General features: G+C 47.3%; 1 long non-coding RNA gene across 1 annotated transcript; it reads left to right on the forward strand.

Moving 5' to 3' along the window:
• Positions 1-20,788: 20,788 nt before the first annotated feature.
• On the forward strand, positions 20,789-60,454 carry LOC115089845. The gene is made up of 3 exons (XR_003856252.1): positions 20,789-21,523; positions 44,787-44,939; positions 60,357-60,454. It is a non-coding gene; the product is annotated as an uncharacterized LOC115089845 (long non-coding RNA).
• The last annotated feature ends 6,355 nt before the right edge of the window (positions 60,455-66,809 follow it).

Here is a 66,809-nt window from a genome sequence, read left to right on the forward strand (position 1 = left end):
AGAAACATAACCAAGACTTGGAGGGGTTTTTATCCCTTTTATCTTTCAAGGAAGACAAGGTCCGAGACCTCCATACCCTCCTATGACAGGAGAAGGAGAAGCATTGCCTATCTCCAGATACAATCAGATCTCCAAGTAATTTTAGAAAACCTTCTCTTCCCTATGCTGAGGGACCCCAGGGGGTGGTCCCACACGACCTCAAGGAGATTTGGCACCCCACTCCACGAGACCCGTTAGCGGGGGGCCTTGAGGAGGGGGTACTGTTGTGAAGGCCGGCCACGAATCCCGTGGCCGGCTCTCCTTACCCCTCCGCCACGGTCCGGGCGATCCGCTGCCACTATGCGGCAAGGTGGGGACGTTGTCACCACCCACCTCTGGGCCTTCGCATGCGGCTCCTTTGCCGCCAAACCCCATTCTGGCCAGGGACTTCCCTAGCGCGCTTGTCTCTCCCCGAGACTTAAAGGGGCCGCAACACGCTAGGGCTGCCGGGCCTCCTATGATGACGCCAGTTTCACAGACAGGCAAGCTCTAACAACCAGAGCTCTGACCTCTGCTTGCCTGACCACGCCTAGATTCTGGCTTTGTTCCTAGCCTTGTCATCGCCTACACACTTCTGGTTCTCCTTGCTCCATCTGAACTCCAGTCTCGAACCTGACCGCGCTCCCCTTCTGCCTGTGGGCACGCCGAACTTCCACTCTCCCAGGAGATCCTGCGAGGCCCACCTAAGTCCAAGCGGCCCGGGTCCCTACAGGCTCCTCCTAGGGGAACCTCGGGTTTCCAGTGGTGAAGCTCTTCCTAGCCTCTGTCTCCTCCAGTGTTCCGCCCCCTAGGGCAGTTGCTTCCTGGTCCCTACCAGGCAGAGAAGCTGGGTACGGAGAGCAAATCCCATCCGTAAGATCACCCTTGCTAACTCAACGGCTAGCAATAAACAGTAGGCTTAAATATCTGGGCAGCGTGATCACAGGGGGACACCCCTGAGGAACGTGCCAATGAGGAAATAAGAATGAGGGCCGCGCGGCGCGTGCGCCCTAAGGTACCTGGAGAGCATGGCAGGAGGCAGCGCTCAAGTCGGTCCGGGGAAGCCGGAGAGGACGGCAGACGGATGCCGCGGCAGCCAAGCGTCCATGAGGAGCAGGAGGAGTCGCAAGAAAGGAAAGGTAGGCGGAGTGAAGCCATCAGGCAGTGACGGTCACAACAGTACCCCCCTTCAAAGGGCGGTCTCCTCTGCGGGTACCAGTCTTTGGTTTCCAAGGATACGAGAGATGAAACTGATGGAGCATCTTTGTCAAGGATATTAGCCAGGGGCTCCCAAGAATTTTCTTCGGGGCCAAAACCTTCCCATGAAAGAAGGTATTCCCAAGTCTTGCCTCTTCTTCAGACATCAAGGATAGCTTCGACCTTATATTCTAGGTCATCTTCTGCATTAATGGGAGATGGTTCCTGAGACTTGGAAGAGAATTCACTGAGAATGAGTGGTTTCAAAAGTGAAACACGAAAAGTGTTGTGGATGTTTAATCCAGGTGGTAGCTTCAGACTGTAAGTGATGTTGCCAAGACGTCGGAGGATTGGAAATGGTCCAACGTAGCGAGGAGTAAATCGAGTGGAGGGTAACTTCAGTCTAAGGTGCTTAGTGGATAGCCAGACTTTATCACCAGGTTGAAAGACAGGCACTTTGGAATGGTGAGAGTCATAAAACCTTTTGGCTCGATCACTCACTTTGAGTAGCATTTCTTTCGTCTGAGTCCATAATTGATGGATATCATCAGCAGTAGGGATGTGAATCGTTTTTGAACGATTAAAATTATCGTCAGATAATTTTAAAATCGTCCAAAATCGTTAGAGTGCACGATACAATACAAATGCCCACGATTTATCGTCAGGGGCATTTGTATTGTATCGTTAAATAGGGGCGGGAAAACCGGCACACCAAAAAAACCCTAAAACCCACCCCAAACCTTTAAAAAAAATCCCCCACCCTCCCGAACCCCCCCAAAATGTTTTAAATTACCTGGGGTCCAGTGGGGGGGGGGGGGGTCCTGGCGCGATGTCCCGCTCTCTGGCCACGGCTGCTGTTAAGAGAAATAGCGCCGGTGGCCCTTTGCCCTTATCATGTGACAGGGCAAAGGTAGCGCCGGCGCCATTTTGTTCCTGGCTCCTGACGTCACACGTGCAGGAGATCGCTCCCGGACCCCCGCTGGAACCCCCAGGGACTTTTGGGCCAGCTTGGGGGGGCCTCCTGACCCCCACAAGACTTGCCAAAAGTCCAGCGGGGGTCCAGCGGGGGTCCGGGAGCGATCTCCTGCACGCGTGACGTCAGGAGCCAGGAACAAAATGGCGCCGGCGCTACCTTTGCCCTGTCACATGATAAGGGCAAAGGGCCACCGGCGCTATTTCTCTTAACAGCAGCCGTGGCCAGAGAGCGGGACATCGCGCCGGGATCGCGCCGGGACCCCCCCCACTGGACCCCAGTTTATTTAAAACATTTTGGGGGGGTTCGGGAGGGTGGGGGTTTGTTTTATTTATTTAACACTTTTCTATACCGACCTTCATGGTTGAAAGACCATATCAGATCGGTTTACATCGAATTGGGGAACTGTAACAAAAAACAATAGTTGGAACAGGAAGAACAAAAAGAACAAAAAGTTACATTCAACAAGGATAGTAAACATTCAACAAGGATAGTAAACTTTTAAAGGTTCGAGGTGGGTTTTAGAGTTTTTTTGGTGTGCCGGTTTTCCCGCCCTCCCCCAATTTACGATTTTTAACGATTTCAAAACAAAACAAATCACGATGATCCGATTTCCCTCCCCCCCCAGCCAAAATCGATCGTTAAGACGATCGATCACACGATTCACACCTCTAATCAGCAGTGGATTGAGCTGCTGGGGACTTCACTGAGAGCTTCAGTGTAAGTGGTGGTGGTGGTGGTGGTGAACGTCCATATACCACTTCAAAAGGTATTGATCCAGTGGATGATGCTGGATGAGAATTAATGGCGAATTCAGCCCATGGTAACAGTTCGGCCCAGTTATTCTGACGGCAACTCACATAGGCCCGAATGAACTGTTTCAGGGTCCTATTCATCCATTCTGTTTGGCCATTTGATTGAGGATGATAGGCAGATGTATAATCTAGAGAGATGTCGAAAAGCTTGCACAAAGCCTTCCAGAATTTTGCTGTGAACTATGATCCTCGATCCGAGACTATGTGCTTCGATAGGCCGTGAAGGTGAAAGATGTGCGTTATGAAGAGCTTTGCAAGCTCCAAGGCTGAAGGTAAGCCAGGCAGCGCCACAAAATGGGCCATCTTGCTGAAGCGGTCGACTGTGACCTAAATGGAATTCATTCCTCCAGAGAGGGGAAGATCAACTACAAAGTCAGTAGCGATATGCATCCAGGGCTGTTCCGGAGCTGGAAGCGGTTGCAGCAATCCCCACGGTTGGCCAGAAGTAGGTTTGTGCTTGGCACAGTTGGTACAAGATGCTACGTAGGAGAGTGTATCTTCCTTGATAGTTGGCCACCAATAATACTTCTGGAGCATCAGCAGGATGGCCAGCCAGCTTGGAATCGTGCGCCCAAAAGAGCACTTTCTTCCTGAGGTGTTTAGGCACGATGGTCTTACCAGCGGGCACAGTATGAGTAGCCTCCAAGACGACTTTCTTCAGGTCGATAATATGCTGAGGTTCTTCTGGAACATCCTCCGAGAGAAAGGAGCGTGACAGGGCATCAGCTCTGGTATTCTTGTCTCCGGGGCAATATTTGAGCACGAAGTCAAAACGGTTAAAAAATAAGGACCATCTGGCTTGTCTATGGTTAAGATATTGCGCATGGCGAGATACTCTAGATTTTTATGGTCCGAAAACACAGTAATTTGATGTTGAGCGCCTTCGAGCCAAGGCTGCCATTCCTCGAATGCCAACTTAATAGCCAGGAGCTCTTTATCTCCGATCCCATAGTTTTTCTCTGCTGGAGAGAAACGTCGTGAGAAGAAGGAGCAGGGACGTAAGGATTTGGAGTCTCCGGTTTGGCTCAATACAGCTCCCACACCAACATCAGACGCATTGACCTCCACGATGAATGGCTTGTTGGGGTCTGGATGACGCAGGCATGGTTTGGTGGAAAAAGCAATCTTTAAATCCTCGAACACGGATATGGCCTCTGCAGACCATTTAGAAGCGTTGGCCCATTTCCGGGTCATTGCAGTTAAGGGCACCATTAAAGAAGAGTAGTTCTTTATGAAGCTTCTATAGTAATTAGTGAACCCCAAAAATCGTCTCAGGGCCTTCAGGCTGGTAGATTGGGACCAATTTTTAATACTCTCTAGTTTATGGGGTTCCATCTGGAAGCCATCTTTAGACACAATGTAGCCAAGAAAAGGCACAGAGTCCTTATGGAATTCGCACTTGGATAGCTTGGCATAGAACCGATGTTCTTGTAGTCTTCGTAATACTTGTTTGACGTCCTTTAGATGAGTAGACAAGTCCTGAGAAAATATCAGGATATCATCCAGGTACACTACGACATTCTTGTACAACAGGTCCTCAAGATGTCGTTCATCATGTTCTGGAACACAGTGGGTGCGTTGCACAGGCCGAAGGGCATTACTAAGTACTCGAAATGACCATCTCGAATGTTGAAGGCTGTTTTCCATTCATCACCACTGCAAATGCGAACTAAGTTATAGGCCCCCTTCAGGTCAAGTTTCAAGTATATCTTGGTACCTTGAAGCCAGTCGAACAACTCTGAGTTTAAAGGCAGGGGATATCGATCTTTGATCGTGATCTCGTTCAGACCTCGATAGTCGATACAAGGAAGTAAAGTAACGTCCTTCTTCCCCACAAAGAAGAAGCCTGCGCCGGCTGGAGACTTTGATGGTCTAATGAATCCTTTCTGTAAATTCTCCTCGATGTACTCGGACTTAGCCTTATTCTCTATTGCAGAGAGTGGATAGACACGTCCTTTAGGAGGTTCATTCGGTTTCAGCATTATGGCACAGTCGTAAGATCTGTGTGGAAGGAGGATGTCAGTAGCTTCTTTGGAGAACACATCAGCGAATGATGCGTATTGAGGCGGCAGTCCTGGCATCACTGGAGTTGTAGGTATGCAGAGGACAGGAGAAACCTCCTTAAGGCACTTGCCATGACAACCTGTGCCCAGCGGGAGCCGCATCAGCCTCAATTTGACTGGTGGCCCAGTCAAATTGAGGCTGATGCGATTGCAACCAGGGTAACCCCAGAACAATAGGGTGCATGGCCTTCTCTAACACAAAGAAGGAAATTGACTCTGCATGGAGGGCTCCAGTGTGGAGGGTTACCGGTTGGGTGCGATGGGTCACGTCTCCTGGCAAGGGCTCTCCATGGATAGATGATAAGAGCAGTGGAATCTTCAAAGTGATGAGGGGAATCCTCAAATGTTCCACTAGGCGTCAAAATATAAAGTTGCCTCCTGCCCCTGAATCCACCAGACAATTACTACCAATCCACCAACAGTGGGAGCAATCCTAATATCAATCACATCAACTAACCCACACTAAGATCGTTTTTCTATTTTTATAATTTTTATAATTTGTTTTAGTTTTCAATTTTTTTATATATAATTAACTGGATTCATCACACTTGTATATCTTACTAAAGTGTTTAAAAATCTTTGAAAAAATATTCAGAAAAATATTTAAAAGGTGTAGAGTGATGCTTCATAGAACTTCAGGGGCACTATCCAGTGTACCTTACTTAGTTTTTTCGAGAGGAGCATTGACTGGGCAGCGCTTTGCGAGCTTTTTAATGGACTGAAATAACGGAAGAGGTCGAGCTGGGATGTGTAGCGATCAAGTGGCTTCCCCTGATGAAGAAGCAATTCGAAACCTGGCCTTGTTGGGGCACACGCCGCTAAGGATTACATCTAAGCCAGAGGATTTGAATTTGAGATAAGTGATATTTAAGACTGGGTTCCGTTTTTTGAATGTCGGGTTGGCGACCTGAGTTCCTCTGTGTGAAACGGTTTGGTCACACTTGTATTTATATAAAAAAGTTTTTGAACATAGAATAATAGTAAAACAAATATAAAAAAGAAGTTTTTTGAAAAAACTAACGGACCAATCCAGTAACGAGAGGTAGGAAGAGCTGCGTTAGTGCCCGGCACACCCGCGGTTGCCACACGCACAGTGCAGCTCACCTACCGCTCGATCCTGTATGTAAATAGCTTGCTAATGCAAGCTGCGTCTAAGAAGCGTCCGTGAAGCGTTAGGCCCGCGCAACCCGTTTTACTGTATAGAGCGCTATACAGCTCCTATACAGAACATTCACAGAGTCCCAAATATGGAGAAGCCCCGAGATAGGGAGAGCTGGCCCTCAAGGAGCGAGAACCAGATCCCTGGAGGTAGAGAGACTTGTAGGCAAAGTACTCACACAGCGGTTCCACGTAAGAGATGGCACTGGTGCTGGAACGGAGGCAGGCCCTCAAGGAGCGAGTAACGTAAGAGATGGCACTGGTGCTGGAACGGAGGCAGGCCCTCAAGGAGCGAGTACCTGGTTCCAGAGAGACAGCTCTGAGGAGTAGATGATAATAGTACTCACTGATGGTGTCTGTAGCGAATTCTTCCAAGTAGAAGCGGAGATAGATGAAGGCAGTGAGTCAGGGAACAAGGGCCCTCGAGGAGCGAGTACTGGTTATCTGATAGCGACCTGAAAGAAACAATGAGGCCCCCGAGGAGCGGGTACCCCATTAGCAGAAAGAGTCCAATAGGAATTGGAAGGCAGAGTAGTTGGGTATGGAGAGCGAATCCCATCCGTAAGATCACCCTTGCTAACTCAACTGCTAGCAATAAACAGTAGGCTTAAATATCCGGGCAGCATGACGTCATCATAGGGGGACGCCCCTGAGGAACGCGCCAACAAGGAAATAAGAATGAGGGCCGCGCGGTGCACGCGCCCTAAGGTACCTGGAGAGCATGGCGGGAGGCAGTGCCCAAGCTGGTCCGGGGACGCCGGAGAGGACGGCAGACTGATGCCGCAGCAGCCAAGCGTTCATGAGGAGTAGGAGGAGTCACAAGAAAGGAAAGGTAGGCAGAGTGAAGGCGTTGGGCAGCGACGGTGGCAACAGTCTCCTTCAAGGAGAACTAAAACAAGTCTATTTTCCAGAGTTATAATTAGTATATGTAGGGTAAAGTTCAGTCAGCTAAACACTGGTGACCCAGCCAACACCCGCAGAAGAAGTACACATACTTAAAAATAACTCTCTGAAGCAGCGATGACTCACAACACAAAAAAAAAAAAAAAGGAATCCGGAGAGGTGGGATCAACCCAGAAACAGAGCACTCTTTTTGTGCCCCTTGTACTAAGAACAGGCATGACCACTGTCCATATAGGCAGCCAGAAACTGAAGAGTCTTTAACTGAACCAGGTAGGGCATAAACCTGACCGGCCCTACAGGAGAGTGCTTTCTGTAAAATAGAAGGTCATTCAAAGGAAGAATGTCCTTGACTTGAGGACCTGGAGTTCGAATGTGAGAAAGAGCCAAGAATGGGGACAGAGCCCCAAAATGTTAATGACATGTGGGAAAATGTTTGGGATCACAAGTCAAATCTCCAAAGCTGCAATTTTGTGGGTGTCCCATGTACACGACGTGAGGACTTTATAATCCAGGTGGAACTAAAGGGAGCATCTACCCAGGCCTCGGTAGATTCCAGTTGTAACAAAACACTCGTTCGCCAGGACTTATTATTTCAAGTACATATTATCGATACGAAAATAAAGACAATAACGTATACATGGGGATGAACAAAAGTCTTCAACTTCCTATGTCCTCTTGTTGTCTGCCCCAGGGCAAGCCATGTTAGAAGCGACTGTCCTCTCCGAGCTTCTGGGTTGAGATTTACCCCATTTTGCAACCTTATGGATAAGTCTGAACTTGCATGGCTTATGGTTTTTCATACATGAGCATTTGTACACATATCTTCTCATATTTTATAAACTTTCAGCACTGATTTAAAATACAATAGCAACTTTGCATGCACCCATATATACTTGTAAATGGGAGCATGCAAGCAGTTTCGAAAGTTATCATCTTAGGTGTACAAAAAGTCTATTTTACTATATCATTTGATCTTTTATTTAATCATGTTATTTTTGATGAAGATGATTAATGTAAATCACACAGGGTGAACGCACATTAAGGGCCGGATTTTCAAAGCCCTATGCGCGTTACGCACGCTGGGCGTATTTTATAAAGGCCCGGCGACGTGTGTAAAGCCTCGGGACGCATCTAAGTCCCAGGGCTTTACAAAAGGGGTGGTCCGGGGTGGGGGCGGGGCCAAAGGCCTCCGGTACAGAGGCCATTTGCTGCTGTGTTGGAGGATCGCGTGCCGGCATGCTGCCGGCACGTGCAACTTGCACCTGCCTCCAAGCAGGCGCAAAAGGTAAAATAAAAAATTGGAGTTTACCATAGGGCTTGGGGGGGATAGATTAGGGGAAGGGGTGGGAAGATCAGATTAGGAGTAAGATTTTCAAATGTATGCGCGCTATCTGGCGCGCATACTTGTGTGCGCACCGGGTAGCGCGCATACATTTGAAAATCTACCCCTAAATGATTTTAAAAAACAAATGTGAAAGAATTATACATATCTCTGTGTATTTCACAATACTATCAGTGTTGCTAATGTGAATTATGATAGAATATGATCACACTAACAGAAAAATCTGGAGCCCGATATTCAAAATGACACTTAGCTGGCTGGTTAATATATCCAGTCATCTCAATTCCTCCTCAATTCGCCCATTCCTTGCCCCTGACTTGCCCAGCTAAAAACGTAGCTGGCTAAGCCACGGCACTTGCTAACCATAGCCAGATATTCAGTGGTGCCACTTAGCCAGCTAAGTGGCTTAGCCAGCTACGTTTTTAGCTGGACAAGTCAGGGGCAGGGAATGGGCGGATTGAGGAGGAATTGAGTTGACTGGATAAATTAACCAGCTAACACGATAGTCAGTTATTCGGCTGATTTATCTGGCCAACTCTGGTCAGGCCAAAGGGCTGTCCTAAAGTTAGCCGGTTATACAGTTTCTGGTACCTTAATAGGAGGATCTATTGAGACACTGGAAACATTTAAAATCATAGTTAATGACAACTGCCCCCAGCTGCAAATTTTGTGATATGGACTGCAAGTACAAGCTATTTTTATTTTATTTCCTTTGTATTGTGTATGTGACCTTTTGCGCTTGGGGGTAAACCCTTGTCCTTTGGCAGTGGAGATATGCCTCCTGGTAGGGACCAGGAGGTAACTGCCCCCAGGGGGCGGAGCACGGAAGGAGACAGAGGCTAGGAAGAGCTTCACCACTGGAAGCCCGCGGTCCCCCCGGGAGGAGCCCGTAGGGACCTGGGCTGCTTGGACTTAGGTGGGACTCACAGGGTCTCCTGGGAGAGTGGAAGTCCGGCGTGCTCACAGACAGAAGAGGAGGGCGGTCAGGTTTGAGACTGGAGGTCAGGTGGAACAAGGAGGACCAGAAGAGTGTAGGTGACGACAAGGCTAGGAACAGAGCCAGAATCTGGAGACGAGGTCAAGCAGGCAGAGGTCAGAGTCCAGGAGTCAGTCCGAAGAATGGTCAGCAAAGCAGGGGTCGAGTACTGGAGGTCAGATGAGGTCACAGGCAGGCTGAGGTCAGAAGGCAAGCAGCAGTCAGGCGAGTCAAGTAGCAGGCTGGAGTCAGGAGGCAGGCGGCGAACAGACGAGTCAAGTATCAAGCTGGAGTCAGGAGGCAGGCGGCAGACAGGCAGGTCGAGGAACAGGCCGGGTTCAGAAGGCAGGCAGACAGGCAGGTCAAGTAGCAAACCGAGGTCAGTACCAGAGAGACAGTCTGGAGGTACTACCTGGGGAGACGAACAGACAAACAGGAACAGGAGGACGCTGGAACTAGGAAGCAGGAACAAGGCAGGAACAGAATTGGAACAGAAGGATCCTGGAACGAGACTTGGAACAAGACAGGAACAAATACAAGCTTGGAGACAATCTAGCATAAGCTGACCCGATTGCCAAGGCAAGGAGGTACAGGGAAGAACTTCCTTATAACAGAGACTCAATCAGGGTGCGCCGCAGAGCTAAGACCCGCCCTTGGCCTTACAAGAGGACAGGCGGTCCGCGCTCGCGCACGTAGGGACGTGACCAACAGCGCTGAAGACGCCAAGCTCCGGCGTGAGGCCTGGTGCGCAGTAGAAGGCCTAGCGACTGCTGCCACGGGACGCCGGGGCCTGGAAGTGCTAGCAGCTGCCGCTAGGGAGGCCGACCTGGGATCTGCCGTGGAACCATGAAGGTGAGCAGGCCCGTGCCCGGGATGGGTGCGAATGGGGCGCGTAACATGACCTAATCATTGTATATGTCATTGAAAATAGTTTTATTCTTTGTTGTACATTATTTAGAGAGATTTCTATCAGTGAAGCAAAGGAAAATTAGTTTCTTACCTGATAATTTTCGTTCCTGTAGTACCACGGATCAGTCCAGACTCCTGGGGTTTGGCCCCCTTCTAGCAGATGGAGACAGAGCAGTTACCATAACAACGCTCCACCTATAAATAGAATGGTGCCACCTACAGTCCGGCAGTATTACTCAATGTCAAAGCAGAATATCTCATCAAAACCTCTTGAACTATGTACAATAATCCTTTAACAAGAAAAAGAAATAATTGGTCCACTTAACCCTCCTGGGAACTGAACCTGTAAACCACTTGAGGACAGTCAATTGCAATTTCTTCAGATCTAAAAATGAATTACATAATAACAGAGCGGACTCTCCCTTACTTCCATGCCTCTGACTGGCGGGTCTCTGGACTGATCCGTGGTACTACAGGAACGAAAATTATCAGGTAAGAAACTAATTTTCCTTTCCCTGTACGTAACCGGAGCAGTCCAGACTCCTGGGATGTACCAGAGCTACCTTACCTGGGATGGGATCCGGAGAGGCCCGTTCGAAGCACACCTTCTCCAAAACCACTGGAACCTGGTGCTTGTACATCCAGTCTGTAATGCCTCGCAAACGTATGCAAGGATTTCCATGTATCCGCCCTGCAAATCTTCTGTGGAGAAACCATCTGGCACTCCGCCCAAGACGCCGCATGTGAATGAGTAGAGTAAGCCCTTAGACCAACAGGAAGAGATCTACCATGAAGCAGATAGGCCGAACTAATAGCCTCCCTCTGCCAGCGAGCTATGGTAGTCTTAGAGGCCATATGACCACACTTGGAGCCACTCCACAGCACAAAGAGATGGTCTATCACCCGAAACTCATTTGTAACCTCCAAATAACGGAGCAGTGCTGTGCGAACGTCCAGCTTCCGCAAGTCTCTAGACAAGGGATCTGAACGATCTAACTCCGTGAAAGCCGGCAGCTCCATCGTTTGGTTGACATGAAAAGAAGAAACCACTTTTGGCAGAAAAGAAGTCACTGTCTGTAGTGAAACCCCCGATTCCGAAATTCGCAAAAAGGTTCTCTACAGGAAAGAGCCTGGAGTTCCGACACTCTACGAGCTGATGTGATGGCCACCAGAAAGATTACCTTCAAGGTAAGATCTTTCAGAGTCGACCATTTCAAAGGCTCAGAGAGTGCCGAGCATAGAGCTGTAAGGACTAAATTCAGACTCCAAGATGGACAAGGATGCCTCAGCGGAGGACACAAGTGCTTTGCTCTCCGTAGGAAAACGTGCCACATCCGGATGTGCCGCTAACGCTATGCCTTGTACAGAGCCACGCAAAGAAAAAAGAGCCGCCACCTGAACTCTGAGGAAACTGCACGACAAGCCCTTGAACAGACTCGCTTGAAGAAAACACAGAATATCCGACACCGAGGCCTGGCTAGGAGCTACCTCTCAGTCCAGACACCAAGACTAAAAAAAATCCTCCATACTCTAACATACGCTAGATTGGTGGATGTCTTATGCAATCACAGGAGCGTAGCCATTTCGGCTGGAGAATAGCCTTTGCAACTTAACCGTTGCCTTTCAAAAGCCATGCCGCTAGACAGAAGCGATCGACTCCTTCCGAACAAACGAGCCCTTGATGCAGTAGGTCTGGAAGATCTGGGAACCGCAGCGGTCCCGTCACTGCTAGATTGAGAAGGTCCGCAAACCATGGATGCCTCGGCCACTCTGGGGCTACCAGGATGACCTCCGAGGGATGGATCTCTATTCGCCTGAGCACTTTGCCGATCAATGGCCAAGGCGGGAAGACATACAGCAGAGTGCGGAGACCCCAAAACAAACTTTTTTTTTTTTTTTTGAGTTGGAGGTCCAAATTTTCTATCCAGTAGGTACTGGAGGGCTGTCGCTCCCATAACTGGGATAGTGGCCTTTTTTTTTTTTTTTTTTTACTGCGGACACCACTGCGGACATCTCGGGGACTCGAAGAAGGTTCAAAGTGTCCTCCTGTAAAAGATATAGCTCATTCATAGCATTAATAACCTTTCATCCCAAATCAAGGATGATCTCCTCTCTGAACAGCAAGTTCATGATGGCCACAAAAATGAATAGGAAAAAAGGAGTACTAGGACCCCTCAGGCCCAACAATACCTGATTTTTGGCCCCCAGGTCGGGCACCTCTGGCGGCTTGTCGATGCCAAACTCATCTAGAATAGCAGGGACAGCAGACCCAATACCTCTTTTCGAAACAGGCGGACCAGCTTTGGGACATACCCAACTTCAAAGCCTTAATGATCAACTTCAAAGCCTTAATGATGGATCACCTTCAAAGCCTTAATGATGATTCACAAGGACATTCACGGCATAGCCCATCTCAAACTAAGCTCTCAACTCCGCCCGCACACATCTGATAGACCAGGGGTCAGGAACCTTTTTGGCTGAGAGAGCCATAAACGCCACATATTTTAAAATGTAATTCCATGAGAGCCATACAATATGTTTAAAACTAAATATAAGTAAATGTGTGCATTTTATGTAAGATCACACTTTTAAAGTACAATAAGTCTCTGAAAATATTACACCAGGCCTTAAGACACCAATACATCTCCTATTAGGAAAACGGACCAAGTCAGGCTGCTATAGAGTCCTACACAGAAACTACACGCCAGCAGAAAACCTCACCTGAATCACGTGCTGTCCCTCACCTAACATAGAATAAAGAGACCAAAACGCATAACAAGAAGCATGCAGACAAAAACTGAATTGGAAACTGCAACAAGCCAGAGTCTCTGTATGCAGTGTAACAAAGGAAAAAAGAAACATCACACATCCTTATAAAACAAATCAAGAAATATAAAATCATCAGCAGTAAAACTGTACTAACAAAAAGAACATATTTCGAAACAGCTGATGAGTGGAATATCCAATAATTAAAAACTCATATAAAACATTTCCAGATACCAACAAAATATTTCAAAATAGCAGACACAAAGATCCAGTAATGAAAAATAATAAGGATACAAAAATTTTTTTGCTCTGCATACCTGGGAACGTTTGATATCCAGGTGTCCTGAGATTGTTCTGAATTAGCAGGAGGTGGGGTGGTTTGCTTGGAACTTTCTCCTCTCTCAGTCACATACCAGCGCTCTCTCTCACACTGGCTCTCAATGACACACCTATACACACATGCTCTCAGTCACTCACATATACAAATGTTTTTTCTCTCTCACTTATATAGGCTCTTAATTACACATTTACACACATGCTGTCTATCTTTTCACGCTTACACACACACAGGCTTTCAATCACATAAATACATGCTGTCTTTTTCTCTCACACACAGACTCTCATTCACATGCTTACAAACATGTCCTCTCTTTCTCTCATTTACACACAGGCTCTCAATCACATACTCACATGCTCCCTCACCTAAATCAGCTCTCAATCACACACAGACACACATGCTCTCTCTCTCTCATTTAAACACAGGCTCTCAATCACATACTCACATGCTCCCTCACCTAAATCAGCTCTCAATCACACAGACACACATGGTCTCTCTCTCTCATTTAAACACAGGCTCTCAATCACATACTCACATGCTCCATCACCTAAACCAGCTGTCAATCAGACACAGACACACATGATCTCTCTCTTACTTATACACACAGGCTCTTAATCATACATACACATGATCTCTCTCACACACAAAGGATCTCAATCATACACACATACTCTTTCAAACAAACAGGTTTTCAATTACAAACTTACACATACAGGGTCCCAATGGTAAACTTACATTCATGCTCTCTCTCTCACAGGCAGGATCTCAATCACAGACATACTCTCTTTCACATATACAGGCTCTCAATCATTCACATACATGCAATCTCTCACTCACACACACAGGATCTCAAACACACATCCTTGCTCGCTCATTCACTCTCTCTCTCCCCCTTCCCCCCCCGGGAACTCGCGGCAGCAGCAGCCTCCTCCTAACGCTAACCTCCTTCATTTTCAGCCCTCGCGGAGGCGAAGGCGGAGTCCCATCGGCCGCGGTTGAAGATTTTCATTTTCCTCCGAGCCGCGCTGCAGTCTTCTTCCCGTCGGACACTAGCGTGCCTGCGCGGGTCTTCCCGCGCAGGCACCCGATGCTCTCCACTTCCTCTTCCGGGCCGCGGGAAGAAGAGAGCACCGGCGTGCTCTCTTCTTCCCGCGGCCCGGAAGAGGAAGTGGAGAGCATCGGGTGCCTGCGCGGGAAGACCCGCGCAGGCACCCGATGACTCCAGCGCTGGCACCCGGCTGACACCCGATGACTCCCGCGCAGGCACCCGGATGACTCCAGTCGGCGTGCTCTCTTCTCCTCCCCCCCGCGGCCCGGAAGAGGAAGTGGTGAGCATCGGGTGCCTGCGCGGAAGAAGAGACCACGCTAGTGTGGTCTCTTCTTCCCGCGCAGGCACCCGATGCTCTCCACTTCCTCTTCCGGGCCGCGGTGGGGGGAGGAGAAGAGAGCACGCCGGTGCCGCTGACTCCAGCTGTCCTGCTGCGTTCCGCCCGGGCTGACAGCATTTTAAGCCCGGGCGGCGGAGGACCGGGGAGCAGCTGGGTCAGCGGGGAACCGCGAAGTATGGCGACACGTGTCTGCGAGCCAGATGCAGCCCTCAAAAGAGCCATATCTGGCTCGCGAGCCATGGGTTCCCGACCCCTGTGATAGACCAATCATAAACGCTTATAAAGGATCCCTATATGCACCACCGGTCAAAACCACATTAAGAAAACGCGCAATCTCTACAGCCGGGCCCACCTTTTGGAACTCTCTGCCACCGGAGCTTCGCCAAGAACCATATCATCAATCATTTAAGAAACACCTCAAAACATGGCTCTTCAGACAAGCCTTCCCGGAGTCCCAGGAACACGCTGACACTGGTCAAAGGACATAACAGGACAAAGGACACTGGTCAAAGGACATAACAGGACTTTTTGGGGATCCATGATCATCCCCAACCACCTCAGCATGTTCCACTCCCTCCCCTCCTCCTCCTCTTCTTTCCCTCCGTCCATCAGCCTTCTCGTCCTATCCCACTCTCTACTCATGGCTACCCGTTCCCTTGTCCCTCCTCTCACACCCGGTGTCATCCTCTATCTAGATAACCCCTACTATCTTATATTACGAGCTAATACTCAATCATTATACCCAATAGCTAATGCAAATGTTTTTATATCCTGGTTTTGCCCTTACATCCTTTAGGGCCCCCGCTTACGCCCTATTTGGATGGTTCTCAGGTTCTTAGTGATACCCTATTAGACGCCCTGTTTTAATGTAATGCCTGTTATTACTGTTTTGCTGTTCTATTTATTTTATTTTATTTTATCAGACGCCTTGTTTCAATGTAACGCCTTAGCCGCGATTGTTCTGTTATAATGGAAACCGATTTGATTTGATATTTTTTTCAAGAATGTCGGTATACAAGGATTCTAAATAAATAAATAAATAAATAGATACCCGTCCACAACCTGGGAACCCCGACCTGGATCCTGCTGCGGATCAGTGCCCACATCTACTCCCAGTGGGGGCTCGGACTGTATGTCCTGGTCCTGTGAGTCAGAGATTTGTTCTGAAGAATCCGAATCCGGAAGGGACGCCTCTGATCTGAACGGGTGCTTAACTTTCACGGAGCCAGCGCTATCCTGAGCCTTAGCCCACTTCGCAGAGCCAGCCTTGGACACAATAAAGGAGCATTCCCTCCAGCCTGCTGTTTTCCAGACTTTTTGGCCTTAAAGGCCCTGGACATTAACAAATTAAACTCTGAGGCAAAGGATGAAGAAGAGGAAGAAGCAGAAGCCCCCTCAGGGCTGTCCTCCTTTGCAAGCAAGAGTTGCGCTAATGTCTTGCTGCCCCCGGGGGTCCTCTACTGTGTAGAAAAAGGGCGGCAGGAAAATATCTTCCCTCAGCGTGTCTCTTGCGGCAACTCTAAAAGAGCTCAAAATGGCGCCCATTCCTACGTTCAGCGGGAACGGAGCGAGAGAGGAAAGCCGCGATGCCCCAGCCCCCATCGGAGCCTTGCAAGCGCTCTGCCAAATGGAGGATCCCTCCCCCCCGGGAAGGCACGACAAGCAGAGGCCGATCCCTTACCGACGTGATCGCGCCGAGCCACATGTGCGGCCCGCCAAGCTTTTCGGCATCGGGCAGGCAGGCCAAGTCAGTCAGGGCACGACCCAAAAACAGTGGTAAAAACGGCGGCAAAAGACACAGCCTTGACAACAGGAAAAAACAAATAGCGTTTGCCGAAAAGCCCCAACTTTTCTTTTTTTTTTTCTGAAAACAAAACTTTCCCGTCAGCCGTCCAGAGATCCTGCTCCAACTGGGAGAGTGAGCCGGGCTCCCCGGTATCACCCCAGAACTGCTAGGAGGTTGTAATAGGGTCCTCGACCCTGGGCTGCAGCTGCCTCACACCCCAGAGGGGATGGTCCCCTCAGGACCTCACACCCACCCTGGGAGGCTGAAGAACTCTGCATCGGATCTCTGGTGCTCAAACCTTTATATATATTTTTTTTTGTAAAAACAAAGAATAAATTGCAAAGGACAAAGTCCCTAAGACTAACTAACTTCTAATTCCTCTCTTTTTTTTTTTTTTTTTTTTTAAACCCCGGTAACTGATAAACCTTGTTCTCCCCTAGAGATTGGATCATATCCTCCAGGTCCTTGCCAAAAAGCAACTTTCCTTTAAAGGGAAGAGATCCCAGCTGCGCCTCGGAGGATACATTCGCCGACCAGTTTCTTAACCATAGGAGTCTACGGGCTGAGACCGCCAATACCATATTTCTCTCCAATGTCCGCAGCAGATCATGAAAGGCATCAGCGCAGTATGCCATCAATGCCTCCAAACGGCCAGCCTGGGCAGCTTCCTCATCCGAGAAGCCAGCGTTTGCTTGTAACTGTTGAACCCAGCGGAGGCCCGCCTGTAATGCAAAGTTGCTGCAGATAGCAGCCCTAACTCCCAGTGCTGAAACCTAAAATATCCTCTTAAGCTGCAACTCCAACTTCCTGTCCTGCAGGACTTTGAGTGCTGCCGCCCCAGTAAACAGGATCATGGTCTTCTTGGTGATTGCGGACACCGCCATGTCCACCTTGGGCACTCCTAGCAGGTCCAAAGCATCCTCCGGCAGAGGATAGAGCTTATCCATGGCTTTACTCACTTTCAAGCCAAGATCCGGGGTATCCCATTCCCGGAACAGTAAGTCTGTAGCCGAGAGATGAAAAGGATATGCGGCTGCAGGGCCCCTCAGACCCAACAAGACAGGATCCATAGCCCCCAGTTTGGATTCTTCTGGTGGACCCGCAATGCCCAGCTCAGCTAGAATAGAAGGAATAAGAGGCCCCATCTCCTCTTTCCTAAAGAGGCAGATCACGTTAGGGTCATCTCCATCCGCAAAATGCAAACCCCTCGCTGAGCCTTGCTGCTGTAAATCCGGGTCTACATCCACCCCCTGCGGGGGTTTGGATTAAATGTCCGGGTCCACTGGGTCTGTATCCTGCCCAGAAGTATCAGTATCCGTCTGAGGCAGCCCAGTACAGAGAGGGTGCTTAGGTTTGGATGGTGCCGAACCACCCTCAGACCCAGACCGCTTCTTTGCACGAGGTTTGGACCTCAGCAAGGCTAATTTTCCTCCAGCTTGTAACTTTCCAGAATTCATTGCCTTAAAAGGCTTATGGAATAACAATACAAACTCTGAAGAAAAGGAGGAAGGGGAGGAGGAGTCAGTAGCCTCCTCAGGGCCATCCTACATCGCAGGAGAATTAGGCTGGAAAGGTTCCCTTTCTCCTGGAAACCTTGGCTGAGGAGAAAGAGGAGGCGGTTAAAACCCCTCCCCCATAGCAGCCTGAGGAGCAGATCTAAATGTCTGCAAAAATTGCCACCGTTCCTGCGCTGGACGGGAATGGATCAGCCCCAGCCTGACCAGAAACATCTGATCGTGAAGGAACTCAGGCAGACTGGCAGGCCGATACAGTAAGGGGCGGTAGAAAGAGGTGCGTTAGTGCCCGGCGCACCCGCGTTTGCCGCACGCACAGTTCGGATCACCTACCGCTCGATACTGTATTTAAATGGCATGCAAATGCAAGCCACGTCCAACGCGCGTCCATGAAGCGCAATCCATTTTACTGTATAGGCGCTATACAGCGCCTATACAGTATCCTGGGTGCGCTGGTACCTGTCATTTCAAACGTCATTTCAAATGACGTTTGAAATGACAGGTACAAGGAAGTGGATGGCTCTCCTACAGTCCCAAACCAACCCAATCCAAGCCCCAGCAGAGAGAGACGAAATTTAGCCGCCCAGTCCCAAACCAACCCAATCCACAGAAAAAAAAATGCTTCTCGCACTTAGCCGCCCAGTCCCAAACCAAACCAACCCAATCCAAGCCCCAGCAGAGAGAGACAAAATTTAGCCGTCCAGTCCCAAACCAACCCAATCCACAGAAAAAAAAATGCTTCTCGCACTTAGCCACCCAGTCCCAAACCAAACCAACCCAATCCAAGCCCCAGCAGAGAAAGACGAAATTTCACAGTCCCAAACTTTCCCCCAGCCCCCGCTCACCTGCCCTGGCCTCGGCCACGCAAGCCCCCAGCAGCAGCAGTAGAAGGGCGGCGAGAGAGAGCGGCGAGAGAGAGTGGCTTCAGCAGTCCCTCCGGCAAAGATGAATATGTGCACCCCTGTAGGTCCAATATGGACGCTCAAGGCAGCGAAGGCGCATGCACACACCCGTGACTGGCTGGACATCACGGCGTGTGCGCATGAGCCTTCGCTGCCTTGAGCGTCCATATTGGACCTACAGGGGTGCACATATTCATCTTTGCCGGAGGGACTGCTGAAGCCACTCTCTCTCGCTGCCCTTCTACTTCTACTGCTGCTGCTGCTGGGGGCTTGCGTGGCCGTGGCCAGGGCAGGTGAGCGGGGGCTGGGGAAAGTTTGGGACTGTGAAATTTCGTCTCTCTCTGCTTGGGTTTGGATTGGATTGGATTTGGTTGGTTTGGTTTGGGACTGGGCGGCTAAGTGCGAGAAGCATTTTTTTTTCTGTGGATTGGGTTGGTTTGGGACTGGGCGGCTAAGTGCGAGAAGCATTTTTTTTTCTGTGGATTGGGTTGGTTTGGGACTGGGCGGCTAAGTGCGAGAAGCATTTCTTTTTCTGTGGATTGGGTTGGTTTGGGACTGGGCGGCTTTTGGTGGTAGAATCAGATAATTACATTCTTGTGAATACAGACAGTGCAATGGAATGTATGGGATCATGCTGAGCCTTAAATACCAAGGTTAAAGCTTTAAATTGAATATGCTGAGCAACCAGTGAACCACACTAATGCAAGGGTCAGGGTAGGCGGTAAATTAGTAGGTTAAAGACGTGGCAAGATAGGTTAAAAAGGCGATAGTCTGGGCGCATTTTACTGTATGGGAGGGAATAGCTAATCGGATCATCTACATACATATACATGCCGCGGGCGGAAAGGGATACGCGTCGAGTTAAAGAAGCGGTAAGGATCGGTAAAAACAGATAGTGAATCGCGGGTTAGACTTACGTGGCGAAATTGTGAGTACACAGCGGGTTAGAAACAGGGTAACTGCGGCCGCGCTTTACTGTATCGGCCTGTTAGTGATTTTCTGCACTTTCACAACACCAGAGTCTCCCTCTCCCCCCCCCCCCCCCCCCCCTGGTAGACACGCTGAGCAGAGGCCGTCCCGGAATAGACACACACGAGCCGAGCCACACACTCGACACGAAGGAGACTGCGGCATTGGGAGAGAAGAGAAACTACACAGAAAAAAACAAGAATAGCAAATTCGGACACCCCCGCACCAAAAACGCGCCGAAACAGGAAGGAGAGTGAGAGCCGTCGTCGAAAGCTGACAGGAAAGTTAAAGATTTTTTTTTTTAAACTTGCCCAGTAGTGGTCCAAGGTGCTGATCCTGCAGGATGGAGTGAACCAGGCTCTCCGGTGTCGCACCTAGAGCTGCCAAAAGGTTATAATAGGGCCCTCGACCCTGTCTTGCAGCTGCCTCAAAACCAGCGGGGGATGGTCTTCTCAGAACCTGACAACCCCCTGGGAGGCGAGACCACACTGTTCCTTCAAAACCTTTTTTTTTTTTTTATAACACTGAACAAGCCACAAGAATAACTTTAAACTAACTCTGACTAAAAACTGACTTAAACTTCACCACACAGACCAGACTGTAGGTTTTGCACCTGAACCATCTGCTGGAGACAGAGTAATACTGCAGGACTGTAGGTGACACCATTTTATTTATAGGCAGAGCATTGTTATGGTAACTGCTCCATCTCCATCTGCTAGAGGGGGGGGGCCAAACCCCAGGAGTCTGGACTGATCCGGGTACCTACAGAGAATTAACAAATATCTTAAATAAATATTTAGCAGCATGGCTGTGCTGCTGAATATACAGTGCTAGTTAGCTGGTTATGTATAGTTAGCCAGTGGCTGAATATGGACCTCATAGTTACTTGATTGGGAAGGGAATAACTGTTTCTTGTGTGGATAGATATTTCTAAGTGATTAGCTTTGTTTGACAAGTTTGTGCTTGATCAGGAGATTAGGAACATAGGCCCTCGTGGAGCGAGTACTGATTCCTATCTGTAATAGAAGTCCCAGGGCTTTACAAAAGGGATTAAATTTACTAAGGCTTTTTCCCTATACTGGAGACCTGCTCAGCACTTTGCTGGGAAGATTGTATTGATATAACAGTATTATGGGGCAGATGTACTAAAATGTTTTCGCAAAGATGCAAAAATGAGCAAACTCCCTTTTTACCTTGGACCTTTTCTGCCTTAGCATCTTAAGTATCTGCTTCAATTTATCTTGATTGAGCAACTTCTAGGCATAACACAATCTAATGAGTTCATTTGGGGTTTCTTGACCCTTATAGTATCATGCAGTGTGGAAATGGTTCTGAGGAGTAAGGACTCCACAGCTGCACTAAAACACTCTAAACAAAAGGGAATGTCCTATGCTTACAATTTGAATGACATGGATCATTTATTCTAGGTTTGACACAGAAAAAGAAGTCACTGGAACACACCACTAATTTGAAAAAGAAGATGATATTAAAGCTTTCAAAGACAAAGGTAAACTTGTAGGAATAAGTAGCAGAGAGGTTGATATTCATTGCACTTAGCTGGATAAGTTCAAATTTAGCCGATAACTGTTTATCCGGCTATATAGTTATGTGGCTAAGAGATGGGTGGGACAGGGCTGTTACATGGGTCGGCTACTTATCCAGTTAACTTTGCATAAGTGCTGATAGTCAGCCTTATCTGGCTAAGGGGGTCATTTATCAAAATGCGCTAAGGTGTTTTCGCATGCGTTAAGGGCTTATCGCATGCGAAAAGCCCTAATGCATGTGATAGGCCCTTACCGCATGTGAAAATGTCTTTAACGCATGTGATAGCACCATATCGTATGGTGTGATGCAAATTTGAAAAAGAGGAGGAGTTAGGGACAGGGTTTGCCAGTCTGCAAAGTGCTATTGCACAGACTTAATGCTGATTTTAACTACACCTTTTTCAGTAGCATTAAGCCATGTGATAGCTTGTGTTATGGTTATAGTGCATTTCATGATGTCACCTGAAAGGCCTGTTTTAGTAGATTTGAAGCTCCCAGAGCACCAGCCTAGCCATCTGGGGGGGGGGAGGAAGAGAGAGTGAGAGAGACAGAGAGAGCCTAGCTGTAATGTCCTCTCCCTAGATAGGTATTTGTATCCCTATGGGTGGCTCACCTAGTAACTCGAGGTGAGGTTTAGGTATTAGTGTAGGGGGTTAGGGGCCACTTTGACATTCAACGTGAGACGTACGAACAGAACAGTGGTCTCTTGTGAAGATTTGATGACCTACGGAGAGAGGAAACTCACCCAAAGATGAAATTTGGGCAATGTTCTCTCCACCTAACTTGATGTTACCCAGGTAGAGAGTCCATCAAACTAGGTTGAGAGAACCTTGCACAAATATCATCTTGGAGTGAGTTTCCTCACTCCGAAGGTCATCAAATCTTCACAAGAGACCACTGTTCTGTTCGTACGTCTCACGTTGAATGTCAAAGTGGCCCCTAACCCCCTACACTAATACCTACACCTCACCTCGAGTTACTAGGTGGGCCACCCATAGGGATACAAATACCTATCTAGGGAGAGGAAATTATGGCTAGTCTCTCTCTGTCTCTCCCCCATTAACAATGGTCCCCCAGTGGTTGAATGCAGGAAATACAACAGGTATGGCACTTATCACAAAGTCTAAAAATGTTATCACAATTTGTGCTAACTTAGCCCTTCACATAGGTAATTAGCACAAATTGCAATAAACTGTATATTAGCATAAAACACACCACTTTTACTATTGCTTGCAATACTTATCACATTTTGATAAATCCCAGCCTAAGTTAGCCAAATAAGTTAGACCTGCTGTTGAGCAGGTCTAAAGTTAGCTGGATAAATTTATCTGTCTAACTTTTAGATAGCAGGGTATATTAGCCAGATATGTTTATCTGGCTAACTTTCTCAGCCAGATAGTGAATATCTACCTCAGAGTTTTTAGTATCAACCCAAACTGACAATAATTCAGTTATTGTGACAAAAAATTGTTCTGGGAAAAAAGGCCAATCATATTGCTTTAAGAAATGAGTTGCTGATAGAGTTATGAAATTAAGGCACAAATAGTAGGGTAGATTCTCAAAGACTTAGGTGCCTTTCACATAGGTAGAAAGCTATCTAGGTAAGGTCATCCAGGTACCTTACCAAACAGTGGCTCAATATTGGCCTCCACATGCTACATAGAAAATATCCGTTCTCTGTAGTGAGGTGGGAATGTTTGAAAACTATGAGGTCAATATTCAGAAAAACAGTGAGTAGACAAGTTATCTAGGTAAAGTTAGCCAGATAACTTGTCACAGATATTCAGCAGGATAAGTTTCCTGCTGAATATACTTGCTTAAAGTTATCTGTGTAACCTTACCCAGATAATTTTCAAAACTAACCAGGCTATGTCTGAATATATCAGGTTAGTTTTAAAATTATCTGAGTTCGCATACCCAGATAACTTTAAACTTAACCGGCTGTATTCAAATTATATAGTCTGTTAAGTGGCAGAGAAATAAAAATTTAAAAAATGTGTTTGGGCCTGCAGAGTCCCCCCCCCCCCCCCCAATCCCACCCCACAAAATCATTTCAATTGATTTTAGGCATAGCATCCAAACCCCTCTCCCCCTGTAAGCCCACCAAAAGATTACAGAAACATTGCAGCCTATCTGCCCAAGGAGCTTCCTCACCCAAATTCAGGAATTATATCTGGTCTCCAGACCCCCTCTTCATACCCACCCTCTGCCTTCTCTCCCACAACCCCAAACCTAACCCTTCTGCCCTGCCTGGCATTTCCCAAGACCCCATAGCCACTGGGAGCACAGTACAAGCATTCCACTCCTGGTAGTGTCCGGTGACAGCAATACTGCTAGTATAATACTCTAACAGCAATGCTGGATACTATGGTAGTTGTACACTTGTACCATGCTCTAGGCAGCGACTGTTTTTTCGGGGGAGGGGTGCCTGGTAAGGCAAGAGGGTTTGGTTTGGAGTTGCATGGGGGGAGGAGCAGGATATAGAGGTCAGAAATATTTCCTGAATTTGGGTAGAGGGAGAAGGGTGGAGAGACTCCTTGGGCTAATCGGCCCTCAACATTCTTGTAATCTTTTGGGAAGCTTAAGAGGGAGGGAGGTTTCAGATGCTATATCTGACATTAATTGGAATGATTTTGTAGGGTAGGGGATAGCATCTGAATTTCTGCATGGATTATATTTTTTTTCTTTTTCTGCCACGTAACTGGCTGTATAAATTAAATATACCCAGTTAAGGTTGAAGTTATCCGTGTGCACATACCTGGATAATTTTAATCCTGTTCTGAGGCACATTCAGAATTGAGTGGCTAACTTATCTTGCTAACTTGACTGTGCTCTGGAACACCTCCAGTTTATCCAGACAAATTTTATCTGGGTAATGATTTATCCAGATAAAATTTTTCTAGTTAGAGGTGCCAGAACTTTAAATCTCTGGGTTTTAAGTTACCTGAACAAACCCTTTTGAATATAGACCTTGATGATCATACATTTCATTTTCAAAAAATCACATGCATAGTATATATGGTGCTAACTCAATATGTTTATGTGTATAATAAGCTAATTTTCATCCACAAAAAATCTGAGCACCTAGTGCTAGAAAATCAGCTGAGTTTATGCATACTTAAAAGTATGTGCATATATTGCCAGTTAGGCACCCTATCTGAATATGTTTTTTATTTATTAGAAGAATGAACAATAGAATAGTCCTACTGTTTAGAATATTTATCTCTTACCAGTGACATTAGCACTTATGCTCTAAAACTCATGCTAATAATTCTTTAGCATGTACTTTTAAAAATGATAATATGCACACAAAACGTCTCTTAGTGTGCACATGCTAAAGTGAAACCTCAGTAGCACGCACATGCTATTAACATGCACACTAACCCAAAAAATATAGTCTCCATTCTATATCCACCTGATCACGAAATATCATGTAGATGCTACACACAAAGTAGTGCATACATGCCAGATTGAGCATGCATATTTATTTATTTATTTATTTGTTCAGTTTTATATACCGTCATTCGGTGCAGCCATCATAACGGTTTACAGAAATCAATCAAAGAATATACAATTAAAACATAGGGCCTAATTTTCCACGCCGCTCACACGCGATAAGGGACCTTTCACACACGAAAAGTCCCTTATCACGTGCGATACCAGGATGGGGGCGGAGTCGGCCCCAGAAGAGGAGGAGTCGGGGCTTCACCGGGGCCGACTCTGCACCAGCGCCGCGGACAGCAAAAAGGTAAGTGCCTTTTCGCGTCAGCTTTCGCTCCCAATAGCTACACCTCCTATGGTGGCGCTATTGGGTGCGAAACCGGCAGGATCGCACCTCGACGGTGCGATCGCTGCTGGCTAGCGCAGGCCCTCCCCCCATTTCGGCCCCCTGCCCCTCATCTTCTAAAGTATCGCAGGCCTGCGATACTTTAGAAAATGAGGCCCAGAGTTGCATAAATTAACAGTGGGAGAGATGAAGGGAAGGGGGAGAGGTTGGTGGTGAAAAAGGGAGGACAAGGAAGTAAAGGGAAAAGGAGGAAGGTAATAGTCTTGGTATTTATTCATCTTTGGAATGGACTTCTAGTGATGTTAATTATAAGTTCATATTGCTGCTACAATGGCTGATGCCAGATGTTAATTCAGTATCTCTCTTGCATGGGTCTGGTTGGTAGTACTGATTGCATAGCATAGTCCTCTTTTCCTCATGGCTCAGCCCTCTTGAGGCAAACCTGCTGCAAAAATAAGCTTAGCACATGAATCTGGTTGTGAGTGCTGTAGGCAGAAATGTGAAAGTATCTAGACCCCTATCCTATAGTCCAGCGGTTCTCAACCAGTGTGTCACGACACACTAGTGTGTCGCCAAGCACCGGCTGCTGTGTCGCGTGCTCCTGGTCTCTCCCGCTGCTCTTTCTTCCCTGCTGCCGTTGCCGCCGGGCTATCAACACGTTCAAGCCCAGTTGGAACGGCAGCAGTGCTAAAAAAAGCTGTGGCACTTGTGGCTGGGCCTTTTCTTCTTCCCGCGCCTGCCCCCCCCCCCCCCCCCCCCCCCCCCCCGTGACCCGGAACAGGAAGTGATACGTGGTGCACGGGAAGGAGAAAGAGCAGTGCCGCGTGATAAAGTAGCAGCGGCGGCTGCAGCATCGGCCCCCGAGCAATTGAAGCAGACGGTAATCGGGAAAGGAGAGAGCAGCTTGAGCCTCCCGCGGCTGATGGGATTCTACTTTCTTGGCTTGCGGGGGCTGGAGGAGGAGGCTGCTGCAGCTACCATTTGTGCTCGGGGAGGGGCGGGGAAGAGGAAGTGAGTGAGAGAAAGAAGCAGCCAGCCTGCGTGTGAGTGAGAGCATGTGTGTGAGTGAGAGAAACTGGTCAGAGAGCTGATGTGTGTGTATATGTGAGAGACAATGAAAGTGACTGCTCAAGGAGATGACTGATGTGTATGTGAGAGTGTGAGACAGGGAGGTGACTGATGTGTGTGTGTGTGTGTGAGAGAGAGAAAAAGCATTGAAGTGAGAAATCTGGGTATGTGAGAAAGCATGGGCGTAAGAAGCCTGCTGTTGAGGGGGGGGGGGGGGGTGGATGTGTGTGAAAGAAAGCATGGGAGTGAGAAGCCTGATTATGTGAGAGAGAGAGCATGGGAGTGGGACACCTGTGTGTGTGTGTGTGTGCATGCATGAGAGCGAGAGACTGGTTGGTAAGGTGACGGTGTGTGTGTGAGAGAAAGAGACTGGTGTGTATGAATGTAAGAGAAAGAATGTGATTCAGGGAATGAGAAGCCTGTGCAGTGGAGAGCGAGCATGGAAATGAGAGAGAGACTGGTGTGTGTGTATGTATGTATGTGTGTGTAACAGAGAGAAAGTGATTATGGGAATGAGAAGAGAGTGAGCATGGGAGTGAGAAACCTGGGTGTGTGTGAGACACAGCATGTGAGGGAGAAGCCTGTATATGTAAGACAGAACATGGAAGTGGGAAGCCTGTGTGTGTATGCATGAGAGAGATCAGGTGACTAGTGTGTGTGTGTGTGAGAAAGAAAGTGATTATGGGAATGAGAAACCTGTGCATGTGAAGAGTGAGCATGGGAGTGAGAAACCTGGGTGTGTGTGAGACACAGCATGGGAGTGAGACGCCTGTATATCTGAAAGAACATGGGAGTGGGAAGCCTGTGTGTGTGTATGCATGAGAGAGATCAGGTGACTGGTGTGTGTTTGTGTGTGTGTGTGTGTGTGAGAGAGAAAGAAAGTGATTATGGGAATGAGAAGCCTGTGCATGTGGAGAGAACAAGCATGGGAGTGAGTGACTGGTGAGTGTGTGTGAGACAGAGAAAGTGATTATGAGAATGAGAAGCCCATATATGTAAGTAGAACACAGGAGTGGGAAGCCTGTGTGTGTGTATGGCATGAGAGAAACTGTTCAGGAAGGTGACTGGTGTGTTTGTCAAAGACTGTTTGGGAGATGATTGGTGTGTGAGAGACAGAAACTGGTCATGGGGGCATGACTGGTATGGTGTGTGTGTGTGAGAGACATGGGCATTAAGGAAGAGGACCATGAGTATAGAGCTTAGCTTCTACTGCTGCTTCTGGTGTGTACTACGGCCTGCATGGAAGAGGAGTAGGAGAGCTGCTGGAGGGGGTAAGTAAAGGTGGCTTTTTAAGTTTATTTTTCTTGATTGACTGCCATTTTAATTATTTAATATTATGTGATGTGTCTGCTTTTTTTGAAATATTTTATTGGTGTTTGGAGAATTTTTAATAGTTTTTATGAGTTTTTAATTGTTGGATGTTATTCTGTTCATAGTTGTTGTGAAACATTTATTCTGCTTCTTAGTATAGTTTTACAATTATTTCTGTGTGGGGATCTATAGCTGCTTGCTAGTTCTGTTTTCCTAATAAGAGGTGTATTGGTTTTTAGGGCCTGATTTAATATTTGTAGTATTGCCTTTTCATAGATAGGGTTGCTCCTGTTTGAGTGTATTCCATAATACAGGTGTAACTGTGTGCGGATTAGTTTATGTGCATTACTATAGATCCTGGGAGTATGTTAGGTCGGTTCTGTGTCTGTTACCGAGATGAGATATTTTACTAGCATGTAAGAGTTTTATCAGTCTTATTTGTTGTGTTTTCTCAAGAGGACATGCATTGGTGGTAAACTGCTGTCTTTTCATAAGTAGGGCTATTGAGCCTGGAAGTAGAAGGAGTTTGAGTTGCTGTTACTGAGATGACACCAGAACCAGAATATCTTTTTTGTAGGGTGAGTTGTATGGGGAATGTCATAATTCTGCTTTACATCCATTATTGTGGGTCAGGGGGGTTCCCGTGGATGCAAACTGTACTTTTACATCTAGCCCCGTGACAATCATGGGTCAGTGTGTCATGCATGTGAGAACCATCTGTCAGGTGTGCCCCGACAGAAAAAAGGTTGAGAACCACTGCTATAGTCTACCAGTTTCCAGAATAATCTCTTATGCAATACTTTGTCAAATGCCTTTTTAATCTCCAAATGCACAATGTCAATCAGTTCATCAGCATCCATGTATAATTTTAAAGAATTCTAGTAGATTAGAGAGATGTAACTTGCCGTCACAAAATCTATGCTGGCTGTTCCTAATTATACCATATTTTTCTATGTGTTTAACAATTTTGTTCTTGATAATTATCTCCACCATCTTACACTGCCTTGATATCAGGTTTACAGATCTATTATTTACCAGTACCCTCGCTGGAGCCCTTCTTAAAACTTGGACTTATATTGGCCACCTTTTGGTCCTCTGGTATAGCAGCTGTTAGTGACAAATTCCAAATCAGTGTATCTGCAATTTCTGGTTTTAGTTCTTTTACAACTCTGGAGTGGATTCCATTCAATCCTTCACACTTGTTAGCATTTAGTTTATCTACAATTCTGATCATTTCTTCCTGCTCTACACTGAGATCTTTTAGCACTTCAGAGTCATTACCCCTAAGAAAGAACTCTAATTTAGGAATCACTCCAACATCCTCCCTGATGAATACCAATGCAAAGAAATCATTCAGCTTATCTACTATGGCTTTATAATCTTTGATAACCTCTTAACCCCTGGGTTATCCAGAGGTTCGACTACCTTCCTTGTTGATCTCTTACTTTTTTTTTTTTTAAACTCTTATAAACAAAATAAAACATACAGGAACAAAGAAATGCCGTTCAGATAATGTAAATATTAGACAGAATGCTGGTGGTAAATATCCCAAATCAAGTGATGTTTAAACATTTGATCTTTCAATGCATATCGAAGTTGTTCCAAATCAGCCACCTCTCTCACCTGGGATCTCCAATGAGATGTACTAGGGACAAACTTCCAAAATGTGGCAATCGCAAATCTGGCAGCCAGTAATAGTTGGACAACCAGTTTACGATATTTCATGATATGGCCAAGCCTGTCCATCTCCCCAATAAAACCAATAAAGGTGTAAGACATATCGGAAGCCCCAGTAGGTCCGCTATTTCCTTTGTAGCTTGCAACCAAAACCGGCACAAACAGGGACAGGACCACCACATGTGTTTGTAAGTACCCCTCTCCCCATAACCGCACCAACAGAAAGAGCTTGTCCCAGGTATAAATTTAGAGTAGAACAGTGGCATGTGATATGTCCTATGGAGCAATTTAATCATTAACTCAGTACATTGTGCATAAATAGAAACATGTTGCACCGCCTGCCAAATAGTCTTGCAGGCTTCAGCATCTAAGTTAGTCCCCAAATATATATTCCAAGCCTCCATTAAAGCAGGGCAAGTAATAAGGCCATATTTACCCGCCATGATACCCCGATACAGTAAAGCAGTAACTTTACTGCTTTACTGTATCAGGGTGCCGGAGTCACTCAGATACTGTTCCACCCCATTCAGCCAGCGTAATGGTTTGGATACATTAAAATGGCATTCTAGAGCATTCCGTAACTGAAAAAGGAAGCTTGTAACTCCCGGCCAAGATCATATTCATTTTCTAGCACAGAAAAATCCATGAAGACATCATCATCTCATAAATCCGAGAGGAGAACTAACCCCTTATCCCTCCAATATCTAAAGGCAGGCGAGAAAGTGCAAGTATCTAAGATTGGGTTCTCAAATATAGGCGCAATAAGGGACAGTGTGTCTGTGTCCATGCCTAGAAATTTGTGAACTTCACTCCAGACCATAAGAGTGTGTCCTATAATAGGACTGGGCCTACTAATTCTATGCCTTAAAGGAGAAGTATGGGCCAGAAAAGGTAAAGTACTGAGATTAACTAATTCAGCTTGCTCTTTTTCCAGACCCAACCACGCCACATCCCCACCATGCCGCCAGTCATGCATTCCCACCAACCAAGCTGCCCAATAATAAAAACGGATATTGGGTAAAGCCATGCCACCTTGAGCTTTGAGAAGCCATAAGGTACGCAGATCCAAATGTACCCTACGTTGCTTCCATACAAATTTAGCCATGGCTTTATGTAGGTCAGCAAAAACATGAGCCGTCACATTGCAAGGGAGATGCTGAAAAAGGTAAAGAAGCTTTTGGAGCATGGAAATCTTTAGTAAATTTATACGGCCATCCCAAGAAACTGTTAAGTGTTCCCAATCCATCAAATCTTGCTTGATATGGGCAAGAGCAGGACTATAGTTTTTATGATAGAGATCTTGAAGGTTTTTAGTAACCTGAATTCCTAGATAGGTAAAGCCACTCTCAACTCTACAGAAAACAAACAAGCTGGCAATGGGAATTTAGCATCTAAGGCAGGGGTGGGCAATTCTGGTCCTCGAGGGCTGCAAACCGGTCGGGTTTTCAGGATATCCCTAACGAATATGCATGAAAACGATTTACATACAACTGAGGCAGAGTGCATGTGAATCTCTCTTGTGCATATTCGTTAGGGATATCCTGAAAACCCGACCGGTTTGCGGCCCTCGAGGACCGGAATTGCCCACCCCTGATCTAAAGGAAGTAATTCCGATTTATCATAGTTGACTTTATACCCAGAAAGGTGTCCATACTCACTAAGCATAGAGAGCAATGCTGGCCCAGATAGTCTTGGCTTGGTTATGTAAAGCAGCATATCATCAGCATATAGGGAAATCTTATGTAGGTGTCCTCCCAGGTGCATACCATGAATTAACTGATTTTGTCGAATTGCCCTGGCAAGCGGCTCAATAGCTAGATTAAAAAGAAACGGGGACAAGGGGCAACCCTGTCTAGTACCTCTGCCAATCGAAAAAAAGGTGAAAGATGGACATTAACCAACAACCAAGCCCTGGGTGATTTATACATAGCTTGAACCCAGGCTACGAATCAAGTGGGAATGCCCACTTGGGTCAGAACTTTAAAAAGGAAAGGCCATGACAGCCTATCAAAGGCCTTTTCCGCATCTAAAGAGAGCATTACTCCAGAGATACCCTTCTCTTTAGCCAGGTGAAGCATATTAAATAAACGCCTCGTATTGGAGGTGGAAATCTCCAATACGAGGTGGAAACTCTCTCTAAACGCAGTTGTAATATTTTTGCCAATATTTTTATATTTGAATTTAAGAGGGAGCTAGGGCGATAGGAGCTGCACAATACCACATCTTTTCCGGGTTTGGGTATTAAAACAATAGTAGCGTCAGCCATTTCATGCAGGGAGCCCTCTATACCAGCATTATTGTAGATGGGGTGTAAAAACTGCACAACGTCTGGGAGAAATTTTTTATAAAATTCAATAGGGTATCCATCCGGACCAGGACTCTTTCCTTTAGGTAATTCAGAGATTGCCAGTTGAATTTCCTATACTGTGATGGGCTTCATCAGCCCCTCAATCTGAGGCTCAGAAAGTGCAGGCAGATCTAAACCATTAAGAAAGCACTGTCCATCTTCCCTGGATGCAGTAGTTGAGTCAGTATATATTTCAGTAAAAAATTGAACAAAAGCTTGTTCAATTTCCTGAAGGGTAGCCATGACTGAGCCATCAGCTTTGTTAATCTTAGAGATGTAGGATTTTCCCATCTTCCATTTAACAGCCCTTGCCATGAGGGCTCCTGCCTTGTCCCCATGTTCATAAAACTTAACCTTAGTGAACTTTATAGCTTGTGGCGTGGTTGGGTCTGTCAAGTTTTCTCAAGCTCGTGTAGCGTACATAGAGAGCAAATTTGTTTATGAAGGGTTTCTAAAGTAGGATCTGAGCCAGAAGGTCTTTAATTTTTTTCCATTTGTCTTTCTGTAAGAAACTAGCATAACTAATAATGTTCCCTCTCAAAAAGACTTTAAAGGCCTCCCACCGCAATGTAGGTTCATAGTCACTGTCTGGATTATGTTCATTGCATTCAGCGACTACTTTTGCAACCAAGTCCATAAAAAGTTTGTTGCCTAACAACTTAGAGTTAAGGTGCCATGAGAATGTGGGAGGGTTGTTGTCTTTAAAGGAGAACTGCAATTGAACTGGATGATGATCAGAGAGAGTACAAGGTAATATATCACAGCTGTTCAAATATGACAAAATATTCTTAGTATAAAGAAAATAGTCTAGGTGACTATATGTACCATGTGTAGGGGAGAAGAAAGTATAGTTTCAGACCCTAGCATGAAGATCCTGCCATACATCTGTTAAATGTAAGGTTTCATTGAGAACCTTAAGGGGGGACAATTGAGAGGTAGACAAATTAAGTGTAGAAGACTTCTCTTACTGAGGGTCAGGACATATATTCCAGTCTCCACCAAATCATAATAAGTGTTACGCCCATATTTATTAGCCAATGTGAAATTGAACAAAACTAGAGTGCAATCAAGAAAAACATATCTCCCTTCTGGGTCATTGAGAGATCTGTTGATTATCGGGGGCAAATTTTTGTCTATTAGAATACAGATTCCCCAACTTCGCGAGTTATACATAGAAACAGAGAAATGATGACAGAAGAAGACCAAACGGCCCATCCAGTCTGCCCAGCAAGTTTCGCACTTTTTTATTTTCTCATACTTATCTGTTACTCTTGGCTCTTAGTAACCTTTTGGTTCTCTTTCCCTTCCACCCCCACCATTAATGTAGAGAGCAGTGTTGGAACTGCATCTAAGTGAAATATCTAGCTTATTTAGTTAGGGGTAGTAACCGCCACAATAAGCAAGCTATACCCATGCTTATTTGTTTACCCAGACTATGTAATTCAGTCCTTGTTGGTGGTTGTCTGTATATAGATCCACTTTTCTTGATTCCCCCTGCCATTGAAGCAGAAAGCTATGCTGGATATTATGCATTGAAAGTGAAGTATCAGACTTTCTCCCCTGCCGTTGAAGCAGAGAGCTATGCTGGATATGCGTGAAGTATCAGTCTTTCTCCCCTGCCGTTGAAGCAGAGAGCTATGCTGGATATGCGTGAAGTATCAGTCTTTCTCCCCTGCTGTTGAAGCAGAGAGCTATGCTGGATATGCATTGAAAGTGAAGTATCAGGCTTATTGAGTAATAAACGGAGCCCATCCAACCGCACTGAAGCTTAACATGTTCGGCATCTGTAAGGTGGGTTTCTTGTAAGAAAAGAAGTTGTGCTCGTTGCCGCCTGGTCAGCTGTAAAATTTGTTTTCGCTTTATAGGCGAGGAGATACCCCTCACATTTAAAGAGAGACAATTCAGAGGAACTGTCAATTAAAGTGGTAAACAATCATGCCTGTAGAAATGGCAGCATCTCACCAAACTGAAACTACAGCGTGCAAGATCCCACAAGCAAAATCCCAACCCATGAGGGAACAGCCATTGTTTGAACAGGAAATATAAAAAAAAGGAAATTTAAGGTCAAATAATCCGAAGCCACAGATTCTGTCAAGACAGTTAAATGCCTTTTCTCCATTCCAACTTATACATGTATAATGAACAAACCCCCAAACTTGCAAAACCACAATCCCGTATCTAAACCTAAAACCCCCCAGCTCCAATCCCAAGCCCTAAGAGAAACTCAACCCCCTGAAACCCCCCCCCCCCCAAGTGGGAAAATCTTCAAGACTCAAGGGGGGGGGGTGGAATTCCAAGAACCCTTTAAATTATCAGCTTAACCCTGCAGAACAGCAGAGAAGCAGGTCAAGACTTCCTAAACACTACCCAGCTTTTCTGGATCAACTCCCTTCCATGAGGCCACCCACCAAGTTGCAAGCCATTCCAACATAGGACCAATTTCTGCCCCCAAGCAAAAACCCCCATCCAGTACAACATTATAAATGTATAAGAACATGCCATACTGGGTCAGACCAAGGATCCATCAAGCCCAGCATCCTGTTTCCAACAGTGGCCAATCCAGGCCATAAGAACCTGGCAAGTACACAAAAACTAAGTCTATTTCATGTTACCGTTGCTAGTAATAGCAGTGGCTATTTTCTAAGTCAAAAACAAAAAGACACAATATACAAGACTTAAAGAGAGGAGCATACGCAAGGAATCCTAACCATAAGTCTCAAAAAGGAAATTTAAAAATACAGTCGATGTCAGAAGTCAATTTCAGGAGATCCGATGGAGTGATGTGAAAAGAAGTCAATCTGTATAAAGCAAAAATCGACAAAAAAGACCACCAAATATAGCAAAGAAAAAAAGAAAAATTATGATCAGATAACACTGCAAGAGCATAAACATAACGTTAAGATAGAAAAGTCTACCAGGAAGACGCCACCACAGCGGCTTTAAATGCTGCAAGTTTAAACTCAATGCATGGGCATGAGAACACAAAATAGTGTCCGCCATATAGTATTTCCAATGTGGTACAGTCAAAAAACATAATCTGAAGTAGAAAAGAAAAAATTATAGTACTAAAACATAAAGTAAGTTGGGGCTTGAAACCTTTAGGGGAGATGTGATATACCCCATGGAGTATCCTCCGTTGAGGATCGGTATGAAGAGAGTTCATAGCATATTCTCCTAGCCGCATCATCCTCTAGATAGGCACGTAAGGAGAAGAAAAAAAAGAACAGAACATTAACAAAACAGAACACTGAATGCATCCACGACCCAGGCATGTTTATCATGTGCCCTGCTGGTGCTTCTCACGGTAGTCCTTGATCCACTGAACAACTGCAGGCCCTTTCAGTGTGCTCTGAAACACTTTGAACCAGATTAGTCACTTTCTCAACCTTAATGTTCAGGTGGGAGTCTAATTTACTAGATATCTTCTCCACAAAGGTTTCCAATAGGTCTTGAAGTTGTTCTGAACCCACCTGCAACCCCAAAGGGATAGTGGTAAATTCGTCCTCTGAGCAGTTTGCCTCTGTCAGCATGTCGTCACTCTGCTGCACATTGAGTGAACAGGCCACAGGATTGTCGCCCTCTAATTTAGATTTTAAATCCTTTTTGGCCCAAAGTGCAGGAATAGATTGCTTCCCTTTCCCTTTGATTGGAGGCATAGCTGAAAGTGGTAGGAGGATGTGTATAAAAATAGACAAAAAATGAAAATGTAAGTGGGAGCGTGGCTAGCATGCATCTATCCAGCTCATGGCATAACCAGAAGTCCTGCTGTTCTCCCAGGACAAGCAGGATGGTAGTCCTCACAGATGGGTGACATCAACAGATGGAGCCCTGTCACGGAACACTTTTTTCAAGGTTTCTAGAACTTTGACTGGCACACTGAGCATGCCCAGCATTCCATTAACCCTGTGGTCACATGGGGTCCCCTTCAGTCTCTCTTTTTCCGCTCAGCAGTTGCTTCACAGTTATTGGAGCTCTGTGTGATTCTCCTCACACTTTTTTTCCTCACGGAAAGATTTTGAAGTTTTCTTCATTCTTCACCCCGTCACCGGGGTCCTCCATTGCGCTTAGACTCCTCCGATGTTCGGTGAGTTTTTCGCGATAAATGGTCAATTCACATTTTTCACCTCACGGTGACCAACGACCACCAACCGTATGCTGCCTATTTTTTACAATGGCGAAGGGTTTTCAGAAGTGTCCTGAGTGCCCACAGACAATGTCCATAACGGACTCGCACACCGTGTGTGTCTTATGCCTCTGGCCTTCCCACGACGTACATCGGTGTCAGAGCTGTGCCCAGATGACCCACAAAGGCCGGCACTCCCGCTTAGAGAAGATGGAACATTTGTTTGGGTCCAAACAAACTACTCCATCGACTTCGGATGCAATGAGTCGAGGGGGTTCATCTGAGCCACATCCCTCTCCATCGCAGCCCCACCGGGAGGAAAGAGGAGCAGGAGATCGACCTTCGCCGGCATCAATTCACTCTAAGTCTCCCGCATCATCATCCTCATTATCATCATCCTCCCGGTCCGGGCCGAGCACCGTGGCAAGCACAGACACCGGCCCTGACGTGTATCACCGTCCAGTACCGACACCGGAACGGCATTGACCTCGGCTGAGCCGCCTCTGAAGAGGGCTTGGGGAGAGGAGCCTCCATCCTCCTCTGGACCCGGGTCCCCCAGGCGATCCGCACCGATATCGGTTCCGGGCATTGAGCCTCCACGTACCCCCATGGAGGCTCCGGTGATGCCTAGCCTGCCTTCCACCCCGGGCGCCATGTTATCCACGCCAGCCTTTAGGGAGGAGTTGGACCGTGTAGTCCAATAGGCAGTGTTGAACGCCCTTCGGGGCTCCAGTCACCACCGGTGCCGGCTCCCATACCGGCACCGGAACCAGCGCCCTCAATGTTGGCACCACATCTAGAGCGCCTGGACATCCTCATCGGTGCACTGACACCCGTACCATTGGGTCCCTTGGTACCGAGCCAAACACCAGTACCTCCCCCGGTATCAATACCGATCCCAGGTTCTTTGGAGGAAGAAGATGCACCGTTGATGCTGGAACCCTTTCCGGGACCATCGGTGCCTCGGCGCCCTTCCCTGACCTTGGTGCCATCGGTGCCGGCACCGCCTACCTTGGTGCCGCTCCCTCTATCGGTGCCGCCTTCCCATCCCCTCGGATCTGGAGGTCCACTAGGTAAAGGAGAGCCCCCCCTATGATCCATGGGAAGATGCCTCCTCTGACCATTCTTCACAAGCTTCGGAAGACCTTCTCTCAGAGCCTTCGCCCCTGGAAGAAAGGCAATGCTCACCTCCAGAAGACTTCTCCTTTGCCAGTTTTGTCAGAGAGATGCTGAAACCATTCCATTTAAACTGTTAACAGAGAAAGACGCTAGACACAAAATGCTAAAAGTCCTGCAGTTGTGGATGCCCCAAAAGAACCTCATGCAATCCCAGTGCATGAGGTTCTCCTCGACCTCTTGTACCGCCTCTGGGAACACCCAGGTACGGTGCCTCTGGTCAACAAAAAGACCGACGCAACTTACCTGGCACAGCAAGCCTTGGGGTTTCAAAAGAGCCAATTACCCCACCAACTTGTAGTTGTGGAATCAGCCCAGAGGAAAGCTAGAATGACCCATCCTCACTCCTCCGCCCCTCCTGGAAAAGATCAGAAGACATTAGACGCCTTAGGCTGCAGGGTCTTTCAAGGGTCGATGTTAATCGCTCGCATAGCAGCATACCAACTTTACATGACCCAATATTTATTTATTTAACATTTTTTTATATACCGTCGCTCAAAAATCTATGAAACGGTTTACAACAGATAAAATCAATAAAACATCATAAATTATAAAATTAACATTTTTATTTCTTAAAATTTCTTAAAACTTAAAACTGTTATTCTCTACATAAAATATCTAATAGTCCTAAAATATTCCTAAAAACATAGGGGGTAATTTTCAAAAGGAGTTACATGCGTAAATGTAGCTACTATTGTAGCAATTTTCAAAAGCCATTTACTCAAGTAAAGTGCACTTATGTGAGTAAATCCTATAGACAAGTCAATGGCATATATTGTAGCAATTTTCAAAAACCCACTTACTCAAGTAAAGTGAATTTACTCCAGTAAACCTGGTTTTTACTCGAGTAAATGCTTTTTAAAATCTACCCCATAGTTCCTATCATGTCCTACATCACTCCAGGATCTCCTTCAGTGTGTAAAACCTATAAATTCTTAAAAAAGAAAAAACTCCCATCCTTCCAGTCTACTGCTTCAATACCTCAAACATATCTAAAACTGTTAACCACTATAGGTTTTTTAAAATACTCAACAACTTTTCAAAAGACTAAAATCGGTCCCAATATTTACATCAGTATATTACATTATACTGTATAGGCTTTATTGAAGAATCAGGTCTTGAGTTCCCGCTTAAACTTCTTAAAGTTTGATTCTAGCCTCAGTGGAGTTGGAAGTGAGTTCCAAATTCCCGGGCCCATCAAGGATAGCGCTCTTTCTCTAACTTGATTAAGATGTGCTGACTGGCCTGTTGGTAAAGAAAGCAAGCCCTTATTTGCCGAGCACAAATTCCTTTGAGGGACGTGTAAGTCCAGGAATTTTCAGAAACCCTGCCACAGCAGTTCCAGGAGGCCTTAGCCTCCATCCTTCAGAAAGGTTTGGAAGCTGGAAATCATGAAGTCAGAGTGGCCTATGACTCTTTCAAGACAGCATCCAGCGTCTCGGCAGCAGGCATTAGTGCCAGATGTTGGGCCTGGCTCAAGGCCTTGGACCTGCACCCAAAGTTGGCTGATCTCCCCTGTACAGGAGAAAATCTGGGGACAAAATACAGGATGCAGTGGCCCAGCTTAAGGACTATGGCGAAACCTTACGTCGACTGTCCACTGCCACCTCGGATGCCCCTTCCGCAACCCGTAAGGGCCCCCGTAGGGACACCAGGAAACAATTTTACCGGCCACAGAAGTATTACCCTCCTACATCCCGCCCTCGCATGACCCAGCACTCTCAGAGAGCTCAGCCTCGTCAACCAGCTCCCCAAGCGGGACCTACAGTGGGTTTTTGACTCGCATCCACCGAGCAGCAGCCACGCCCCCTTGATCATCAATTCGCCGGTGGGAGGCCACCTAAGTCACTTTGTAGTCAATTGGCACCTGATTACCACCGACCATTGGGTGTTGTCCATAATCACCCATGGTTACCACCTAAATTTCCTCACTGTGCCCTCAGACTTCCTGCCTGCCCTGGCATGGAGCCTGAACGAACCCACAGCACTCCTCAAGTCAGAACTCTCGGCCCTACTGACAGCCAGAGCCGTTGAACCGGTTCCCAAGTCTCAGTGGGGACAGGGGTTCTACTCTCGTTATTTTCTTATCCCAAAGAAAACCGGAGGCCTCCACCCTATCCTCGATCTTCTGGCTTTAAACAGATTCCTCCGCAAGGAAGGATCACCATGCTCCCACTTCTTCATCAAGGGGATTGGCTTTGCTCGCTGGATCTACAAGATGCTTACGCCCACATCACAATCTTTCCTCTCCACCGAAAATATCTGCGATTTGTGGTAGGACACCGGCATTTCCAATACAGAGTACTACCATTCAACCTTGCCTCGGAGCCCCGAGTGTTCACCAAGTGTTTGGTAGTTGTAGCAGCTCAGTTGAGACGCAAGGGCGTCCATGTCTTCCCATATCTGATCTCTCAAAAACTCTGCTTGGAAAATGACCATTCTGCTAGTTTGTCTCCACTGGAGTCCTCAGCCTATGTGCTTTAAGGGTGGCCACAGATATGATAAGGGTTGTAACTGCTACTAGCAATCAGAACAAACAAATTACTCTGCAGATTTTCTAAGTACCTATGTAAAGTAGGACAACATGACTAATCATGAGCTGGACAGGCAAAGGGCATTGCTGTGCCCTGACATCTCAATGTTTCCCAATGACTACCTGTGACATGTCAGTCTTGGTTAATAGCTTCTAACATAGCTTTGCCTTGGGTTCATTGAGATGAACCTTTTGTTATGTGACATGTTACTATTATTGTCATCACTAAATAAACTCTGACCTATATATTTCAGAGTTGACTTTCAACAACATGTGAAGGCATGACACCATCCTATTCCCAATCCAACATCCTCATATAGCTTCCCTGAGCAACTAACATAACCAACGTGACAGCCCAAAAGCCATCTGTACATGAGAGTTGACTGTTTGATTATTTAGGTGTAACAGGGCCCAGCTGTGCATAGTTGTGTGCTAGCTTGCAAGGACTTGTGAGAAGTTTAGAATGGCCACGATATTTGGCATGTGCTTCCCAAAAGGCTGTAAGTGAAGATCTGCTATTTAAGCACTTTGATGTCAGCACTGTCTCAGAAACAGCTGAGACAGTGCTGACCCTGGTGTCTGCAAGCCCATGTAACACTATGTATCTAAAGTACCCGTGGATGTATTCAGATGCATACAGATGTCAGCTAGGGATTCTGGCTGTAACATGTCGAGTCTGTGATTAATGATTGTTAACTGTTAACTTGTAGTGTAAGGCTGTGCTTTTAAGCAGCTAAGCTACTTGTGATTTCTATGACTTTTAGAGCACTTGACTCCATGTCCTAGGTCCTGCTGGAGTTCCATTATACTTATGCAACTATCTTGCCAACATGTGAGAGCGAGAACAGGGTCCAAGGTATAGCCGAGGCAGACAAGAAGGGGCAAGCTATGTACACTGTGTTGGCAGTCCTACAAGACCTTTTGGACTGACAATCACTATCAATACATTAGACCAGCCACATCTATTTGATGTAAGATTTATTTTGTGTCTACTTTGTCTACTACTGTCTATTGCACCTATTGCTCCATTATCATGATGTTGCCTAACTAGGTCGAAGTTGTTTCTGTTACACCCTGGCCCAGTCAGAAGACCTGTGAGTAAAAGAACGATAGAGATGAGACTAGCTTGAACCAATCTGCTGGGCACTCTTCTGTGGAAGGGGAAGGAATAGATGGGGACTAACAGGCAAAGTAGTGTTGTATGACACTTTGCTGAAGCTGGCTGCCAGTCTGTGCAGTCTCTCCAGCTTCTGCAGGGGGACATGGGAGATCCTTAGGTAGTTCTGAACGTTGTCTACTGGGATGCCATACCGTAAAGCCAGATTATGGAACACACAGGAAAGTAGCACTATCTCAATAACTCTGGGTGGGGCATACATTATGGCTCCCCTTGTTTTGTCCAAACAGTGAAATCTACTTTTGAGAACTACAAAGGTGCATTCTATGACACAGCGGGTAGAACATAATGCTTTGTTGTTCCTAGTCTCTGCTGGCATATTAGGAATAGTAATAGGTGTGAGATGCCAGGTCCTGCAACCATATCCCAAACCTCCTGCGGCAAAGAGAAAATGGCTGCATCATTCACACCACCATAACTGTGTTATCGCTGCCAACCCGCAGCATGCTATTATACACTAGAAGCTAAGCTCTAGCTTGACATGAGTCTTAAAAGGTTATTTCCAAACCCAAAATCCATGCTACCTTTTATTGGGACACTATATGTATGCTATAGCACTTGCTTATGCTGTGGTAGATGTTCCTGAATGAAAAACTGCATTTGCGATTCCTACACAATGTGTCCATGTCACTCACAACCAAGCAATCTCTAACTGTTTCTAGCACACCTCTAACAATGAAGCTATACATCACAGCTGCTACACATGTCATTTCAGAAAGACATCACCCTTGTGGTATGATTGTGCATGTCCCTGGCTGTCATGCAGTATGTTCTCCAGAGATACATATTTGTCTGACATGACACAGTGACTAGTAGAGATGTGAATCGTGTCTTCGATCGTCTTAACGATCGATTTCGGCTGGGAGGGGGAGGGAATCGTATTGTTGCCGTTTGGGTGTGTAAACTATCGTGAAAAATCGTTAAAATCGTGAGCCAGCACACTAAACCCCCCTAAAACCCACCCCGACCCTTTAAATTAAATCCCCCACCCTCCCGAACCCCCCCAAATGCTTTAAATTACCTGGGGATCCGGCGGTGGTCCAGAACGGCGGCGGTCCGGAACGGCCCCCTCAATAGAATCGTGTTGTCTTCAGCCGGCGCCATTTTTCAAAATGGCCGCCGCAAAATGGCGGCAGCCATAGACAAAAACGATTCGACGGAGGAGGTCGTTCCGGACCCCCGCTGGACTTTTGGCAAGTCTTGTGGGGGTCAGGAGGCCCCCCCAAGCTGGCCAAAAGTTTCCTGGGAGTCCAGCGGGGTTCCGGGAGCGATTTCTTGCCGCGAATCGTTTTCGTACGGAAAATGGCGCCGGCAGGAGATCGAGTGCAGGAGGTCGTTCAGCGGCGGTCCGGAACCCCCGCTGAACGACCTCCTGCAGTCGATCTCCTGCCGGCGCCATTTTCCGTACGAAAACGATTCGCGGCAAGAAATCGCTCCCGGAACCCCGCTGGACTCCCAGGAAACTTTTGGCCAGCTTGGGGGGGCCTCCTGACCCCCACAAGACTTGCCAAAAGTCCAGCGGGGGTCCGGAACGACCTCCTCCGTCAAATCGTTTTTGTCTATGGCCGCCGCCATTTTGCGGCGGCCATTTTGAAAAATGGCGCCGGCTGAAGACAACACGATTCTATTGAGGGGGCCGTTCCGGACCGCCGCCGTTCTGGACCACCGCCGGATCCCCAGGTAATTTAAAGCATTGGGGGGGGGGGTTCGGGAGGGTGGGGGATTTAATTTAAAGGGTCGGGGGTGGGTTTTAGGGGGTTTTAGTGTGCCGGTTTTCCTGCCCTCCCCCTTCCCCCGATTTACGATTTTTTAACGATAAATCGGGGGAATTGGTATTGTATCGTGGCCCTAACGATTTTTTGACGATTTAAAATATATCGGACGATATTTTAAATCGTCAAAAAACGATTCACATCCCTAGTGACTAGAATTGTGCCAAAATGCACAGCCCCCAGCTTCAATTGAATCCATATACCCCTGTGATTGTCAAGACAAACTGTGGCTGACATCCTAGCTGATACCCAGCACACCTTCCTGGGTGTCTCTGCATTGTGTACATAAAATAGTTTTGATTGACAGGAGACATTTCAACAGCTCCAAGAGGGAGGATTTGATTAGCCACTTGCTTAAAGTTAACTAGTTGAAAGTCTGTAGTGCTCGGTCACACATGGAGCTTAGTGGCAATGCATTGTTTGGGCATGCAACATTAGCAGGCCCAAAGCACAGAGAGTCAAAGCTGGGCCCTGGCACTATGACTTGTCAACATAACTGTGCAAGCCACTTCTCTTATAACTAATGCAGTCACGTCCCTGACAGCCCTTCGTGTTAGTGCCATTTGCTGTAAACACTAGGGATGTGAATCGTTTTTGAACGATTAAAATTATCGTCAGATAATTTTAAAATCGTCCAAAATCGTTAGAGTGCATGATACAATACAAATGCCCCCGATTTATCATCAGGGGCATTTGTATTGTATCGTTAAATAGGGCGCGGGAAAACCGGCACACCAAAAAAACCCTAACCTTTAAAACAAATCCCCCACACTCCCGAACCCCCCAAAATGTTTTAAATTACCTGGGGTCCAGTGGGGGGGTCCCGACGCGATCTCCAGCTCTCTGGCCACGGCTGCGTTGAGAAATGGCGCCGGTGGCCCTTTGCCCTTATCATGTGACAGGGCAAAGGTAGCGCCGGCGCCATTTTGGTTCCTGGCTCCCGACGTCACGCGGGCAGGAGATCACTCCCGGACCCCCGCTGGACCCCCAGGGACTTTTGGCCAGCTTGGGGGGGCCTCCTGACCCCCACAAGACTTGCCAAAAGTCCAGCGGGGGTCTGGGAGCGACCTCCTGCACGCAGGAGATCGCGTCGGGACCCCCCCCCACTGGACCCCAGGTAATTTAAAACATTTTGGGGGGGTTCGGGAGGGTGGGGGATTTGTTTTAAAGGTTCGGGGTGGGTTTTAGGGTTTTTTTGGTGCCGGTTTTCCCGCCCTCCCCCGATTTACGATTTTTAACGATTTAAAAAAAAAAACAAACCACGATCAGATTTCCCTCCCCCCCCCCAGCCAAAATCGATCGTTAAGACGATCGATCACACGATTCACACCCCTAGTAAACACATAGCTGGAGAGAGACCATAGAAAGAAGCAGCACTCTTACCTACGAGCCAACTGTCACCTTAGAGGCCATCTTCAAAATTTTCAAACAGGCTACATTCCCTAAGTATAAAGAAATTGTGCGCAGCTCCCATGTACCTGGCAACCACATCAAGGATGTGCAGTCGAGCATCACAGATCACTTGCACATTGATGGACTGGTAGAGTTTTTGTTGCGGTAGATCTCCCACCCCATTAAGCTATTACAAATAATTTTTGGCATCCATTTATGCCTATTGCCCTACCTCAAGCTCATCATGGCACCCCTATCCCCATCCTCTAAAAGGTCCTGAAATGGCATCTAATGCCCCACTCCCATCCTGTCCCCTAATATTCCTTACCTCCACCCCCAACCACCTGCTCCAGAAAAAGCATACATGTGAACAGTGAGTTTACATATACGCAAACATTTGCATAAATAGCAAACTTATACACGTTTTGTATAATATATTCTATAATCTACGCAATGTATGTACTCAAATTATAAAATACCAGCTTACTTATGTGTGGCCCCATTATACACATGCATATGGGGCCATGTGCAGTTTTTTTTTTTTTACAGTTATCCTCTTAATGTAAAGCACTCTATTGATTGTTCATGCTAAGCTTTGGTGCATAGGCCTCTTTATGTTCACTATTGCAACAGGTTTTAACTCTTTCAACCAATCAGAAAGCTTATTTTTCTTAATTAATTAATTACCTTGGATTTATTACCCACCTTTTGTTTAACAATCACTCACCCTAAAAAATTAACAAATGAAGAGGGTGAAGCATGCAAGGCCTCCCTTAAGGTCTGAACATGTTGTCACATCAGGACCCTGCTGGCTCTGTCAAATACGGGATCCAATCGCTGATTAACTGATTGTTTACTAATAGGAAGAAAATGCAGCTCAACTGAAAGATTGTCGTGCAGATGTTCTGAAACAAGTGCAAACACATAGAGGAGAATTGATGGGCACAGAGAAAAACATCTATGAAGTAAACAGAAGACTTGAACTTGCTGTAACGGAAAATTCCAGATTAAAACTAGTGAGTAATAATATACGTATTAATTTCTAATGCAGAATATGATTTTTTTTTCTTCAGACAAATGAATATAAATTGAATTAGAAGTGTGTCGTGAATGTATGCACTAATAGGGAGATTTACTAAGCTGCAATAGTTCATCGCAGGAGGGGACAAATATTGCGGGGCTGGGGCCGTCCTCTTCTTGACAAACTATTGCAGCACTACTGCGGCACAGTTTTTTTTACCTCGGCACAAACATGCAACAAACAATCACACCGTAGTATGGGGCCTAACTGCGCGTTGGCAGCTCACCTCAGCTGGGGTCACCATCACTTAAAGGGCCCAAGGCCTAACCTCCCCCTAAATTAACCAAAAATCCCCCTGGGGGTCAATGGTGACACCAACCCGCTCCTTCCCCACCCCCCACTGCCTTTTGAGGCAGTTCTAGCCCAAAAATAAAAGGAAAAAAAATGTTACAGGGAAAAAAAAACCGGTGACAGCCCACTCCATTGCCCAACCTCCCCCCTTAATCAAAAAAAAGTGCCCCTAAGCCTTACCGCCTGCCTCCATCAGCCCCATCCCTTTTCTCCCTATCTAAATCATGAAATATCCTTGAGGTCTGATGGTCTAGGAAGCACTGCCGAACTCGCAACCTCACCTTACCACCCACCCCCATGCCTCTAATTGAAATCTTTGATCTTCAGAGGAGGCCCTGAGTGCCCCCTAGCTCTGGGCCCAGCAATGCCAGTTTTCAAAATGGTGTCGACCTGACCTTGTACCTGGCATAGTCTGAGGACAGGACCCAAGCGACATGGCTTCGATCCGGTCCTAGACTTTGCCCCTGTCATGTGATAGGGGCAAGGTCATGTCAATACCATTTTGAAAAATGACATTGAGAGGCCTAGAGCTAGAGGAAGCTTCAGGCCCCCACTGAAAACCAATGATTTCAATTAAAGGTGCTGGGTGGTTTGAGGAATGGAAGTGGGAGTACGGCTGCCCCCCTTCCTGACTACTAGGCCCTTCATTTTTAGTTGGAGGTGTGGGGCATTGGGAGATCACTAGACCCCAGGGAGATTTCATTATTTGGATGGAAGGGTGGGGTAGCAGTATAAGGCTAAGGGGGCACTTTTTTGGATTATGGGGAGGGGTTGGTAAAGGAAGCAGGCCGGCGCCATACAGTTTCCCTTTAACATTTTTTTCATCTTTTGAGGGGCCAGAGACAACTCAGTTGGTGGTGGGGATCTCCAAAGGCTCTGGGGTGATTTGTTTTTATCTTTGGGGGCGTTTCAGGTCCCTGAGCCCGTTAAATCTTTCCATGGGACCATTGATGATCCACATTAGCGTCCCGATGCTCGCTCAGGAATATAACTACATCTCCCTCATACATGCTAAGATAATGGGGCTGACGTTTATCTAAGTCCGTCGCATTACTTTCTCCAAACACAACATGGGTAACATCATCCGATGGAGCCAGGCAGGGATCTTTGATCTCAAAGCTTTGAGAACTTTCAGCATGCTCTACTGAGCATGTGCAACTGTAGCCTCCTCCCCATCTCTCAGGCAGAGTCCCTCAATCTTTCTTTTTCCTCAAAGCCATGTGGTCACGGTTTCAGCTTTGCTCTTCTCACAGCCAAGGCTGTGACAGTTCTGGAACTGCTAACAGCTGTTTTTCAGGCAGAGCCTTGGTGTTTTTTATTTACCCTCGCTTCCCTTGCAGTAGTTTAGGTTTAATTTGTTTTTTTCTCTCTCTTTCTAGCCCAGATTGGGAATCCTCATAGGGTTGGGGATTCTCTTTCCTGGAAATCTGCTCCCTTGTAGCAGATAAGGATTCCCCTCACATAGAGAGAGTGGCTCTTTGGATATCTGCTGGGCTCATCGGTGTTGAGTTGGGTGGCACTCTACCTCTGAGGGAAGGTTTCTCTTCCCTCTATTTCTTCCCTGGCATGTTTGCCTTCCAACAGCTCTCCTATCTAGGGTGACTTGGATCTGGGGTTGAGGATCACATGAAAGCAGCTCTCCACCCATATTGCAGTCACTTATGGTTTCTTTTCTCCTCTTTCAGAGGTAATGCTGTTGGTAGTTGAGTTTGTGGGCAGACACAGCAGACTCTCTCTTAGGAGCATAGGGCCCCTTCATGCTTAACTTTACCTGCACTGTGTAGAAGTGTTCCTGAGGTAGGGGTTAGGAAGAGGCTTGCACTTATGTACATACTTTTGAATTTTCAAAAGTATGCATCTAATTTTTCTCGCAAAAACTACCCATAAAAATTAGTAGGTGTAAATATGTGTGGATAGTTTAAGAACATAAGACTTGTCATACTGAGTCAGACCAAAGGTCCATCAAACCCAGGATCCTGTTTCCAACAGTGGCCAATCCAGGTCACAAGTACCTAGCAGGATCCCAAGGGGTAGATAGATTTCAAGTTGCTGATCCCAGGGAGAAGAAGTGGATTATCCCAAGTCCACCTTAATAATGATTTATGAGCTTTCTTCCAGGAACTTGTCTAAACCTTTTAAAACCCAGCTACACTAACAGATTTTATCATGTTCTCTGGCAACGAATTCCAGAGTTTAATTATGTGTTGGGTAAAAAAAATATTTTCTTCTATTTCTCTTAAATGTATCACCTAGTAACTTCACTGAATGTTTCCTAGTCTCTGTTTTATTCTCCATTCCTTGCCTAATAATCCCTAGCATATTATTTGCTTTCTTGGCTGCTGCTGCTGCACTATGAGCAGAGGATTTCAATGTATTATCAATGATGATGCCTAGATCCATTTTCTGAATAAGAACATGCCATACTAGGTCAGACCAAGGGTCCATCAACCCAGCATCCTGTTTCCAACAGTGGCCAATCCAGGTCACAAGAACCTGGCAAGTACCCAAAAACTAAGTCTATTCCATGTTACTGTTGCTAGTAATAGCAGTGGCTATTTTCTAAGTCAACTTAATTAATAGCAGGTAATGGTCTTCTCCTCCAAGAACTTATCCAATCCTTTTTTAAACACAGCTACACTAACTGCACTAACCACATCCTGTTGCGGCCGGGTTCTGCGGCTGAATAGTGGACCCTTGGGCCAACCCACCCCGAGGGGCGGAGTAGGTCGGGAGGCGGAGCCAAGACTCAGAGGGCAGGATGTCAGTAGCAATAGAGTCTGATACAGGATCTTCACCCGGGTACACAGAACCCCCCAGGAGGAGCCCGTAGGGTTCCGGCACCTTGGGACTTGGGCCCCCGAGGGAGAGTCCAGCAACAAAGAACCAGGGAGTCCACAGATGACAGGGGCTGGCACAAGCTCTTCACCCGGGCACCCGGAACCCCCCGGGAGGAGCCCGTAGGGTTCTGGCACCTTGGGACTTAGACCCCAGAGAGAGAGAGAGAGTCCAGCAACAGAGAAGCAGGTACAACCAGTGGTAACAGGGCTAGCACAAGCTCTTCACCCGGGCACCAGCAACCGCCCAGGAGGGGCCCGTAGGGTTCTGACGCCTTGGGACTTGGGTGCTAGTGAGAGAGGCTGCAGCAAGGAACTAGACAGTTCGGAGAGAATAGAGTTCAAGACAAGAGCTTCACCCGGGCACCTGGAACCCCCCAGGAGGGGCCCGTAGGGTTCCAGCACCGTGGGACTTAGGGAACAGCAGAGACAACTCTATCTCACAGGCGTAGTTGCAAGAGGCACCTGACGTGGAGTCCGGGGTCGTGGCGAAGCAAGGCGTAATCGGGACGAACCGAGTCAAGGCAGGCAGCAGGCAAGGCGTAGTCAGGATGAACCAAAGTCAAGGCAGGCAGCAGGCAAGGCTTAGTCAGGATGAACCGAAGTCAAGGCAGGCAGCAGGCAAGGCGTGGTCAGGACGAACCGAAGTCAAGGCAGGCAGGGAACACAGCAAGGAACGCAACTCAGAGCTACAGGACAGTAGTGAACCTCGTTGCAAGGCGAAGAGGAATAGTCTGAGCGCTGGTTACATCTGGGTGGCGGGTGACGTCATCACTGCGGGCGGAGCCAGGCTTCCGGGTTCTGGGCGCACAAAGAGTCCGTCCTCGCGCACACGCGAGGCCAGTGCAAGCGGAGCAAGGAAATGGCGGAGGCCACATGGGCCTATGTGCGTCCCTGGGAGCCGGAGGATGGTGAGCGCGGCGTTCCCTGGCCCGAAAGTAAGCGCCGGTCAAGGCGAAGAGAGGGGAGGCGGAGCAGACCGCAACAGTACCCCCCCCCTTTACGGCCCCTCTTGAGGGGTCCAGGCTTCTCAGGATGGTCCTGGTGAAACTGGCGCAGAAGGTCCTTGTCAAGGATGTTACGACTGGGCTCCCATGTATTATCCTCGTCGCTACAACCCTCCCAGGCCAGGAGGTATTCCCACCTGCGGTTATGGAAACGAACATCCACTACGTCTCGTACTTGATAAGTACGAGCCGTAGTGGAGACAGGAGCCATGCTCTCTAACATTTAGGAAAAGACTAAAGACTTGGCTTTTCAAAAAAGCTTTTCCAAGCCTTGAATAAAACCACCACTCAATAGCACAAACTCTTCTCCAATAACTGGACCTAAATACGATTCAACCAACCTTAAATTGACACTCATTAATACCTGCTGAGCTTTTATCATACCATTGCAATATTTATGCATTTGGTTATTTATGTACCGTTTCATAGTGATGTACCGCCACAGTTACTCACATATTTTTATTTACTCACTCTGCTACTCTATTACATTAATAGGCTGAAATGTAAATATTGCTCTGTTCAATCTCTCCCCTCTTCCAGTTCCAAGTTAATTTCCCTATTTTATTGTAACTTTCTCACATCCTTTATCTGATTCACTGTATTTAAAGTTCAAGGTTCTTATTGAGAACATTGTTTTACGTTACGTTATGCTTTACACACTCTGTTAATTGTAAACCGGGTTGATGTGATGCATGTCAAGAAACTCGGTATAACAAAAACAATCAATAAATAAATAAGTAAGTAAGTAAGTAAGTAAGTAGGATCCTCATCTATGGGTGTGACCACAGGATCCGGAGGAGTGCGATGGAAACGGGAAAGGACCACAGGTTTCAGGAGGGATACATGGAACACATCATGGATCCGGAATGTAGACGGCAGTCTCAGACGATAGGACACCAAGCCCACTCTCTCGGCCACACGAAACGGGCCGCAGAACCGGGGTGCAAACTTCCGAGAAGGGAGGCGAAGACTGATATTCTTGGCGTTAAGCCACACCCGGTCTCCCGGTTGATAGGCAGGGGCTGGTCGTCGATGACGGTCTGCCGCCTGTTTGGCGGAGGCAGCTGCCCGGCGTAGTTTGCTCTGGGTTCCTCGCCAGAGAACCTGAAGCTGGCGAGCGGTAGCCTGGGCAGCGGGCGAAGTGCTTGAGGCATCGAGAGGGAGTGGTGGTCTTAGGGGCTTCCCGTACACCACCTGGAAAGGAGACATGCCCGTGGCTGCGTGGACCTGATTATTATAAGCAAATTCCGCCCACGGCAGTAACTCGGACCAATTATCCTGACACTCATTTATGAAAGAGCGGATATAGGATTTTAAGGTGCGGTTCATCCGCTCTGTCTGTCCATTGCTTTGCGGATGGAATGCCGTGGAGAAATTGAGTTTTACCTTAAAACATTTACAAAGAGCTCGCCAGTAACGAGCCACGAACTGGGGTCCTCGATCCGACACAATGTCCTGAGGGAGACCATGCAGGCAAAAGATGTGTTGAGCAAACAGAAGGGCCAGTTCCGGAGCCGCTGGGAGCTTGGGAAGAGGAACCAAGTGCACCATTTTAGAAAAGCGGTCTACTGTTACCCAGATCACCGTATGGCCGCTAGATGGTGGGAAGTCTACCACAAAGTCTGTGGCTAAGTGAGTCCAGGGTTCTGTGGGGATAGGTAGAGGTTGAAGAAGTCCGCAGGGAAAACCCGGGCTGGATTTCTGACGAGCGCAGGTAGGGCAGGATTGCACATACGTGGCGATGTCGCATCGGAGATTGGGCCACCAATAGTATCGGTTAAGTAGTTCTAATGTCCTTTCACGGCCAGCATGGCCGCCGATGAGGGAGTCGTGGGCCCATTGAAGTACGGTTAGGCGATCCTTGCGGGGAACTATAGTTCTGTCCTGGGTGATTACCGTCAAGGCTGAGAGACGGACCTTACTAGGATCCAAGATGAATTAGAAACATAGAAACATAGAAATGACGGCAGAAGAAGACCGAATGGCCCATCCAGTCTGCCCAGCAAGCCTCACACATTTTTTCTCTCATTCTTATCTGTTTCTCTTAGCTCTTGGTTCTATTCCCCTTCCACCCCCACCATTAATGTAGAGAGCAGTGATGGAGCTGCATCCAAGTGAAATATCTAGCTTGATTAGTTAGGGGTAGTAGGGGCAGTAACCGCCGCGATAAGCAAGCTACACCCATGCTTATTTGTTTTACCTAGACTATGTTGTACAGCCCTTGTTGGTTTTTTTTCTTCTCCCCTGCCGTTGAAGCAGAGAGCCATGCTGGATATGCATTGAAAGTGAAGTATCAGGCACATTTGGTTTGGGGTAGTAACCGCCGTAACAAGCCAGCTACTCCTCGCTTTGTGATTGCGAATCCTTTTTTTCTTCACCCCTGTCGTTGAAGCTATGCAGGATATGCGTGAAGCATCAGTTTTTTGTTTTTGTTTTTTTTTTCCCCTGCTGTTGAAGCAGAGAGCTATGCTGGAAATGCGTGATGTATCACTCTTTCTCCCATGCCGATGAAGCAGAGAACCATGCTGGATATGCATGGAAAGTGAAGTATCAGGCACATTTGGTTTGGGGTAGTAACCGCCGTAACAAGCCAGCTACTCCCCGCTTTTTGAGTGCGAACCCTTTTTCTTCTCCCTTGCCGTTGTAGCAGAGAGCTCTGCTGGATGTGTGAAGTATCAGTTATTCTTCTCCCCTGTCATTGAAGCAGAGAGCTATGCTGTATATGCATTGAAAGTGAAGTATCAGGCATATTTGGTTTGGGGTAGTAACCGCCGTAACAAGCCAGCTACTCCCCTCATTGTAAGTGCAAATCCTTTTTTCACATTTCCTCTTGCTGTTGAAGCTTAGAGCGATGTTGGAGTCACAGTAAGCATGTGTATGTTTATTGAATAAGGGTATTGTGTCCAAGCAGTAGCCATCATTCTGGCGAGTCACCCACTCTTCATTGGCGGCCTCTTGACTTTATGGATCCACAGTGTTTATCCCACGCCCCTTTGAAGTCCTTCACAGTTCTGGTCTTCACCACTTCCTCCGGAAGGGCATTCCAGGCATCCACCACCCTCTCCGTGAAGAAATACTTCCTGACATTGGTTCTGAATCTTCCTCCCTGGAGCCTCAAATCGTGACCCCTGGTTCTGCTGATTTTTTTCCTACGGAAAAGGTTTGTCGTTGTCTTTGGATCATTAAAACCTTTCAAGTATCTGAAAGTCTGTATCATATCACCTCTGCTCCTCCTTTCCTCCAGGGTGTACATATTTAGATTCTTCAATCTCTCCTCGTACGTCATCCGATGAAGATCCTCCACCTTCCTGGTCGCCCTTCTCTGTACCGCTTCCATCTTGTCTTTGTCTTTTTGTAGATACGGTCTCCAGAACTGAACACAGTACTCCAGGTGAGGCCTCACCAAGGACCTGCACAAGGGAATAATCACTTCCCTTTTCTTACTCGATATTCCTCTCTCTATGCAGCCCAGCATTCTTCTGGCTTTTGCTATCGCCTTGTCGCATTGTTTCGCTGTCTTCACATCATTAGACACTATCACCCCAAGGTCCTTCTCCTGCTCCGTGCACATCAGCCTTTCCCCCCCATCGAGTACAGTTCATTCGGATTTCCACTCCCCATATGCATGACTTTGCACTTCTTGGCATTGAATCTCAGCTGCCATATCTTCGACCACTCTTCCAGTTTCCTTAGATCCCGTCTCATTCTCTCCACTCCTTCCGGCGTGTCCACTCTGTTGCAGATCTTAGTGTCATCCGCAAAAAGACAAACCTTACCTTCTATCCCGTCCGCAATGTCGCTCACAAAGATATTGAACAGGACCGGTCCCAACACCGATCCTTGCGGTACACCACTTAAAACCGCTCTCTCTTCAGAGAAGGCTCCATTTACCATCACACATTGTCTTCTGTCCAGAGCCGTCTTCTGGGGCGGCTCTGGATCTCCCTCAATACATGTGGTCCTGGAGAGGGCATCCGCCGGACATTCTTGGCCACCGGTCGATATTGTAAGACAAAGTTGAATCGGCTAAAAAACTAGGGCCAACGGGCCTGACGGGGATTCAGGCGCTGGGCTTGTGACAAGAACTCGAGGTTTTTATGGTCTGTAAAAACCGTGACGGTGTGCAAAGCTCCCTCCAGCCACTGCCTCCACTCTTCCAGTGCCAACTTAATGGCCAGTAACTCCTTGTCCCCGATGGAGTAGTTGCTCTCAGCAGGAGAAAACCTTCTCGAAAAGTATGAGCAGGGTAGAAGTTTTCCTGAGTCTGAGTGCTGACTCAGCACTGCACCTACTGCGACGTTGGAGGCATCGACCTCCACTATGAAAGGCCTGGAGGGGTCCGGGTGCCGGAGGCAGACATCCGATAGGAAGGCCTTCTTAAGATCGGTAAACGCAGCGACTGCGTCCTCCGACCAGTTCCTAGCGTCAGCGCCTTTGCGGGTCAGAGCCGTGAGTGGAGCCACCCGATGGGAGTAAGCGGGAATGAAGTGCCTGTAAAAATTTGCAAACCCCAAAAAACGCTGGAGTGCCTTAAGCCCTTTCGGCTGGGGCCATTGGGTAATGGCTGCTACCTTCTCTGGGTCCATTTGGAAACCGGTCGAGGAAATAATATAGCCCAGGAAAGGCAGGGATTCTGCCTCAAAGGTACATTTCTCCATTTTGGCATACAGATGATTCTCTCGGAGAACCTGAAGTACCTGTCTCACGTGCCGTCGATGAGATGCCAAATCTTTGGAGAATATGAGAACGTCATCCAGGTATACTATCACGAAGGAATTCAGGAAGTCTCGTAAAACCTCATTCATAAGGTGTTGGAAGACGGCTGGGGCGTTGCAGAGACCAAAGGGCATTACGAGATATTCATAGTGCCCGTCCCGGGTGTTGAACGCCGTCTTCCACTCATCCCTGGGACGGATGCGCACCAGATTGTAAGCCCCCCTCAGGTCCAATTTGGTGAATACCTGAGCACCTTGGAGGCGATCCAGTAGTTCCGGGATCAACGGTAGGGGGTATCGATCCCGCTTGGTAATTGCATTTAATCCCCGATAATCGATACAGGGCCGAAGTGTCCCATCCTTCTTGGCCACAAAAAAGAAGCCAGCCCCTGCTGGCGAACGAGATGGCCGGATGAACCCCTTGGCCAAATTCTCCGTCACGTATTCAGACATGGCCTTGGTCTAAGGTAAAGACAGGGGGTATACTCGGCCGCGGGGTGGAGTGGTCCCCGGGAGTAAGTCAATAGAACAATCAAATGGCCGATGCTGTGGAAGAATCTCCGCCATCTCTTTAGAAAAGACATCCTCATAAGACCGGTATGGTTCAGGTAACAGCTGGGATGAGCAAACGCTCAGAGGTCTGGATGGAGACGGAGGTTGTAGGCAATGGCCAAAACAGGCTGGACCCCACCGAACCAGCTGAAAGTCGTCCCATTGGATGGAAGGCGAGTGCAGACGGAGCCATGGGAGGCCCAGGACCAAAGGATGCACTGCCCGCTCCAGGACGAGCAACAAAGTCTGCTCGGAGTGTAATAATCCGGTCTGTAGCGTAATGGGTACGGTGGAGCTGGTAATGACTCCGGGGAGCAAAGTGCCTCAGATAGAAGAGATCCGTAGAGGAGGAATCCTTTGTACTGTGGGAAGGGCTAGCTGGGCCACCAAGTCGGCCACTATAAAATTCCCTTCCGCACCAGAGTCGATGAATGCTCCAAGCTGGATTTCTCCACCGGGGTACTTCAAGGTGACTGGTAAGGTGCAGAGAGGAGCGGTTCCAGAAATGCCTAGGTGTAGCTCCTCCGTATAGCCTAGGCAGTGGCTTTTCCTGGACGTTCCGGGCAAGTTGAAAGGAAATGCCCCTTGCTTCCACAGTAGAGGCAGAGGCCCAGTGTACGGCGTCTCCTCTTCTCCTCAGGGGTTAATGGGGACCGGCCCAGTTGCATGGGCTCCCCTCAGGATATTGGCGTGGGAGGTATACCAGTACTCCTGGGTCTATGAACGGTATGTGGCTTGCGGATGGAGCGAGTTTCTTTAGCTCGCTGTTGAAGACGACCGTCCACTCTACCGGCTAGTTCGATGAGATCATTGAGGTCTCCTGGGAGATCTCGGCCTGCTAATTCGTCCTTGATACGGCTGGATAGACCCTCCAGGAAGATGCCCTTCAAGCAATCATCCTGCCAACCGACCTCAATGGCCAGTGTACGAAACTCAATGACGTAGTCTGCCACGGAACGAGCTCCTCGCCTGAGGGTAAGGAGTTCTGAGGCTGCTGTACTGAGGTGGGCAGGATCGTCAAAGGCGAGCAGGAAGTTGGTGAGAAACTCTTCCAAATTCTGGAGCATGGAGTCCCGTCGCTCCCATAAGGGAGAGGCCCAGTTAAGAGCTGTACCGTCTAATAGAGAGAATATGAAGGCCACCTTCTCTGTGTCTGAAGGAAACTGAGCTGGAAGGAGGGTAAACCGTACCTGACATTGGTTTAAAAACCCTCGGCAGGACTTGCTATCCCCGGCATATCGGGGAGGCGTGGGTAGTTGCGTCGCTGGGACTCTAGAGACTGTAGATGCCTGACGAGATTCCCGAGCCGAGATTTCCAGTTGGGCGGCCAACTGTTCCACCGTAGCTGCTAGTGTATCTATACACCGTTGTTGCTGCTGGGCTCCAGCAGCAACAACGGTGTATAGATACATTCCCGGAATGGCCTGCGGGCTCGGGACCTCCGCCGAGTCCATGGCCTTGCAAACTGTTGCGGCCGGGTTCTGCGGCTGAATAGTGGACCCTTGGGCCAACCCACCCCGAGGGGCGGAGTAGGTCAGGAGGCGGAGCCAAGACTCAGAGGGCAGGATGTCAGTAGCAATAGAGTCTGATACAGGATCTTCACCCGGGTACACAGAACCCCCAGGAGGAACCCGTAGGGTTCCGGCACCTTGGGACTTGGGCCCCCGAGGGAGAGTCCAGCAACAAAGAACCAGGGAGTCCACAGATGACAGGGGCTGGCACAAGCTCTTCACCCGGGCACCCGGAACCCGCCGGGAGGAGCCCGTAGGGTTCTGGCACCTTGGGACTTAGACCCCAGAGAGAGAGAGAGAGTCCAGCAACAGAGAAGCAGGTACAACCAGTGGTAACAGGGCTAGCACAAGCTCTTCACCCGGGCACCTGGAACCCCCCAGGAGGGGCCCGTAGGGTTCCAGCACCGTGGGACTTAGGGAACAGCAGAGACAACTCTATCTCACAGGCGTAGTTGCAAGAGGCACCTGACGTGGAGTCCGGGGTCGTGGCGAAGCAAGGCGTAATCGGGACGAACCGAGTCAAGGCAGGCAGCAGGCAAGGCGTAGTCAGGATGAACCAAAGTCAAGGCAGGCAGCAGGCAAGGCTTAGGATGAACCGAAGTCAAGGCAGGCAGCAGGCAAGGCGTAGTCAGGACGAACCGAAGTCAAGGCAGGCAGGGAACACAGCAAGGAACGCAACTCAGAGCTACAGGACAGTAGTGAACCTCGTTGCAAGGCGAAGAGGAATAGTCTGAGCGCCGGTTATATCTGGGTGGCGGGTGACGTCATCACTGCGGGCGGAGCCAGGCTTCCGAGTTCTGGGCGCACAAAGAGTCCGTCCTCACGGAGCAAGGAAATGGCGGAGGCCACATGGGCCTATGTGCGTCCCTGGGAGCCGGAGGATGGTGAGCGCGGCGTTCCCTGGCCCGAAGGTAAGCGCCGGTCAAGGCGGAGAGAGGGGAGGCGGAGCAGACCGCAACACATCGTCTGGCAACAAATTCCAGAGTTTAATTGTGCGATGAGTGAAAAAGAACTTTCTCTGATTAGTTTTAAATGTGCCACATGCTAACTTCATGGAGTGCCCCCTAGTCTTTCTATTATCCAAAAGAGTAAATAACTGATTCACCTTTACCCATTCTATACCTCTCATGATTTTAAACACCTCTATCATATCCCCCCCTCAGCCGTCTCTTCTCCAAGCTGAAAAGTCCTAACCTTTTTAGTCTTTCCTCATAGGGGAGCTGTTCCATCTTCTTTAATATTTTGGTCATCCTTCTCTCTACCTTTTCCATCGCAACTATATCTTTTTTGAGATGCGGCGAGCAGAATTGAACTCAGTATTCAAGGTGCAGTCTCACTATGGAGCGATACAGAGGCATTAAATTTCCGTTGTATTCACCATTCCCTTTCTAATAATTCCCAACATTCTGTTTGCTTTTTTGACTGCTGCAGCACACTGAACCGATGATTTCAATGTGTTATCCACTATGATGCCTAGATCTCTTTCTTGGGTGGTAGCTCCTAATATGGAACCTAACATTGTGTAACTATAGCATGGGTTATTTTTCCCTATATGCATCACCTTGCACTTATCCACATTAAATTTCATCTGCCATTTGGATGCCCAATTTTCTAGTCTCACAATCTGCTTGTGATTTAATTACTCTGAACAATTTTGTATCATCTGCAAATCTGATCACCTCACTTGTTGTATTTCTTTCCAGATCATTTATAAATATATTGAAAAGTACGGGTCCCAATACAGATCCCTGAGGCACTCCACTGCCCATTCCCTTCCACTGAGAAAATTGTCCATTTAATCCTACTCTCTGTTTCCTGTCTTTTAACCAGTTTGTAATCCATGAAAGGACATCGCCACCTATGCCATGACTTTTTACTTTTTGTAGAAGCCTCCCATGAGGAACTTTATCAAACGCCTTCTGAAAATCCAAATACACATCTACCAGTTCACCTTTATCTACATGTTTAACTCCTTCAAAAAAGTGAAGCAGATTTGTGAGGCACGACTTGCCTTGGGTAAAAGCCATGCTGACTCTGTTCCATTAAACCATGTCTTTCTATATGTTCTGTGATTTTGATATTTAGAACACTTTCGACTATTTTTCCTGGCACTGAAGTCAGACTAACTGGTCTGTAGTTTCCCAGATCACCCCTGGAGCCCTTTTTAAATATTGGAGTTACATTAGCCACCCTTCAGTCTTCAGGTACAATGGATGATTTTAATGATAGGTTACAAATTTTTACTAAATGGTCTGAAATTTCATTTTTCATTTTTTAGTTCCTTCAGAACCCTAGGGTGTATACCATCCGGACAAGGTGATTTACTACTCTTCAGTTTGTCAATCAGGCCTACCACATCTTCTAGGTTCAATGTGATTTGGTTCAGTTGATCTGAATCATTACCCATGAAAACCTTCTCCAGGACGGGTATCTTCCCAACATCCTCTTCAGTAAACACCAAAGCAAAGAAATCATTTAATTTTTCCGAGATGGCCTTATCTTCTCTAAGTGCCCCTTTAACCCCTCGATCATCTAACGGTCCAACTGACTCCCTCACAGGCTTTTTGCTTCGGATATATTTTTTAAAGTTTTTACTGTGATTTTGAGCCTCTACGGCCAACTTCTTTTCAAATTCTCTCTTAGCCTGTCTTATCAATGTCTTACATTTAACTTGCCAATGCTTATGCATTATCCTATTTTCTTCTGTTGGATCCTTCTTCCAATTTTTGAATGAAGATCTTTTGGCTAAAATAGCTTCTTTCATCTCCCCTTTTAACCATGCTGGTAATCGTTTTGCATTCCTTCCACCTTTCATAATGTGTGGAATACATCTGGACTGTGCTTCAAGGATGGTATTTTTTAACAATGACCACGCCTCTTGCACACTTTTTACCTTTGTGGCTGTTCCTTTCAGTTTTTTTTCTATTTTTCTTGTTTTATCAAAGTTTCCCTTTTGAAAGTTTAGCACGAGAGCCTTGGATTTGCTCACTGTCCCCCTTCCAGTCATTAATTCAGATTTGATCATATTATGATCACTATTGCCAAGCGGCCCCACCACCTTTACCCCTCTAACCAAATCCTGTGCTCCACTGAAAATTAGATCTAAAATTGCTCCCTCTCTCGTCGGTTCCTGAACCAATTGCTCCATAAAACTGTCATTTATTCCATCCAGGAACTTTATCTCTCTAGCATGTCCTGATGTTACATTACCCAGTCAATATTGGGTAATTGTAATCTCCCAATTTATACTGCACTACCACTTTGGTTAGCTTCCCTAATTTCCTTTAGCATTTCACTGTCCGTCTCACCATCTTGACTAGGTGGTCGGTAGTATACTCCTATCACTATAGTCTTCCCCAACACACAAGGGATTTCTACTCATAAAGATTTGATTGTGCATTTTGTCTCATGCAGGATGTTTATCCTGTTGGACTCTATGCCATCCCGGACATAAAGCGCTACATCGCCTCCCGGGTGCTCCTCTCTGTCATTGCAATATAATTTGTACCCCAGTAGAGCACTGTCCCTTTGGTTATCCTCCTTCCTCCATGTCTCTGAGATGCCAATTAAGGGCCGGATTTTCAAAAGGCCCGGCGATGCGCGTAAGTCTCGGGGCTTGCAAAAAGGGGCGGTATGGGGTGGGGCTAGAGGCCTCCAACACAGCGGCCATTTGCTTTGGTACTGTATCAGATGTCATCAGAAACTATATAACGTCTATCTCTCATGTAGAAAATATAACATTCAAAATAATTAACTGAGATAATGAGGAAGTGGAAAACTTTTGCATATTTCACTGCTGGGCAAATTTAAAGCTTGTAAAAATAAATATGAGCAATTTAAAGTGATATGTCATCGGTTCAGCAGATTGTCCAAACTTTTACAAACACATTTTTCAAGTTTTACATAAGTAAATGTCCTTTGCTAAATCTGTGCTGGTTCCCTGCCTCTTTTGTTTTATTGTCTCTCCAATTGAGCACCTATCCTGCATTCCAGTTAAGATATGCCAGTTTTGTACAAGTTCCACAGTGAAATATATTGTTTTATTTTCCTGTTAAATTATGTTGGATGGACCTTAATCAGAATTCCTAGGCAGAGCTGTCACTGTTACATATCTAACACATTTTTAAAGATGCTAGCTTTGAGGACTACAAAGTTCCTTTTTCAAACAAAGGAAAGAAACTTGGAAACGGTAAAATAGAATATTGGGAAACAGCTCATGAATTCCTTGACTTTAATTAAATGTGTAAGATTCAATTGTGTCTTTAAAACAAACTTTAAAAGATATGCAAGAAGTTCCATCCAGAATTAAAGGAGCCTACTTTCTGAGACGCACTTGCATCCGTGTGGCACGCATAGGCGTGGATCTGAAACAAATTCTTTATGTGACTTCCATGCAACATGCTTAAAAGTGGTTTAAGTACTAACAATGATTATGTTGACAGTGCAGTGCACAGATAAGGAAGAACATTGCTGAAGGATTCAAGGAAGCTAAAAACCATATGTTGGCAATTACAAAAATTCAGAAGGACCTGAAAATCTTAGTGGTGAGTGTCAAGTAATATGGCATATTTTTTTGAAAATTAGTATAATACTTTTCCAGTCCAAGAAAACAATCGCATTGTGTTTGGGGATAAAAAGAGAATTGACATAAAATTATGGTGTTTTAAAGTACTGGTTTTATTCATATTTAATGATTCTCAAAATAAAAAACATTTTGAGATCCATATTCAAATACCATTTAGACAGATAACATAAAAGTTATCCTTCCTTCTAAATGGCACACCTGGCTATATTTCAGTCCTTATCTGGCTAAATTCTAGCAGGGTAACTAATTACCAGAGTAGAATGTATCCGGATAAGTTGGGGGCGGGCAAGAAGCATTCTGGGGAGGAGCGGAGTTAGCTGGATAAATTAACCGGCCAATTCCAATATTCAGTTAGCTTATCCAGCTAAATCTAGTCGGGCTCTAGAGTTAACTTTAAATTATCTGGTATATTTAGTGCAGCAGCTGCGCTGCAGAATATACACCACTAGTAAGCTAACTAGCACAGCGGCTAAAAAAGGACCCCTTTGCATACAATTTATATGGCACTTTATTATCAAGTAGATAATGTTTAGACTTCATATGAGTCAAACCTTTAATCCAACCATGTAACAGGTTTTATGCATTGAGAGATTCTGAACTGGTCAATTTATTTGAGAAATTCATTTTTCTAGTTTAAAGTCTCACTATGCAATAAAACATAACTGTACAAAAGGGCTTAATGCAGTCCACTGCTTATTATTTTTTTTTTTTTACCATAATTTAATGATGCTGAATTGTTTTAGAACATCTCCTAAAAGGCTGGGAAGAAGATAGCATCAATCAAAGGTAAGCTATATTAACTGTTTTCAATAGGTTATCTTCATTAAAGAATATATGATGAAATATAAGCATGAAATTATAAAATATTTTTATCCAATTGCTGTTTGTAGAATTTTTCAGAGCATGACCAAAAGACACTGGATGCAATGACAGAACTAATAAACAAAATACAGGAACGAGAAGAGAATATTGGGTATTTTAGTGGCAAAGTGCTTGAAAAATGTGATGGACTTACCTCAGTTTTAGAAAGAAAAGCACAGATTGACCTTGGTATGTTACAATGCTTTCTCTTATTTTGCATTTCAGTCTGTTTATGATGTTGCTCAAATCATAACTGAACGTTCTACCTCATTGCAGCTGAAGCACATTCCAGAACAGGACTCCATCAGGTTTTTGGCAATCATTTTCAGGAATAAAAGAAAATTAGGTCTTACCTTTGATAATTTTCGTTCCTGTAGTACCACGGATCAGTCCAAACTCCTGGGTTTTGCCCCCCCCCTCTAGCAGATGGAGACAGAAGTTTACAAACCAAACTCCGCCTTATCTAGGCTGGTGCCACCTACAGTCTGGCAGTATTACTTAATGTCAAAGCAGATTGGAACCCAACACACATGACCAAATTGATTAAACACAGTAACCTAATAACAATAACCGGCTCAACAACCCCCGAATGGGAACAGAACCTGAGCCACTGACAATAAGCTCCTACCAGAATGAGCTGAGAATAATAGAAGAAAAACAAACAGTAGCAGACTCTCCCTTCGCATGGTAGAACAGACGGGCGGGACTCTGGACTGATCCGTGGTACTACAGGAATGAAAATTATCAAAGGTAAGACCTAATTTTCTTTCCCTGTACGTACCCGGATCAGTCCAGACTCCTGGGATGTACCAGAGCTTACCTTAAATGGAATGGGAACCAGAGAGGCCAGCCCTGAGCACCCCACGACCAGAACTCCCGCTGTCTGAAGCCTGGTCAACTAGGCGATAATGACGGGCGTAAAGTATGTAAAGACTTTCACGTTGCTGCCCTGCGCGTATAATGCGCGCGCAGACCCACTGGTAGAGACCTACCCTGCAACAGGTACGCCGAACTTATAGCCTCCTTCAACACAGTGAGCATAATAGTTTGAAGCTGCATTCCCACGTCGAGGAACACTCCAAAGTACAAAGAGATGGTCCGATACTCGGAAAGCGTTGGTAATCTCCAAGTAACTCAACAGTGTCCGTCGAACATCCAACCGGCGCAAATCTTTATACAAAGGATCTGCCCTGTCCAATTCGGAAAAGAAGGAAGTTCCACCGTCTGATTTAAATGAAAGGCGGACAACCACCTTAGGAAGAAAAGAAGAACCGTACGAAGCAACACGCCTGAGTCTGAGATTCGTATAAAAGGGCTCCCGACAAGACAGAGCTTTGCAATTCCGAAATCCGCCTCGCCGAGACAATAGCCACCAAAAAATGTCAACCTTCAAAGTCAATCCTTTAGAGTGGACCGGCGAAGGGGCTCAAATGGAGCGCCGCATAACGCTCTCAGGACCAGGTTCAAATTCCAGGAAGGACATGGCCGTCGTAATGGCGGACGCAGATGCCGCACACCTTTAAGAAAACAAACCACATCAGGATGAGACGCCAACGGTATGCCCTGAACCTGGCCACGCAAGGACGCCAAAGCCGCCACCCTGAACACGCAAAGAACTACACGATAGTCCCTTTGCCAACCCCTCCTGAAGGAAAAGCAAAACTTCGGGGACGGATGCACAAGTAGGGTACCACCTGTCGAGCAGACACCATGTCTCGAAGACTTTCCAGACCCGCACATAAGATAGTGAAGTAGAAACTTTGCGAGAGCACAAGAGGGTGGTTACTACTGCATCTGAATATCCTCTGGCCTTTAACCTACGCCTCTCAAAAGCCATGCCGCTAGACAAAAGCGCTCGACCTGGTCGAAATAATGGGACCCTGATGAAGAGGTCCGGCAGACATGGAAAATCGCAGAGGCTCCCCCAAGGCCATGTTCCGAAGGTCCGCAAACCAGGACCATCGCGGCCATTCTGGGGCTACGAGAACTACCTACATTGGATGCAACTCTATGTGCCGCAGAATTCTGCCGATGAGAGGCCACGGAGGGAAGACATAAAGGAGAACATCCGTCGGCCAAGGCAACACCAAGGCGTCCACGCCCTCCGTTCCCATTTCCCTGCGACGAGTGAAGAAACGTGGAGCCTTGGCATTCCTGAACGTCGCCATCAGATCCAGGGCGGGCGTCCCCCATCGTGCGCAAATGAGGTGAAATGCGTCATCCGCGAGTTCCCATTCCCTGGGATCTAGGCGATTTCGACTGAGAAAGTCTGCCTGTACATGTTCACTACCCCGGCAAGAATATGCAATGCTGCACAGGTGTCGTTCCGCCCACGACATCAGTTGTCGAGCTCGGATGCCCACTGGCCGACTCCTGGTTCCCCCCCTGCCGATTGATGTAGGCCACTGCCGTCGCATTGTCGGACAGTAACCTGACTGCCTTGCCTCGAACCAGTGGCAGGAAGGCCTGCAGAGCCAGCCAAATTGCCCAGGTTTTCTAAGCGGTTGATGGACCAAACCGCCTCCCGTGGGGACCATATTCCCTAAACTGACTTTCGAAGGCAAACCGCCCCCCCAAACCGGACAAACTGGCATCCGTAGTGACTACCATTCCAAGAGGGAACTGCTAACGGTACTCCTTGGCTCAAATTGGCTGGGCACAACCACCAATCCATGCTGGACCGAGCCGACTGCGTTAGCGGTAAAGGCAGGCGAAACTGCTCCGACACCGATTCCATCGGGAAAGCAACGCTGATTGTAAAGGTCGCATATGAGCGAAAGCCCAGGGCACCAATTCCAGCGAAGTCATTGATCCCAACATCTGAAGATAATCCCAGACTATTGTCATGGGCTTGGATAGCAAGCATAGAGCTTGAGCCTGCAATTTGAGCATGCGCTCCCTCGTAAGAGATACCATTCCCTGACGAGTGTCGAACAAGGCTCCCAAAAATTTCAGAGATTGAGAGGGAATCAGTCGACTCTTGGCCGTATTGATCACCCATCCGAGTCTCTCTAACAACTGAATCACCCAGTTGAACCGCTTCCTGACACAGCCATTTCGACTTTGCTCGAATCAGCCAATCGTCTAGATACGGAGGAAAAGGAGACCCTCTCTGCGAAGATGCGCCGCTACCCACCCACCATAACTTTGGTTGGAACGTCCGTGGTGGAGCGGTCGCGAGCCCGAACGGTAATGCTTGAAACTGGTAATGCCTCCCCATTACTGCGAGCGTAGGACCCTTTGATATTCCGCTTGGATTCCAATGTGAAGATACACTTCTGTGAGATCCAAGGAAGCTGAGAAACTTCCCCGTCTCACAGACGCGATCACAGAACGCAGTCTCCATACAAAAGCGAGGTGGTATTCGTAGACACGCGTTGACGCTTTTGAGATCGAGAATCGGACGAAAGGTCCTTCCTTTTTTGGGACCACGAAATAATGGAATACCGACCTCTGCGCTGCTCGGGACGAGGAACTGGCACTATTGCGCAGAGACTGCAAAGGTGTTTTCAGCGTCTCCGTATCGCTCGGCGCTTGTCTGAAAAAACCGCAAGGGGGATACCATGAAACAAGGATGGGGCCGCCGTACAAAATCTAACGCGTAACCTTGACTTATCACCTCCAGGACCCACTGATCCGACGTGATTCTGGTCCACTCCTCGTAGCACCGGGCTAGCCGGCCCCTGACCCACCGGTACAGAGGCGTGGACCGGTTGGACATCATTGCGAAGGTTTCCCGCTCTGCGCACCCTGAATGGCCCCTGGCCAGCCGTAACGGCGCCGTGAAAGGACTGCGAGTACGTCTGCTGCCTGTTTGCACTATGGCGAAAGGAGGAAACCGATCCTCTCGAAGTCCGCGGTCTCCGGCCTCCACGAAACCTCAAATGAGACAAGGGAACACCTCTAGACTGTGGTTGATCCTCCGGCAGACAATATACCTTGTTTTCGCCTAGGGACTCAATCAGATCTTCCAGCTCTTTGCCAAATAGCAACTTGCCCTTAAATGGCAACGAGCCCAACCTGGCTTTAGAGGACACATCCGCAGCCCAATGTCTAAGCCACAACAGGTGATGCGCGGAAATCGACGAGACCATGGACCTAGCCGAGGTCCGAAGATCATAAAGAGCATCGGCCACTATAGGCAATCACCGCTTCCAGACGTCCCGCCTGAAGCGCTTCCTCGGAAGACAGAGACTCGTTGGCTAACACTGTTGTACCCAACGCAGCCCCGCCCATAAGGAAAAATTACTGCAAATAGCCGCACGAACCCCCAGTGCGGAGACCTCAAATATCTTCTTGAGCTGTATCTCCAGCTTCCTATCTTGTAAATCCTTAAGTGTCGTGCCCCCTGTAACCGGAATGGTAGTCTTTTTGGTAACCGCCGCCACAGCTGAATCTAACTTAGGGATCTTCAGCAGCTCCAATGCCTTAGCGACCTTGAGCCCAAGATCTGGGATATCCCATTCCTTGAACAGCAAATCAGATGCTGAAAAATGCAAAGGAAAGGCGGACGAAGGCCCCCTCAAGCCCAACACTACTGCATCCGTAACCCCCAATCTGGATTCTTCCTGAGGTAACTGAATCCCTAACTCACCAAGAATTGCCGGCATGAGGGGCCCCAGCTCGTCCCGTCGAAAAAGGCACACAACCTTGGGATCATCTCCGTTTGTCCCATGGGAACTGCGTGGACCCCCTGATGACCTGTCGCCATCCCCCTCGACCCCCCTCGGGGGTGGGGGTGACGTGTCTTGGTCCCCCTGCTGCTCCTCTGGGTCATCGGTGTCCATCGTATCTGGATCACGCCGCGGGGCACTTACTCTAAAAGGCCAGTGACCCTCAGGATGCCCCGTTGCTCTCGCTGGCTTAGCCCGCTTCCCTGACCCTGGGTCAGGAACAGGATCCTGTAGCCTTTTCCTTGCCAGTCTACGTGCTTTAAAGGCTTTGTGCATCAATAAAACAAAGTCTGAAGAAAATGAAGAATCAGAGAACCAGTCAGTGTCATCGCCCTCCTGACCCTCAAGGTCACTTGTACAAAGCGGTCTTGCAGCTTTGTCCCCCTTCGGGGACCCTGCGTTGGGGCGACAAACGCGGTGGAGAGTCCTCCTCCCCCCACTCCGAACGAGACATGGACGTCGTGGATCCCCGAGGCACCAAAATGGCGGACTTTCCCGCCGAAGTCAAATCCCTGATGCCCAAAATGGTGCCCGTTCCCGCGCTCCATGGGACTGGGCCCTCCCCCAAACCGGAGCTGCTTTCCAGAACTGCTGCTGTGCGATTTGCCCAACCCCGGGATCGTTCCAGGATAGAAGAAGCCCCTTCACCCCCCGAAACGCAGTCCGAGCAGACACTGTCTTAAGAGAGGCGCCCTCGTGCTGAGCCGCAGGCTCGGCAAGCCGCCGGACGCGGCATGCTGTAACTCGCAGCGAGAAGGGAAACAGAAAAAAAAATC

The sequence above is a fragment of the Rhinatrema bivittatum genome, chromosome 4 (genome assembly GCF_901001135.1).
Source record: "Rhinatrema bivittatum chromosome 4, aRhiBiv1.1, whole genome shotgun sequence".
NCBI lineage: Eukaryota > Metazoa > Chordata > Amphibia > Gymnophiona > Rhinatrematidae > Rhinatrema > Rhinatrema bivittatum.